This window comes from Aulonocara sp. 'chitande type north' Nkhata Bay, linkage group LG5, assembly GCF_057382095.1.
Source record: "Aulonocara sp. 'chitande type north' Nkhata Bay isolate Kocher_YH1m ecotype deep benthic linkage group LG5, A_spYH_male_GT1.1, whole genome shotgun sequence".
Lineage (NCBI taxonomy): Eukaryota > Metazoa > Chordata > Actinopteri > Cichliformes > Cichlidae > Aulonocara > Aulonocara sp. 'chitande type north' Nkhata Bay.
Genome location: NC_141348.1, coordinates 1837920 through 1910008, shown reverse-complemented (window position 1 = coordinate 1910008; position 72089 = coordinate 1837920).

The window sequence follows — 72089 nt, the reverse complement described above, 5'->3', positions numbered from 1 at the left end:
ATCCCTGCAATCGTGCACTGAAGTTTTAGAGAAAATAAACTAAGTTGAAACCATTAAATAACTAACCAGCCTGTGCCAGCGATCTGTGTCAGCTGATCCCTGCAACCGTGCACTGAAGTTTTAGATCAAATAAACTAACCTGAAACCATTTAAATAACTAACCAGCCTGTGACAGCGATCTGTGTCAGCTGATCCCTGCAACCGTGCACTGAAGTTTTAGATAAAATAAATTAAGTTGAAACCATTAAATAACTAACCAGCCTGTGCAAGGGATCTGTGTCAGCTGATCCCTGCAACCGCGCACTGAAGTTTTAGATAAACTTGGCTGAAACCATTAAATAACTAACCAGCCTGTGCCAGCGATCTGTGTCAGCTGATCCCTGCAACCGTGCACTGAAGTTTTAGATAAAATAAACCAAACCGAAACCAATAAATAACTAACCAGCATGTGCCAGCGATCTGTTTCAGCTGATCCCTGCGAACGTGGACTGAAGTCTTAGATCAAAATAAACTAAGTTGAAAGCATTAAATAACTAACCAGCGTGTGTCAGGGATCTGTGTTAGTTGATCCCTGCGACCGTGCACTGAAGTTTTAGATAAAATACACTAAGTTGAATCCATTAAATAACCAACCAGCCTGTGCAAGGGATCTGTGTCAGCTGATCCCTGCAACCGTGCACTGAAGTTTTAGAGAAAATAAACTAAGTTGAAACCACTAAATAACTAACCAGCGATCTGAGTCAGCTGATCACTGCGACCGTGCACTGAAGTTTTAGATCAAATAAACTAACCTGAAACCATTTAAATAACTAACCAGCCTGTGACAGCGATCTGTGTCAGCTGATCCCTGCAACCGTGCACTGAAGTTTTAGATAAAATAAATTAAGTTGAAACCATTAAATAACTAACCAGCCTGTGCAAGGGATCTGTGTCAGCTGATCCCTGCAACCGCGCACTGAAGTTTTAGATAAACTTGGCTGAAACCATTAAATAACTAACCAGCCTGTGCCAGCGATCTGTGTCAGCTGATCCCTGCAACCGTGCACTGAAGTTTTAGATAAAATAAACCAAACCGAAACCAATAAATAACTAACCAGCATGTGCCAGCGATCTGTTTCAGCTGATCCCTGCGAACGTGGACTGAAGTCTTAGATCAAAATAAACTAAGTTGAAAGCATTAAATAACTAACCAGCGTGTGTCAGGGATCTGTGTTAGTTGATCCCTGCGACCGTGCACTGAAGTTTTAGATAAAATACACTAAGTTGAATCCATTAAATAACCAACCAGCCTGTGCAAGGGATCTGTGTCAGCTGATCCCTGCAACCGCGCACTGAAGTTTTAGATAAAATAAATTAAGTTGAAACCATTAAATAACTAACCAGCCTGTGCAAGGGATCTGTGTCAGCTGATCCCTGCAACCGTGCACTGAAGTTTTAGAGAAAATAAACTAAGCTGAAACCACTAAATAACTAACCAGCCTGTGCCAGCGATCTGTGTTAGCTGATCCCTGCAACCGTGCACTGAAGTTTTAGAGAAAATAAACTAAGTTGAAACCATTAAATAACTAACCAGCCTGTGCCAGCGATCTGTGTCAGCTGATCACTGCGACCGTGCACTGAAGTTTTAGATAAAATAAATTAAGTTGAAACCATTAAATAACTAACCAGCCTGTGCCAGGAATCTTTGTCAACTGATCCCTACAACCGTGCACTGAAGTTTTAGATAAAATAAACCAAACAGAAACCATTAAATAACTAACCAGCCTGTGCCAGCGATCTGTGTCAGCTGATCCCTGCAACCGTGCACTGAAGTTTTAGATCAAATAAACTAAGCTGAAACCATTAAATAACTAACCAGCGATCTGTGTCAGCTGATCCCTGCAACCGTGCACTGAAGTTTTAGAGAAAATAAACTAAGTTGAAACAATTAAATAACTAACCAGCCTGTGCCAGGGATCTGTGTCAGCTGATCCCTGCAACCGTGCACTGAAGTTTTAGATCAAATAAACTAAGCTGAAACCATTAAATAACCAACCAGGCTGTGCCAGAGATCTGTGTCAGCTGATCCCTGCGAACGTGCACTGAAGTTTTAGATCAAATAAACTAAGCTGAAACCATTAAATAACCAACCAGGCTGTGCCAGAGATCTGTGTCAGCTGATCCCTGCGACCGTGCACTGAAGTTTTAGATAAACTAAGTTGAAACCATTAAATAACTAACCAGCGATCTGTGTCACCTGATCACTGCGACCGTGCACTGAAGTTTTAGAGAAAATAAACTAAGTTGAAACCATTAAATAACTAACCAGCCTGTGCCAGCGATCTGTGTCAGCTGATCTTTGCGACCATGCACTGAAGTCTTAGATCAAATAAACTAACCTGAAACCATTTAAATAACTAACCAGCCTGTGCCAGGGATCTGTTTCATCTGATCCCTGCAACCGTGCACTGAAGTTTTAGATAAACTAAGCTGAAACCATTAAATAACTAACCAGCCTGTGCCAACGATCTGTGTCAGCTGATCTTTGCGAATGTGCACTTACGTCTTAGATCAAATAAAATAAGCTGAAACCATTAAATAACTAACCAGCCTGTGCGAGCGATCTGTGTCAGCTGATCCCTGCAACCGTGCACTGAAGTTTTAGAGAAAATAAACTAAGTTGAAACCATTAAATAACTAACCAGCGTGTGTCAGGGATCTGTGTCAGCTGATCTTTGTGACCATGCACTGAAGTCTTAGATCAAATAAACTAACCTGAAACCATTTAAATAACTAACCAGCCTGTGACAGCGATCTGTGTCAGCTGATCCCTGCAACCGTGCACTGAAGTTTTAGATAAAATAAACTAAGCTGAAACCATTAAATAACTAACCAGCGATCTGTGTCAGCTGATCCCTGCAATCGTGCACTGAAGTTTTAGATCAAATAAACTAAGTTAAAACCATTAAATAACTAACCAGCCTGTGCCAGGGATCTGTGTCAGCTGATCCCTGCAACCGTGCACTGAAGTTTTAGATAAACTAAGCTGAAACCATTAAATAACTAGCCAGCCTGTGCCAGCGATCTGTTTCATCTGATCCCTGCAACCGTGCACTGAAGTTTTAGATAAAATAAACCAAACCGAAACCATTAAATAAATAACAAGCCTGTGCCAGCGATCTGTGTCAGCTGATTCCTGCAACCGTGCACTGAAGTTTTAGATAAACTAAGCTGAAACCATTAAATAACTAACCAGCCTGTACCAGCGATCTGTTTCAGCTGATCCCTGCAACCGTGCACTGAAGTTTTAGATAAAATAAACCAAACCGAAACAATTAAATAACTAACCAGCCTTTGCCAGCGATCTGTGTCAGCTGATTCCTGCAACCGTGCACTGAAGTTTTAGATAAACTAAGCTGAAACCATTAAATAACTAACCAGCCTGTGCCAGCGATCTGTGTCAGCTGATCCCTGCAAACGTGCACTGAAGTTTTAGATAAAATAAACCAAATCGAAACCATTAAATAACTAACCAGCCTGTGCCAGCGATCTGTGTCACCTGATTCCTGCAAACGTGCACTGAAGTTTTAGATAAAATAAACCAAATCGAAACCATTAAATAACTAACCAGCCTGTGCCAGCGATCTGTGTCACCTGATTCCTGCAACCGTGCACTGAAGTTTTAGATAAACTAAGCTGAAACCATTAAATAACTAACCAGCCTGTGCCAGCGATCTGTTTCAGCTGATTCCTGCAACCGTGCACTGAAGTTTTTTATGATAAACTAAGTTGAAACCATTTAAATAACTAACCAGCCTGTGACAGCGATCTGTGTCAGCTGATCACTGCGACCGTGCACTGAAGTTTTAGATAAAATAAACTAAGTTGAAACCATTAAATAACTAACCAGCCTGTGCCAGCGATCTGTGTCAGCTGATCCCTGCAACCGTGCACTGAAGTCTTAGATCAAATAAACTAAGCTGAAACCATTAAATAACTAACCAGCCTGTGCCAGCGATCTGGGTCAGCTGATCCCTGCAACCGTGCACTGAAGTTTTAGATAAACTAAGCTGAAACCATTAAATAACTAACCAGCCTGTGCCAGCGATCTGGGTCAGCTGATCCCTGCGAACGTGCACTGAAGTCTTAGATAAAATAAACTAAGCTGAAACCATTAAATAAGTAACCAGCCTGTGCCAGCGATCTGTTTCAGCTGATTCCTGCAACCGTGCACTGAAGTTTTTTATGATAAACTAAGTTGAAACCATTTAAATAACTAACCAGCCTGTGCAAGGGATCTGTGCCAGCGATCTGTTTCAGCTGATCTTTGCGAACGTGCACTGAAGTCTTAGATCAAATAAACTAACCTGAAACCATTAAATAACTAACCAGCCTGTGCGAGCGATCTGTGTCAGCTGATCCCTGCAACCGTGCACTGAAGTTTTAGATCAAATAAACTAACCTGAAACCATTAAATAACTAACCAGCCTGTGCGAGCGATCTGTGTCAGCTGATCCCTGCAACCGTGCACTGAAGTTTTAGATCAAATAAACTAACCTGAAACCATTAAATAACTAACCAGCCTGTGCGAGCGATCTGTGTCAGCTGATCCCTGCAACCGTGCACTGAAGTTTTAGAGAAAATAAACTAAGTTGAAACCATTAAATAACTAACCAGCCTGTGCCAGGGATCTGTGTCAGCTGATCCCTGCAACTGTGCACTGAAGTTTTAGATAAAATAAACTAAGCTGAAACCATTAAATAACTAACCAGCCTGTGCGAGCGATCTGTGTCAGCTGATCTTTGCGACCATGCACTGAAGTTTTAGATAAAATAAACTAAGCTGAAACCATTAAATAACTAACCAGCCTGTGCCAGCGATCTGTGTCAGCTGATCCCTGCGAACGTGGACTGAAGTTGTAGATCAAATAAACTAAGCTGAAACCACTAAATAACTAACCAGCGATCTGTGTCAGCTGATCACTGCGACCGTGCACTGAGGTTTTAGATCAAATAAACTAAGCTGAAACCACTAAATAACTAACCAGCGATCTGTGTCAGCTGATCACTGCGACCGTGCACTGAAGTTTTAGATCAAATAAACTAAGCTGAAACCACTAAATAACTAACCAGCCTGTGTCAGCGATCTGTGTCAGCTGATCCCTGCAACCGTGCACTGAAGTCTTAGATCAAATAAACTAAGCTGAAACCATTAAATAACTAACCAGCCTGTGCCAGCGATCTGTGTCAGCTGATCCCTGCAACCGTGCACTTACGTCTTAGATCAAATAAACTAAGCTGAAACCATTAAATAACTAACCAGCCTGTGCCAGCGATCTGTGTCAGCTGATCCCTGCAACCGTGCACTTACGTCTTAGATCAAATAAACTAAGCTGAAACCATTAAATAACTAACCAGCCTGTGCCAGCGATCTGTGTCAGCTGATCCCTGCAACCGTGCACTTACGTCTTAGATCAAATAAACTAAGCTGAAACCATTAAATAACTAACCAGCCTGTGCCAGCGATCTGTGTCAGCTGATCCCTGCAACCGTGCACTTACGTCTTAGATCAAATAAACTAAGCTGAAACCATTAAATAACTAACCAGCCTGTGCCAGCGATCTGTGTCAGCTGATCCCTGCAACCGTGCACTGAAGTTTTAGATCAAATAAACAAAGCTGAAACCATTAAATAACTAACCAGCGATCTGTGTCAGCTGATCACTGCGACCGTGCACTGAAGTTTTAGATAAAATAAACTAAGTTGAAACCATTAAATAACTAACCAGCCTGTGCCAGCGTTCTGGGTAAGCTGATCCCTGCGAACGTGGACTGAAGTTTTAGATCAAATAAACAAAGCTGAAACCATTAAATAACTAACCAGCGATCTGTGTCAGCTGATCCCTGCAACCGTGCACTGAAGTTTAAGATAAAATAAACTAAGTTGAAACCATTAAATAACTAACCAGCCTGTGCAAGGGATCTGTGCCAGCGATCTGTTTCAGCTGATCTTTGCGAACGTGCACTGAAGTCTTAGATCAAATAAACTAACCTGAAACCATTAAATAACCAACCAGCCTGTGCGAGCGATCTGTGTCAGCTGATCCCTGCAACCGTGCACTGAAGTTTTAGATCAAATAAACTAAGCTGAAACCACTAAACAATTAACCAGCCTGTGCCAGCGATCTGTGTCAGCTGATCCCTGCAACCGTGCACTGAAGTTTTTTATGATAAACTAAGTTGAAACCATTTAAATAACTAACCAGCCTGTGACAGCGATCTGTGTCAGCTGATCCCTGCAACCGTGCAATGAAGTTTTTTATGATAAACTAAGTTGAAACCATTTAAACAACTAACCAGCCTGTGACAGCGATCTGTGTCAGCTGATCCCTGCAACCGTGCACTGAAGATTTAGATCAAATAAACTAAGCTGAAACCATTAAATAACTAACCAGCCTGTGCCAGCGATCTGTGTCAGCTGATCCCTGCAACCGTGCACTTACGTCTTAGATCAAATAAACTAAGCTGAAACCATTAAATAACTAACCAGCCTGTGCCAGCGATCTGTGTCAGCTGATCCCTGCAACCGTGCACTTACGTCTTAGATCAAATAAACTAAGCTGAAACCATTAAATAACTAACCAGCCTGTGACAGCGATCTGTGTCAGCTGATCCCTGCAACCGTGCACTGAAGTTTTAGATCAAATAAACTAAGCTGAAACCATTAAATAACTAACCAGCCTGTGCCAGCGATCTGTGTCAGCTGATCCCTGCAACCGTGCACTGAAGTCTTAGATCAAATAAACTACGCTGAAACCATTAAATAACTAACCAGCGTGTGCCAGCGATCTGTGTCAGCTGATCCCTGCAACCGTGCACTGAAGTCTTAGATCAAATAAACTAAGCTGAAACCATTAAATAACTAACCAGCGTGTGCCAGCGATCTGTGTCAGCTGATCACTGCGACCGTGCACTGAAGTTTTAGATAAAATAAATTAAGTTGAAACCATTAAATAACTAACCAGCCTGTGCCAGCGATCTGTGTCAGCTGATCCCTGCAACCGTGCACTGAAGTTTTAGATCAAATAAACAAAGCTGAAACCATTAAATAACTAACCAGCGATCTGTGTCAGCTGATCACTGCGACCGTGCACTGAAGTTTTAGATCAAATAAACTAAGTTAAAACCATTAAATAACTAACCAGCCTGTGCCAGGGATCTGTGTCAGCTGATCCCTGCAACCGTGCACTGAAGTTTTAGATAAACTAAGCTGAAACCATTAAATAACTAGCCAGCCTGTGCCAGCGATCTGTGTCAGCTGATCCCTGCAACCGTGTACTGAAGTTTTAGATAAACTAAGTTGAAACCATTAAATAACTAACCAGCCTGTGCCAACGATCTGTGTCAGCTGATCCCTGCAACCGTGCACTGAAGTTTTAGATAAAATAAACCAAACCGAAACCATTAAATAACTAACCAGCCTGTGCCAGCGATCTGTGTCAGCTGATTCCTGCAACCGTGCACTGAAGTTTTACATAAACTAAGTTGAAACCATTAAATAACTAACCAGCCTGTGCCAACGATCTGTGTCAGCTGATCCCTGCAACCGTGCACTGAAGTTTTAGATAAACTAAGCTGAAACAATTAAATAACTAACCAGCCTGTGCCAGCGATCTGTGTCAGCTGATCCCTGCAACCGTGCACTGAAGTTTTAGATAAACTAAGCTGAAACAATTAAATAACTAACCAGCCTGTGCCAGCGATCTGTGTCAGCTGATCCCTGCAACCGTGCACTGAAGTTTTAGATAAACTAAGCTGAAACAATTAAATAACTAACCAGCCTGTACCAGCGATCTGTGTCAGCTGATCCCTGCAACCGTGCACTGAAGTCTTAGATCAAATAAACTAAGCTGAAACCATTAAATAACTAACCAGCCTGTGCCAGCGATCTGTGTCAGCTGATCCCTGCAACCGTGCACTGAAGTTTTAGATCAAATAAACTAAGCTGAAACCATTAAATAACTAACCAGCGATCTGTGTCAGCTGATCACTGCGACCGTGCACTGAAGTTTTAGATAAACTAAGTTGAAACCATTAAATAACTAACCAGCCTGTGCCAGCGATCTGTGTCAGCTGATCCCTGCGAACGTGGACTGAAGTTTTAGAGAAAATAAACAAAGCTGAAACCATTAAATAACTAACCAGCGATCTGTGTCAGCTGATCCCTGCGACCGTGCACTGAAGTTTTAGATAAAATAAACTAAGCTGAAACCATTAAATAACTAACCAGCGATCTGTGTCAGCGGATCCCTGCGACCGTGCACTGAAGTTTAAGATAAAATAAACTAAGTTGAAACCATTAAATAACTAACCAGCCTGTGCCAGCGATCTGTTTCAGCTGATCTTTGCGAACGTGCACTGAAGTCTTAGATCAAATAAACTAACCTGAAACCATTAAATAACTAACCAGCCTGTACCAGCGATCTGTTTCAGCTGATCCCTGCAACCGTGCACTGAAGTTTTAGATAAACTAAGTTGAAACCATTAAATAACTAACCAGCCTGTGCCAGCGATCTGTGTCAGCTGATCCCTGCAACCGTGCACTGAAGTTTTAGATCAAATAAACTAAGCTGAAACCATTAAATAACTAACCAGCCTGTGCCAGCGATCTGTGTCAGCTGATCACTGCGACCGTGCACTGAAGTTTTAGATAAAATAAACTAAGCTGAAACCATTAAATAACTAACCAGCCTGTACCAGCGATCTGTGTCAGCTGATCCCTGCAATCGTGCACTGAAGTTTTAGATCAACTAAGTTGAAACCATTAAATAACTAACCAGCCTGTGCCAGCGATCTGTGTCAGCTGATCACTGCGACCGTGCACTGAAGTTTTAGATCAAATAAACTAAGCTGAAACCATTAAATAACTAACCAGCCTGTGCCAGCGATCTGTGTCAGCTGATCCCTGCAACCGTGCACTGAAGTTTTAGATCAAATAAACTAAGCTGAAACCATTAAATAACTAACCAGCCTGTGCCAGCGATCTGTGTCAGCTGATCACTGCGACCGTGCACTGAAGTTTTAGATAAAATAAACTAAGCTGAAACCATTAAATAACTAACCAGCCTGTACCAGCGATCTGTGTCAGCTGATCCCTGCAACCGTGCACTGAAGTTTTAGATAAAATAAACTAAGCTGAAACCATTAAATAACTAACCAGCCTGTACCAGCGATCTGTGTCAGCTGATCCCTGCAATCGTGCACTGAAGTTTTAGATCAACTAAGCTGAAACCATTAAATAACTAACCAGCCTGTGCCAGCGATCTGTGTCAGCTGATCTTTGCGATCATGCCCTGAAGTCTTAGATCAAATAAACTAACCTGAAACCATTAAATAACTAACCAGCCTGTGCCAGCGATCTGTGTCAGCTGATCCCTGCAACCGTGCACTGAAGTCTTAGATCAAATAAACTAAGCTGAAACCATTAAATAACTAACCAGCGATCTGTGTCAGCTGATCCCTGCGACCGTGCACTGAAGTTTAAGATAAAATAAACTAAGTTGAAACCATTAAATAACTAACCAGCCTGTGCAAGGGATCTGTGCCAGCGATCTGTTTCAGCTGATCTTTGCGAAGCTGCACTGAAGTCTTAGATCAAATAAACTAACCTGAAACCATTAAATAACTAACCAGCCTGTACCAGCGATCTGTTTCAGCTGATCCCTGCAATCGTGCACTGAAGTTTTAGATCAAATAAACTAAGCTGAAACCATTAAATAACTAACCAGCCTGTCCCAGCGATCTGTGTCAGCTGATCTTTGCGACCATGCCCTGAAGTATTAGATCAAATAAACTAACCTGAAACCATTAAATAACTAACCAGCCTGTGCGAGCGATCTGTGTCAGCTGATCCCTGCAACCGTGCACTGAAGTTTTAGATCAAATAAACTAAGCTGAAACCATTAAATAACCAACCAGGCTGTGCCAGAGATCTGTGTCAGCTGATCCCTGCGAACGTGGACTGAAGTTTTAGATCAAATAAACATAGCTGAAACCATTAAATAACTAACCAGCGATCTGTGTCAGCTGATCCCTGCGACCGTGCACTGAAGGTTTAGAGAAAATAAACTAAGTTGAAACCATTAAATAACTAACCAGCCTGTACCAGCGATCTGTTTCAGCTGATCCCTGCAATCGTGCACTGAAGTTTTAGATCAAATAAACTAAGCTGAAACCATTAAATAACTAACCAGCCTGTGCCAGCGATCTGTGTCAGCTGATCCCTGCGAACGTGGACTGAAGTTTTAGATCAAATAAACAAAGCTGAAACCATTAAATAACTAACCAGCGATCTGTGTCAGCTGATCACTGCGACCGTGCACTGAAGTTTTAGATCAACTAAGCTGAAACCATTAATTAACTAACCAGCCTGTGCCAGCGATCTGTTTCAGCTGATCTTTGCGAACGTGCACTGAAGTCTTAGATCAAATAAACTAACCTGAAACCATTAAATAACTAACCAGCCTGTACCAGCGATCTGTTTCAGCTGATCCCTGCAACCGTGCACTGAAGTTTTAGATAAACTAAGTTGAAACCATTAAATAACTAACCAGCCTGTGCCAGGGATCTGTGTCAACTGATCCCTGCAACTGTGCACTGAAGTTTTAGATAAACTAAGTTGAAACAATTAAATAACTAACCAGCCTGTGCCAGCGATCTGTGTCAGCTGATCCCTGCAACCGTGCACTGAAGTCTTAGATCAAATAAACTAAGCTGAAACCATTAAATAACTAACCAGCCTGAGCCAGCGATCTGTGTCAGCTGATCCCTGCGAACGTGGACTGAAGTTTTAGATCAAATAAACAAAGCTGAAACCATTAAATAACTAACCAGCGATCTGTGTCAGCTGATCCCTGCGACCGTGCACTGAAGTTTTAGATAAAATAAACTAAGCTGAAACCATTAAATAACTAACCAGCGATCTGTGTCAGCGGATCCCTGCGACCGTGCACTGAAGTTTAAGATAAAATAAACTAAGTTGAAACCATTAAATAACTAACCAGCCTGTGCCAGCGATCTGTTTCAGCTGATCTTTGCGAACGTGCACTGAAGTCTTAGATCAAATAAACTAACCTGAAACCATTAAATAACTAACCAGCGATCTGTTTCAGCTGATCCCTGCAACCGTGCACTGAAGTTTTAGATAAACTAAGTTGAAACCATTAAATAACTAACCAGCCTGTGCCAGCGATCTGTGTCAGCTGATCCCTGCAACCGTGCACTGAAGTTTTAGATCAAATAAACTAAGCTGAAACCATTAAATAACCAACCAGCCTGTGCCAGCGATCTGTGTCAGCTGATCACTGCGACCGTGCACTGAAGTTTTAGAGAAAATAAACTAAGTTGAAACCATTAAATAACTAACCAGCCTGTGCCAGGGATCTGTGTTAGCTGATCCCTGCAACTGTGCACTGAAGTTTTACAGAAAATAAAGTAAGCTGAAACCATTAAATAACTAACCAGCCTGTGCCAGGGATCTGTGTCAGCTGATCTTTGCGACCATGCACTGAAGTCTTAGATCAAATAAACTAACCTGAAACCATTAAATAACTAACCAGCCTGTGCCAGCGATCTGTGTCAGCTGATCCCTGCAACCGTGCACTGAAGTTTTAGATAAAATAAACTAAGTTGAAACCATTAAATAACTAACCAGCCTGTGCCAGCGATCTGTGTCAGCTGATCCCTGCAACCGTGCACTGAAGTCTTAGATCAAATAAACTAAGCTGAAACCATTAAATAACTAACCAGCCTGTGCCAGCGATCTGTGTCAGCTGATCCCTGCAACCGTGCACTGAAGTTTTAGATAAAATAAACTAAGCTGAAACCATTAAATAACTAACCAGCGATCTGTGTCAGCTGATCACTGCGACCGTGCACTGAAGTTTTAGATAAAATAAACTAAGTTGAAACCATTAAATAACTAACCAGCCTGTGCCAGCGATCTGTGTCAGCTGATCCCTGCAACCGTGCACTGAAGTCTTAGATCAAATAAACTAAGCTGAAACCATTAAATAACCAACCAGCCTGTGCCAGAGATCTCTGTCAGCTGATCCCTGCAACCGTGCACTGAAGTTTTAGATAAAATAAACTAAGCTGAAACCATTAAATAACTAACCAGCGACCTGTGTCAGCTGATCCCTGCGACCGTGCACTGAAGTTTAAGATAAAATAAACTAAGTTGAAACCATTAAATAACTAACCAGCCTGTGCCAGGGATCTGTTTCAGCTGATCTTTGCGAACGTGCACTGAAGTCTTAGATCAAATAAACTAACCTGAAACCATTAAATAACCAACCAGCCTGTGCGAGCGATCTTTGTCAGCTGATCCCTGCAACCGTGCACTGAAGTTTTAGATCAAATAAACTAAGCTGAAACCATTAAATAACCAACCAGGCTGTGCCAGAGATCTGTGTCAGCTGATCCCTGCGAACGTGTACTGAAGTTTTAGATCAAATAAACTAAGCTGAAACCACTAAATAACTAACCAGCCTGTGCCAGCGATCTGTGTCAGCTGATCCCTGCGAACGTGGACTGAAGTTTTAGATAAACTTGGCTGAAACCATTAAATAACTAACCAGCCTGTGCGAGCGATCTGTGTCAGCTGATCCCTGCAACCGTGCACTGAAGTTTTAGATAAACTAAGCTGAAACCATTAAATAACTAACCAGCCTGTGACAGCGATCTGTGTCAGCTGATCCCTGCGACCCTGCACTGAAGTTTTAGATAAAATAAACTAAGCTGAAACCATTAAATAACTAACCAGCGATCTGTGTCAGCGGATCCCTGCGACCGTGCACTGAAGTTTTAGATGAAATAAACTAAGTTGAAACCATTAAATAACTAACCAGCCTGTGCAAGGGATCTGTGCCAGCGATCTGTTTCAGCTGATCTTTGCGAACGTGCACTGAAGTTTTAGATCAAATAAACTAACCTGAAACCATTAAATAACTAACCAGCCTGTACCAGCGATCTGTTTCAGCTGATCCCTGCAATCGTGCACTGAAGTTTTAGATAAAATAAACTAACCTGAAACCATTAAATAACTAACCAGCCTGTACCAGCGATCTGTTTCAGCTGATCCCTGCAACCGTGCACTGAAGTTTTAGATAAACTAAGCTGAAACCATTAAATAACTAACCAGCCTGTGCCAGCGATCTGTTTCAGCTGATCCCTGCAATCGTGCACTGAAGTTTTAGATCAAATAAACTAAGCTGAAACCATTAAATAACTAACCAGCCTGTGCCAGCGATCTGTGTCAGCTGATCCCTGCAATCGTGCACTGAAGTTTTAGATAAACTAAGCTGAAACCATTAAATAACTAACCAGCCTGTCCCAGCGATCTGTGTCAGCTGATCTTTGCGACCATGCCCTGAAGTATTAGATCAAATAAACTAACCTGAAACCATTAAATAACTAACCAGCCTGTGCGAGCGATCTGTGTCAGCTGATCCCTGCAACCGTGCACTGAAGTTTTAGATCAAATAAACTAACCTGAAACCATTAAATAACTAACCAGCCTGTGCCAGCGATCTGTGTCAGCTGATCCCTGCAACCGTGCACTGAAGTTTTAGATCAAATAAACTAACCTGAAACCATTAAATAACTAACCAGCCTGTGCGAGCGATCTGTGTCAGCTGATCCCTGCAACCGTGCACTGAAGTTTTAGAGAAAATAAAGTAAGATGAAACCATTAAATAACTAACCAGCCTGTGCCAGCGATCTGTGACAGCGGATCCCTGCGAACGTGGACTGAAGTTTTAGATCAAATAAACTAAGTTGAAACCATTAAATAACTAACCAGCGATCTGTGTCAGCTGATCACTGCGACCGTGCACTGAAGTTTTAGATAAAATAAACTAAGTTGAAACCATTAAATAACTAACCAGCCTGTGCCAGCGATCTGTGTCAGCTGATCCCTGCAACCGTGCACTGAAGTCTTAGATCAAATAAACTAAGCTGAAACCATTAAATAACTAACCAGCCTGTGCCAGCGATCTGTGTCAGCTGATCCCTGCGAACGTGGACTGAAGTTTTAGATCAAATAAACTAACCTGAAACCATTAAATAACCAACCAGCCTGTGCGAGCGATCTGTGTCAGCTGATCCCTGCAACCGTGCACTGAAGTTTTAGATCAAATAAACTAACCTGAAACCATTAAATAACCAACCAGCCTTTGCGAGCGATCTGTGTCAGCTGATCCCTGCAACCGTGCACTGAAGTTTTAGATCAAATAAGCTAAGCTGAAACCATTAAATAACTAACCAGCCTGTGCGAGCGATCTGTGTCAGCTGATCCCTGCGAACGTGGACTGAAGTTTTAGATCAAATAAACTAAGTTGAAACCATTAAATAACTAACCAGCCTGTGCCAGGAATCTTTGTCAACTGATCCCTGCAACCGTGCACTGAAGTTTTACAGAAAATAAAGTAAGCTGAAACAATTAAATAACTAACCAGCGTGTGTCAGGGATCTGTGTTAGCTGATCCCTGCAACTGTGCACTGAAGTTTTACAGAAAATAAAGTAAGCTGAAACAATTAAATAACTAACCAGCCTGTGCCAGCGATCTGTGTCAGCTGATCCCTGCAACCGTGCACTGAAGTTTTAGATCAAATAAACTAAGCTGAAACCATTAAATAACTAACCAGCGATTTGTGTCAGCTGATTCCTGCAACCGTGCACTGAAGTTTTAGATAAACTAAGCTAAAACCATTAAATAACTAACCAGCCTGTGCCAGGGATCTGTGTCAGCTGATCCCTGCAACCGTGCACTGAAGTTTTAGATAAACTAAGCTGAAACCATTAAATAACTAACCAGCCTGTGCCAGCGATCTGTGTCAGCTGATCCCTGCAACCGTGCACTGAAGTTTTAGATAAAATAAACCAAACCGAAACCATTAAATAACTAACCAGCTTGTGCGAGCGATCTGTGTCAGCTGATTCCTGCAACCGTGCACTGAAGTTTTAGATAAACTAAGCTGAAACCATTAAATAACTAACCAGCCTGTGCCAGCGATCTTTTTCAGCTGATTCCTGCAACCGTGCACTGAAGTTTTTTATGATAAACTAAGCTGAAACCATTAAATAACTAACCAGCCTGTGCCAGCGATCTGTTTCAGCGGATCCCTGCGACCGTGCACTGAAGTTTAAGATAAAATAAACTAAGTTGAAACCATTAAATAACTAACCAGCCTGTGCAAGGGATCTGTGCCAGCGATCTGTTTCAGCTGATCTTTGCGAACGTGCACTGAAGTCTTAGATCAAATAAACTAACCTGAAACCATTAAATAACTAACCAGCCTGTGCGAGCGATCTGTGTCAGCTGATCCCTGCAACCGTGCACTGAAGTTTTAGATCAAATAAACTAAGCTGAAACCATTAAATAACTAACCAGCCTGTGCAAGGGATCTGTGTCAGCTGATCCCTGCAACCGTGCACTGAAGTTTTAGAGAAAATAAACTAAGTTGAAACCATTAAATAACTAACCAGCCTGTGCCAGGGATCTGTGTCAGCTGATCCCTGCAAGCGTGCACTGAAGTTTTAGATCAAATAAACTAAGCTGAAACCATTAAATAACTAACCAGCCTGTGCAAGGGATCTGTGTCAGCTGATCCCTGCAAGCGTGCACTGAAGTTTTAGATCAAATAAACTAAGCTGAAACCATTAAATAACTAACCAGCCTGTGCAAGGGATCTGTGTCAGCTGATCCCTGCAACCGTGCACTGAAGTTTTAGAGAAAATAAACTAAGTTGAAACCATTAAATAACTAACCAGCATGTGCCAGCGATCTGTGTCAGCTGATCCCTGCAACCGTGCACTGAAGTTTTAGATAAAATAAACTAAGTTGAAACCATTAAATAACTAACCAGCCTGTGCAAGGGATCTGTGTCAGCTGATCCCTGCAACCGCGCTCTGAAGTTTTAGATAAACTTGGCTGAAACCATTAAATAACTAACCAGCCTGTACCAGCGATCTGTTTCAGCTGATCCCTGCAATCGTGCACTGAAGTTTTAGATCAAATAAACTAAGTTAAAACCATTAAATAACTAACCAGCCTGTGCCAGGGATCTGTGTCAGCTGATCCCTGCAACCGTGCACTGAAGTTTTAGATAAACTAAGCTGAAACCATTAAATAACTAGCCAGCCTGTGCCAGGGATCTGTGTCAGCTGATCCCTGCAACCGTGCACTGAAGTTTTAGATAAACTAAGCTGAAACCATTAAATCACTAACCAGCCTGTGCCAGCGATCTTTGTCATCTGATCCCTGCAACCGTGCACTGAAGTTTTAGATAAACTTGGCTGAAACCATTAAATAACTAACCAGCCTGTACCAGCGATCTGTGTCAGCTGATCCCTGCAACCGTGCACTGAAGTTTTAGATAAAATAAACCAAACCGAAACCATTAAATAACTAACCAGCATGTGCCAGCGATCTGTGTCAGCTGATTCCTGCAACCGTGCACTGAAGTTTTAGATAAACTAAGCTGAAACCATTAAATAACTAACCAGCCTGTACCAGCGATCTGTTTCAGCTGATCCTTGCAATCGTGCACTGAAGTTTTAGATCAAATAAACTAAGTTAAAACCATTAAATAACTAACCAGCCTGTGCCAGGGATCTGTGTCAGCTGATCCCTGCAACCGTGCACTGAAGTTTTAGATAAACTAAGCTGAAACCATTAAATAACTAGCCAGCCTGTGCCAGCGATCTTTTTCATCTGATCCCTGCAACCGTGCACTGAAGTTTTAGATAAACTAAGCTGAAACCATTAAATAACTAACCAGCCTGTGCCAGCGATCTGTGTCAGCTGATCCCTGCGAACGTGGACTGAAGTCTTAGATCAAAATAAACTAAGCTGAAACCACAAAATAACTAACCAGCCTGTGCCAGCGATCTGTGTCAGCTGATCCCTGCAACCGTGCACTGAAGTTTTAGATAAACTAAGCTGAAACCATTAAATAACTAACCAGCGATCTGTGTCAGCGGATCCCTGCGACCGTGCACTGAAGTTTAAGATAAAATAAACTAAGTTGAAACCATTAAATAACTAACCAGCCTGTGCCAGCGATCTGTGTCAGCTGATCCCTGCAACCGTGCACTGAAGTTTTAGATAAAATAAACCAAACCTAAACCATTAAATAACTAACCAGCCTGTGCCAGCGATCTGTTTCAGCTGATCTTTGCGAACGTGCACTGAAGTTTTAGATCAAATAAACTAAGCTGAAACCATTAAATAACCAACCAGCCTGTGCCAGAGATCTGTGTCAGCTGATCCCTGCGAACGTGGACTGAAGTTTTAGATCAAATAAACTAAGCTGAAACCACTAAATAACTAACCAGCCTGTGCCAGCGATCTGTGTCAGCTGATCCCTGCAACCGTGCACTGAATTTTTAGAGAAAATAAACTAAGTTGAATCCATTAAATAACTAACCAGTGTGTGTCAGGGATCTGTGTCAGCTGATCCCTGCAACCGTGCACTGAAGTCTTAGATCAAATAAACTAACCTGAAACCATTTAAATAACTAACCAGCCTGTGACAGCGATCTGTGTCAGCTGATCCCTGCAAGCGTGCACTGAAGTTTTAGATCAAATAAACTAAGTTGAAACCATTAAATAACTAACCAGCCTGTGCCAGCGATCTGTGTCAGCGGATCCCTGCGACCGTGCACTGAAGTTTTAGATAAAATAAACTAAGTTGAAACCATTAAATAACTAACCAGCCTGTGCCAGCGATCTGTGTCAGCGGATCCCTGCGACCGTGCACTGAAGTTTTAGATAAAATAAACTAAGTTGAAACCATTAAATAACTAACCAGCCTGTGCAAGGGATCTGTGTCAGCTGATCCCTGCAACCGCGCACTGAAGTTTTAGATAAACTTGGCTGAAACCATTAAATAACTAACCAGCCTGTACCAGCGATCTGTTTCAGCTGATCCCTGCAATCGTGCACTGAAGTTTTAGATCAAATAAACTAAGTTAAAACCATTAAATAACTAACCAGCCTGTGCCAGGGATCTGTGCCAGCGATCTGTTTCAGCTGATCTTTGCGAACGTGCACTGAAGTCTTAGATCAAATAAACTAACCTGAAACCATTAAATAACCAACCAGCCTGTGCGAGCGATCTGTGTCAGCTGATCCCTGCAACCGTGCACTGAAGTTTTAGATCAAATAAACTAAGCTGAAACCATTAAATAACCAACCAGGCTGTGCCAGAGATCTGTGTCAGCTGATCCCTGCGAACGTGTACTGAAGTTTTAGATCAAAATAAACTAAGCTGAAACCATTAAATAACTAACCAGCGATCTGTGTCAGCGGATCCCTGCGACCGTGCACTGAAGTTTTAGATAAACTAAGTTGAAACCATTAAATAACTAACCAGCCTGTGCAAGGGATCTGTGCCAGCGATCTGTTTCAGCTGATCCCTGCAACCGTGCACTGAAGTTTTAGATAAACTAAGTTGAAACCATTAAATAACTAACCAGCCTGTGCAAGGGATCTGTGCCAGCGATCTGTTTCAGCTGATCTTTGCGAACGTGCACTGAAGTCTTAGATCAAATAAACTAACCTGAAACCATTAAATAACCAACCAGCCTGTGCGAGCGATCTGTGTCAGCTGAATCCGTGCAACCGTGCACTGAAGTTTTAGATCAAAAAAACTAAGCTGAAACCACTAAATAACTAACCAGCCTGTGCCAGCGATCTGTGTCAGCTGATCCCTGCAACCGTGCACTGAATTTTTAGAGAAAATAAAGTAAGCTGAAACAATTAAATAACTAACCAGCCTGTGCCAGGGATCTGTGTCAGCTGATCTTTGCGACCATGCACTGAAGTTTTAGATAAAATAAACTAAGCTGAAACCATTAAATAACTAACCAGCCTGTGCGAGCGATCTGTGTCAGCTGATTTGATTAAATAACTAACCAGCCTGTACCAGCGATCTGTTTCAGCTGATCCCTGCAACCGTGCACTGAAGTTTTAGAGAAAATAAACTAAGTTGAAACCATTAAATAACTAACCAGCGTGTGTCAGGGATCTGTGTCAGCTGATCTAACTAACCAGCCTGTGCAAGGTGTCTTTGCTCTGTATTCATCTAAAGGGTATAACAAGAAGGGTGAGCTTCCTGCTCCAAAATGAAATGACCAAAATAAATGTTTTTCTCTGCAATTACAAACTCTGTGTAAACAGTCTTGGTGTCAAAATAAAGCTAACGCTGGTGAGATGTCATCAGAGCTGTAAATATTACTGCAGATGTTACTATGTCAAAGTTACTGTGACTCAAACATAGAAAAATGTCTTTTTCATTTCCCTCACCTAATTTTTCAAAGTATTTTATAGCATATAACACCTTTGAAAATATGCTTTGGTTCCCATTTAACTCCAGAACATCATAAATCAAAATATGGATATTACCTGTCCACAGATTCATGGTGACGTAACTGCTCTTTTAACTGTTTGGTGTCTTTGCTTTGTTTGGTGTTTGTAGAAATGGTTTACATGAGCTTTTAGCTGAGACTCAGAGGTTTCTGTGGACACTACTCATGTCAGCACTTATATTTCTGACCTCGTGTTATAATCGATTAAACGCGATCTCCTCCCTTTTGCCCCCATTTTTGATGGTGTGGGTACAAATGATCAGGCATGACATTCTCATAATAAATCAGATAAGATACTGCAAATAGTTAATCCTGCATTTGTGTGATTGAAAAGTGTGTGCAATGACACTGTTTTAAAGATTTAGCCTAAATCATTTTGGCGTGAATGAGCCTAAACATGATGACCGGACTAGTGACACCATATCACCTGTGACACACACACACGCACGTATGACTTTGCCAGTTTCAGCTGAAACAATTTCAGTGTTTCAAACCATGTTCCAGAGTTTTTAGGTCACCGTTCATGAGGTTTCAAGAAGAAAATGAAAGACAGATCTGAATGTTTGAAAGTGTTTTGGAAAAACTCTGTAAAGATTAGATGAACAATACTCAAAGGATAAATTCAACTGTTTTATTTTGTTAGATAAGTTGAAAAAAAAGTTAAACAAGCAAGTAAATAAAGAAACAAGGTTAAATGAGGTAAGAACAAAAAGTTAACAAGTAAATAAAGAAACAAGGTTAAATGAGGTAAGAACAAAAAGTTAACAAGTAAATAAAGAAACAAGGTTAAATGAGGTAAGAACAAAAAGTTAACAAGTAAATAAAGAAACAAGGTTAAATGAGGTAAGAACAAAAAGTTAACAAGTAAATAAAGAAACAAGGTTAAATGAAGTAAGAGCAAAAAGTTAACAAGTAAATAAAGAAACAAGGCAGAGGAGAGAAACCCCAACAATCCCCTCTGAGCAAGCACTAGGCGACAGTGGGGAGGAAAAACTGCCTTTAAACGGGCAGAAACCTCCGGCAGAACCAGGCTCAGGAGGGGGCAGTCAACTGCCGGGACTGGTTGGGGGGGTGAACAGAGGTGGAGCAAGACGAGGCTACATCAGTTGAAGAAGCAGTATTGTCCCTCTTCCGGAAAAAGCTGAAGAATCTTTTCTTCTTTTTCATGGACTTTTCCACGAGCCCCTTTTTCTCCAGGATGAGGGTTCTCAACTCATGGATGGTTTCGGTGTTTTGCTCCTCAAGTTTCTTGCATGTTTGTTCCACCTGTTCTAATGTTGCTCGTGTTTCTTCAAGCTGTTCTTTGAGCTCTTTGGATGTTGCCTCCTGTGTCAGCTTTGCCTTCTGCAGGTCTGCATTTCTCACTTGATCTTCTTTGTGCAGGCCTTCTAGCTGCTCATTTCTTTTCTGGGTGTCGCGGAGTGTACACTGCAGGTCTTCATGCATTTTGTCTTGCTTTTGCTTTTGCGCCTGCATTTCTGTGTTTTCCCGCTTCAAGTTGTTGAATTCCAACAATATCCCCTTAATGAGCTCTGAGTTGTTTTTGGCCATTTGATCGATCCTTTTCTGCATCTGTGAGCATCGTTTTTCCAGAGTTTCCTTTTCTCCCTGCAGCTCACTTGTTTTGACCTTCAGTTCATTACAGAATCCTTGCAACTTTTGATTTTTATTCTCAAAGTCCTTGATAGTGCACTTTTCTTCTGACAGTCTTTCTTGCTGTTGCGCCTTCTCTTGAAGAAGGTCTTTATTTTTTTCTTCAGCTTCATCAAGCTTTCTTTGGAGCAGGTGATTCTGTTGGTCCATGTATTGGAGATCCCACTCTAGCTTATCAATCGTGGCTTTCCTGCCTTGAAGCTGCTCGGACATTTCTTTCACTTCAGCGCTCTTTTGCTTGTTTTCTTTGATGAGGAATACAATCTGCTCTCTGGCTTGAGCAAACTTGATCCCCCAGCCCTCATTAATAATGTTGATGTCGGGCTGGCGCTGTAGTGTTTCTTCCAGGTGTTTGTTTTGTGCTTCCATTTGTAAGCACTTCTTCTCCAGGTGAACTTTTTCTTTTTCAAGTTGTTGAATTTTGTTCTGGAGATGGTTGTTTTCACTCCTACTCTCCTGTAATGCCCTTTGGGTGGATAAGAGGCCATTTGGAGAAGTTGGCCGGCCACGCAAGGAAGGAGAGGCGGCGTAATCGTTTTGTCTCGGTTGCCGTAATCTTGGATACATGCTGGCGTTTGTATCCGATGACTCTGAGAGGTTTCCGAATGTTTCTGTAGTGAACGTTTGAAAGCTGCGAACACGAAGGCTGCGAAGTAACGAACTAAAAATTGCTGTTTGTCACCCCTATTTAAGGAAAAACTTCCTTGTGACATCATCACTCCTAAGCCAATCAGGTTGTCACATGACATTCTGGAATGTGGAATGGGGATATATATATATTTTTAAACAGTTTTCAAATGTAACTTAATATTTAAGTGTTTCTTACTTGACCTGCTTAGTCGATTAAAAAGTTAATTGCCACGAACACCCCTAATGTTATATAACAGACCACAGAAAAAAGACAGCTTTTTTCTGCGTGACAGAGCCTCCTCCTGTGTCTTATGTTTTACGGAGTCGTGGCTCAGTGAGGACATCCCGGACTGCGCGCTCAAGCTGGAGGGCTTCCATCTGCTGCGCGCGGACCGGCAGGCCGCTCTCTCCGGTAAAACCAAAGGTGGAGGCGTCTGCTTCTACATCAATAGTGGCTGGTGCACAGATGTAACAGTGATTGCTCAGCACTGCTCTCCCTCTCTGGAATATCTTTTCATTCACTGCAAACCGTTTTATTCTCCGCGGGAGTTTGCTTCATTCATCCTGGCCGCTGTTTACATCCCGCCAGACGCGGATGCGCGAGCAGCTCAGTGCGCACTCGCGGAGCAGATTCTCCACACGGAGCGGACATTCCCGGACTCTCTCATCATTGCTCTTGGGGACTTTAACAAAGCCAATCTGAGCCATGAGCTTCCGAAATACAAACAGTATATTAAATGCCCGACCAGAGAGGAGAGGACATTGGATCACTGCTACAGCACGATCAGCGGGGCCTATCGCGCGGTGCCGCGCGCTTCACTCGGACTTTCTGATCACGTCATGATCCACCTAATCCCCGCGTACAGACAGAGGCTGAAGCTCACCAAACCTGTCGTGAGGACCAAAAAACTGTGGAGCAACGAGGCTGTGGAGGAGCTTCGCACGTGTTTGGAGACCACAGACTGGGACACTTTGAAGGCTGCTTCTAACAGCTTGGACGAGTTTACGGACACTGTCACCTCCTATATCCACTTCTGTGAGGACAGCATTGTGCCATCACGCACCAGGGTGAGTTATAACAACGACAAACCCTGGTTTACCCCTAAACTCAAAAAGCTGTGGCTGGAAAAGAGTAAGGCGTTCAGAAGCGGAGACAGGGACTGCTACAGAGAGGCCAAGTACAAGTTCACTAAGGAAGTGGACATTGCCAAACATCAGCACTCTGAGAAGATGCAGCAGCAGATATCAGAGAATGACTCGGCCTCTGTGTGGAAAGGTTTTAGGAATATTACAAACTACAAGCCTAAAACCCCCCACTCCACTGATGACTTGCTCTTGGCCAACACCCTTAACGACTTCTACTGCCGTTTTGACGAGCCATCAGGCAGCCTTCACACCTCCAACGACCCCAACAATAGAGGCACTTTGGACACTCATTCCCCCACCTCTCCCCCCTCCATAGAGCCATCACCACCTTCAAACTGTTCACCTACAACACCCGCCCCCCCACCCCACACAAAAGAGGATTTCACACCACCTCCTCCGACCACAACTCTTCATATTCATGAAGCAGATGTGAGGAAGCAGTTTAAGAATCTGAATGCTCGGAAAGCTCCCGGCCCAGACGGTGTGTCTCCTGCCACCCTCAGACACTGTGCAAACGAGCTGGCCCCAGTGTTTTCTGGCATTTTCAACTCTTCACTGCAGGCATGTCATGTGCCTGCCTGCTTCAAGTCCTCTACCATAATCCCTGTCCCCAAGAAACCAAGGATCACTGGACTAAATGACTACAGACCCGTGGCTCTGACATCTGTGGTCATGAAGTCATTTGAGCGCCTAGTTCTCTCCCATCTCAAGACCCTCACGGCCCCCCTCCTGGACCCCCTGCAGTTTGCATATAGAGCCAACAGGTCTGTAGACGACGCCATCAACATGGCCCTACACTTCATCCTGCAGCATCTGGACTCCCCAGGAACCTACGCCAGGATCCTGTTTGTGGACTTCAGCTCTGCCTTCAACACCATCCTTCCAGACCATCTCCGAGACAAGCTTTCCCAGATGAATGTGCCTGATCCCATCTGCCGGTGGATCACTGACTTCCTGACGGACAGGAAGCAGCACGTGAGGCTGGGGAAGAATGTCTCGGACTCCCGGACCATCAGCACCGGCTCCCCTCAGGGCTGTGTTCTTTCTCCTCTGCTCTTCTCCCTGTACACCAACTGCTGCACCTCCACCCACCAGTCTGTCAAGCTAATCAAGTTTGCAGATGACACCACCGTTATTGGACTCATCTCGGACGGGGACGAGTCTGCCTACAGGAGAGAGGTTGAACGTCTGGTGTCCTGGTGCAGCCACAACAACCTGGTGCTGAATGCCCAGAAGACAGTGGAGATTATTGTGGACTTCAGGAAGCACACAGCCCCACTCCCCCCCATCATCCTGACTGACACCCCCATCACCTCTGTGGACTCATTCCGCTTCCTGGGTACCACCATCACCCAGGACCTGAAGTGGGAGCCCACCATCACCTCCGTCATCAAGAAAGCCCAGCAGAGGATGTACTTCCTGAGGCAGCTGAAGAAATTCAACCTGCCAACACGGACGATGATGCAATTCTACACCGCAATCATCGAGTCCATCCTCACCTCCTCCATCACCGTGTGGTACGCTGGAGCCACTGTCAGGGACAAACAGAGACTGCAGCGTGTTGTGCGCTCTGCTGAGAAGGTGATTGGCTGCAGACTCCCATCTCTGCAGGACCTGTACACCTCCAGGACACTGCGGCGTGCAGCCCGGATCTCAGCTGACCCTTCCCACCCTGGACACAGTCTGTTTGACCTGCTCCCCTCAGGCAGGAGGCTCCGGTCCATTCGCACCAGAACCTCTCGCCACAAGAACAGTTTCTTCCCCTCTGCTGTTGGACACATGAACAATAACCACATGACTGTCCCCGCCACTCACACATGACCCTACGCTGTGTCACTGCATCATTTCATGTCTGGCACTGATCACCACCTGCACTCATGTATATATCCTTCTACGTAGCACTCTTAATTCTTATTCTCATGTATATATCTAATGTATATCTCATGCACATATCTTTCTTTCTACATAGCACTTTAATTCTTATTGTTTGCACTGAAGCACCGCAGCAAATTCCTAATGTTGTAAACCTCAACATCTGGCAATAAACCCATTCTGATTCTGATTCTGATTCTGAGAGGCGGCGTAATCGTTTTGTCTCGGTTGCCGTAATCTTGGATACATGCTGGCGTTTGTATCCGATGACTCTGAGAGGTTTCCGAATGTTTCTGTAGTGAACGTTTGAAAGCTGCGAACACGAAGGCTGCGAAGTAACGAACTTAAAATTGCTGTTTGTCACCCCTATTTAAGGAAAAACTTCCTTGTGACATCATCACTCCTAAGCCAATCAGGTTGTCACATGACATTCTGGAATGTGGAATGGGGATATATATATATTTTTAAACAGTTTTCAAATTTAACTTAATATTTAAGTGTTTCTTACTTGACCTGCTTAGTCGATTAAAAAGTTAATTGCCACGAACACCCCTAATGTTATATAACAGACCACAGAAAAAAGACAGCTTTTTTCTGCGTGACAGAGCTATAATAAATGTTTTGTTTTTTTTAATGATCCTACTTTTTATAAAAGGGAACATTATTTAAAGAATATGTATTTAATTAAAAAACTCTGTATTCATCTAAAGGGTATAACAAGAAGGGTGAGCTTCCTGCTCCAAAATGAAATGACCAAAATAAATGTATTTCTCTGCAATTACAAACTCTGTGTAAACAGTCTTGGTGTCAAAATAAAGCTAACGCTGGTGAGATGTCATCAGAGCTGTAAATATTACTGCAGATGTTACTATGTCAAAGTTACTGTGACTCAAACATAGAAAAATGTCTTTTTCATTTCCCTCACCTAATTTTTCAAAGTATTTTATAGCATATAACACCTTTGAAAATATGCTTTGGTTCCCATTTAACTCCAGAACATCATAAATCAAAATATGGATATTACCTGTCCACAGATTCATGGTGACGTAACTGCTCTTTTAACTGTTTGGTGTCTTTGCTTTGTTTGGTGTTTGTAGAAATGGTTTACATGAGCTTTTAGCTGAGACTCAGAGGTTTCTGTGGACACTACTCATGTCAGCACTTATATTTCTGACCTCGTGTTATAATCGATTAAACGCGATCTCCTCCCTTTTGCCCCCATTTTTGATGGTGTGGGTACAAATGATCAGGCATGACATTCTCATAATAAATCAGATAAGATACTGCAAATAGTTAATCCTGCATTTGTGTGATTGAAAAGTGTGTGCAATGACACTGTTTTAAAGATTTAGCCTAAATCATTTTGGCGTGAATGAGCCTAAACATGATGACCGGACTAGTGACACCATATCACCTGTGACACACACACACGCACGTATGACTTTGCCAGTTTCAGCTGAAACAATTTCAGTGTTTCAAACCATGTTCCAGAGTTTTTAGGTCACCGTTCATGAGGTTTCAAGAAGAAAATGAAAGACAGATCTGAATGTTTGAAAGTGTTTTGGAAAAACTCTGTAAAGATTAGATGAACAATACTCAAAGGATAAATTCAACTGTTTTATTTTGTTAGATAAGTTGAAAAAAAAGTTAAACAAGCAAGTAAATAACGAAACAAGGTTAAATGAGGTAAGAACAAAAAGTTAACAAGCAAATAAAGAAACAAGGTTAAATGAAGTAAGAGCAAAAAGTTAACAAGTAAATAAAGAAACAAGGTTAAATGAAGTAAGAGCAAAAAGTTAACAAGTAAATAACGAAACAAGGCAGAGGAGAGAAACCCCAACAATCCCCTCTGAGCAAGCACTAGGCGACAGTGGGGAGGAAAAACTGCCTTTAAACGGGCAGAAACCTCCGGCAGAACCAGGCTCAGGAGGGGGCAGTCAACTGCCGGGACTGGTTGGGGGGGTGAACAGAGGTGGAGCAAGACGAGGCTACATCAGTTGAAGAAGCAGTATTGTCCCTCTTCCGGAAAAAGCTGAAGAATCTTTTCTTCTTTTTCATGGACTTTTCCACGAGCCCCTTTTTCTCCAGGATGAGGGTTCTCAACTCATGGATGGTTTCGGTGTTTTGCTCCTCAAGTTTCTTGCATGTTTGTTCCACCTGTTCTAATGTTGCTCGTGTTTCTTCAAGCTGTTCTTTGAGCTCTTTGGATGTTGCCTCCTGTGTCAGCTTTGCCTTCTGCATTCTGCATTTCTCACTTGATCTTCTTTGTGCAGGCCTTCTAGCTGCTCATTTCTTTTCTGGGTGTCGCGGAGCGTACACTGCAGGTCTTCATGCATTTTGTCTTGCTTTTGCTTTTGCGCCTGCATTTCTGTGTTTTCCCGCTTCAAGTTGTTGAATTCCAACAATATCCCCTTAATGAGCTCTGAGTTGTTTTTGGCCATTTGATCGATCCTTTTCTGCATCTGTGAGCATCGTTTTTCCAGAGTTTCCTTTTCTCCCTGCAGCTCACTTGTTTTGACCTTCAGTTCATTACAGAATCCTTGCAACTTTTGATTTTTACTCTCAAAGTCCTTGATAGTGCACTTTTCTTCTGACAGTCTTTCTTGCTGTTGCGCCTTCTCTTGAAGAAGGTCTTTATTTTTTTCTTCAGCTTCATCAAGCTTTCTTTGGAGCAGGTGATTCTGTTGGTCCATGTATTGGAGATCCCACTCTAGCTTATCAATCGTGGCTTTCCTGCCTTGAAGCTGCTTGGACATTTCTTTCACTTCAGCGCTCTTTTGCTTGTTTTCTTTGATGAGGAATACAATCTGCTCTCTGGCTTGAGCAAACTTGATCCCCCAGCCCTCATTAATAATGTTGATGTCGGGCTGGCGCTGTAGTGTTTCTTCCAGGTGTTTGTTTTGTGCTTCCATTTGTAAGCACTTCTTCTCCAGGTGAACTTTTTCTTTTTCAAGTTGTTGAATTTTGTTCTGGAGATGGTTGTTTTCACTCCTACTCTCCTGTAATGCCCTTTGGGTGGATAAGAGGCCATTTGGAGAAGTTGGCCGGCCACGCAAGGAAGGAGAGGCGGCGTAATCGTTTTGTCTCGGTTGCCGTAATCTTGGATACATGCTGGCGTTTGTATCCGATGACTCTGAGAGGTTTCCGAATGTTTCTGTAGTGAACGTTTGAAAGCTGCGAACACGAAGGCTGCGAAGTAACGAACTAAAAATTGCTGTTTGTCACCCCTATTTAAGGAAAAACTTCCTTGTGACATCATCACTCCTAAGCCAATCAGGTTGTCACATGACATTCTGGAATGTGGAATGGGGATATATATATATTTTTAAACAGTTTTCAAATTTAACTTAATATTTAAGTGTTTCTTACTTGACCTGCTTAGTCGATTAAAAAGTTAATTGCCACGAACACCCCTAATGTTATATAACAGACCACAGAAAAAAGACAGCTTTTTTCTGTGTGACAGAGCTATAATAAATGTTTTGTTTTTTTAATGATCCTACTTTTTATAAAAGGGAACATTATTTAAAGAATATGTATTTAATTAAAAAACTCTGTATTCATCTAAAGGGTATAACAAGAAGGGTGAGCTTCCTGCTCCAAAATGAAATGACCAAAATAAATGTATTTCTCTGCAATTACAAACTCTGTGTAAACAGTCTTGGTGTCAAAATAAAGCTAACGCTGGTGAGATGTCATCAGAGCTGTAAATATTACTGCAGATGTTACTATGTCAAAGTTACTGTGACTCAAACATAGAAAAATGTATTTTTCATTTCCCTCACCTAATTTTTCAAAGTATTTTATAGCATATAACACCTTTGAAAATATGCTTTGGTTCCCATTTAACTCCAGAACATCATAAATCAAAATATGGATATTACCTGTCCACAGATTCATGGTGACGTAACTGCTCTTTTAACTGTTTGGTGTCTTTGCTTTGTTTGGTGTTTGTAGAAATGGTTTACATGAGCTTTTAGCTGAGACTCAGAGGTTTCTGTGGACACTACTCATGTCAGCACTTATATTTCTGACCTCGTGTTATAATCGATTAAACGCGATCTCCTCCCTTTTGCCCCCATTTTTGATGGTGTGGGTACAAATGATCAGGCATGACATTCTCATAATAAATCAGATAAGATACTGCAAATAGTTAATCCTGCATTTGTGTGATTGAAAAGTGTGTGCAATGACACTGTTTTAAAGATTTAGCCTAAATCATTTTGGCGTGAATGAGCCTAAACATGATGACCGGACTAGTGACACCATATCACCTGTGACACACACACACGCACGTATGACTTTGCCAGTTTCAGCTGAAACAATTTCAGTGTTTCAAACCATGTTCCAGAGTTTTTAGGTCACCGTTCATGAGGTTTCAAGAAGAAAATGAAAGACAGATCTGAATGTTTGAAAGTGTTTTGGAAAAACTCTGTAAAGATTGGATGAACAATACTCAAAGGATAAATTCAACTGTTTTATTTTGTTAGATAAGTTGAAAAAAAAGTTAAACAAGCAAGTAAATAACGAAACAAGGTTAAATGAGGTAAGAACGAAAAAGTTAACAAGCAAATAAAGAAACAAGGTTAAATGAAGTAAGAGCAAAAAGTTAACAAGTAAATAAAGAAACAAGGCAGAGGAGAGAAACCCCAACAATCCCCTCTGAGCAAGCACTAGGCGACAGTGGGGAGGAAAAACTGCCTTTAAACGGGCAGAAACCTCCGGCAGAACCAGGCTCAGGAGGGGGCAGTCAACTGCCGGGACTGGTTTGGGGGGTGAACAGAGTTGGAGCAAGACGAGGCTACATCAGTTGAAGAAGCAGTATTGTCCCTCTTCCGGAAAAAGCTGAAGAATCTTTTCTTCTTTTTCATGGACTTTTCCACGAGCCCCTTTTTCTCCAGGATGAGGGTTCTCAACTCATGGATGGTTTCGGTGTTTTGCTCCTCAAGTTTCTTGCATGTTTGTTCCACCTGTTCTAATGTTGCTCGTGTTTCTTCAAGCTGTTCTTTGAGCTCTTTGGATGTTGCCTCCTGTGTCAGCTTTGCCTTCTGCAGGTCTGCATTTCTCACTTGATCTTCTTTGTGCAGGCCTTCTAGCTGCTCATTTCTTTTCTGGGTGTCGCGGAGCGTACACTGCAGGTCTTCATGCATTTTGTCTTGCTTTTGCTTTTGCGCCTGCATTTCTGTTTTTTCCCGCTTCAAGTTGTTGAATTCCAACAATATCCCCTTAATGAGCTCTGAGTTGTTTTTGGCCATTTGATCGATCCTTTTTTGCATCTGTGAGCATCGTTTTTCCAGAGTTTCCTTTTCTCCCTGCAGCTCACTTGTTTTGACCTTCAGTTCATTACAGAATCCTTGCAACTTTTGATTTTTATTCTCAAAGTCCTTGATAGTGCACTTTTCTTCTGACAGTCTTTCTTGCTGTTGCGCCTTCTCTTGAAGAAGGTCTTTATTTTTTTCTTCAGCTTCATCAAGCTTTCTTTGGAGCAGGTGATTCTGTTGGTCCATGTATTGGAGATCCCACTCTAGCTTATCAATCGTGGCTTTCCTGCCTTGAAGCTGCTCGGACATTTCTTTCACTTCAGCGCTCTTTTGCTTGTTTTCTTTGATGAGGAATACAATCTGCTCTCTGGCTTGAGCAAACTTGATCCCCCAGCCCTCATTAATAATGTTGATGTCGGGCTGGCGCTGTAGTGTTTCTTCCAGGTGTTTGTTTTGTGCTTCCATTTGTAAGCACTTCTTCTCCAGGTGAACTTTTTCTTTTTCAAGTTGTTGAATTTTGTTCTGGAGATGGTTGTTTTCACTCCTACTCTCCTGTAATGCCCTTTGGGTGGATAAGAGGCCATTTGGAGAAGTTGGCCGGCCACGCAAGGAAGGAGAGGCGGCGTAATCGTTTTGTCTCGGTTGCCGTAATCTTGGATACATGCTGGCGTTTGTATCCGATGACTCTGAGAGGTTTCCGAATGTTTCTGTAGTGAACGTTTGAAAGCTGCGAACACGAAGGCTGCGAAGTAACGAACTAAAAATTGCTGTTTGTCACCCCTATTTAAGGAAAAACTTCCTTGTGACATCATCACTCCTAAGCCAATCAGGTTGTCACATGACATTCTGGAATGTGGAATGGGGATATATATTTTTTTTAAACAGTTTTCAAATTTAACTTAATATTTAAGTGTTTCTTACTTGACCTGCTTAGTCGATTAAAAAGTTAATTGCCACGAACACCCCTAATGTTATATAACAGACCACAGAAAAAAGACAGCTTTTTTCTGTGTGACAGAGCTATAATAAATGTTTTGTTTTTTTAATGATCCTACTTTTTATAAAAGGGAACATTATTTAAAGAATATGTATTTAATTAAAAAACTCTGTATTCATCTAAAGGGTATAACAAGAAGGGTGAGCTTCCTGCTCCAAAATGAAATGACCAAAATAAATGTATTTCTCTGCAATTACAAACTCTGTGTAAACAGTCTTGGTGTCAAAATAAAGCTAACGCTGGTGAGATGTCATCAGAGCTGTAAATATTACTGCAGATGTTACTATGTCAAAGTTACTGTGACTCAAACATAGAAAAATGTCTTTTTCATTTCCCTCACCTAATTTTTCAAAGTATTTTATAGCATATAACACCTTTGAAAATATGCTTTGGTTCCCATTTAACTCCAGAACATCATAAATCAAAATATGGATATTACCTGTCCACAGATTCATGGTGACGTAACTGCTCTTTTAACTGTTTGGTGTCTTTGCTTTGTTTGGTGTTTGTAGAAATGGTTTACATGAGCTTTTAGCTGAGACTCAGAGGTTTCTGTGGACACTACTCATGTCAGCACTTATATTTCTGACCTCGTGTTATAATCGATTAAACGCGATCTCCTCCCTTTTGCCCCCATTTTTGATGGTGTGGGTACAAATGATCAGGCATGACATTCTCATAATAAATCAGATAAGATACTGCAAATAGTTAATCCTGCATTTGTGTGATTGAAAAGTGTGTGCAATGACACTGTTTTAAAGATTTAGCCTAAATCATTTTGGCGTGAATGAGCCTAAACATGATGACCGGACTAGTGACACCATATCACCTGTGACACACACACACGCACGTATGACTTTGCCAGTTTCAGCTGAAACAATTTCAGTGTTTCAAACCATGTTCCAGAGTTTTTAGGTCACCGTTCATGAGGTTTCAAGAAGAAAATGAAAGACAGATCTGAATGTTTGAAAGTGTTTTGGAAAAACTCTGTAAAGATTAGATGAACAATACTCAAAGGATAAATTCAACTGTTTTATTTTGTTAGATAAGTTGAAAAAAAAGTTAAACAAGCAAGTAAATAACGAAACAAGGTTAAATGAGGTAAGAACAAAAAGTTAACAAGTAAATAAAGAAACAAGGTTAAATGAGGTAAGAACAAAAAGTTAACAAGCAAATAAAGAAACAAGGTTAAATGAAGTAAGAGCAAAAAGTTAACAAGTAAATAAAGAAACAAGGCAGAGGAGAGAAACCCCAACAATCCCCTCTGAGCAAGCACTAGGCGACAGTGGGGAGGAAAAACTGCCTTTAAACGGGCAGAAACCTCCGGCAGAACCAGGCTCAGGAGGGGGCAGTCAACTGCCGGGACTGGTTGGGGGGGTGAACAGAGGTGGAGCAAGACGAGGCTACATCAGTTGAAGAAGCAGTATTGTCCCTCTTCCGGAAAAAGCTGAAGAATCTTTTCTTCTTTTTCATGGACTTTTCCACGAGCCCCTTTTTCTCCAGGATGAGGGTTCTCAACTCATGGATGGTTTCGGTGTTTTGCTCCTCAAGTTTCTTGCATGTTTGTTCCACCTGTTCTAATGTTGCTCGTGTTTCTTCAAGCTGTTCTTTGAGCTCTTTGGATGTTGCCTCCTGTGTCAGCTTTGCCTTCTGCAGGTCTGCATTTCTCACTTGATCTTCTTTGTGCAGGCCTTCTAGCTGCTCATTTCTTTTCTGGGTGTCGCGGAGCGTACACTGCAGGTCTTCATGCATTTTGTCTTGCTTTTGCTTTTGCGCCTGCATTTCTGTGTTTTCCCGCTTCAAGTTGTTGAATTCCAACAATATCCCCTTAATGAGCTCTGAGTTGTTTTTGGCCATTTGATCGATCCTTTTTTGCATCTGTGAGCATCGTTTTTCCAGAGTTTCCTTTTCTCCCTGCAGCTCACTTGTTTTGACCTTCAGTTCATTACAGAATCCTTGCAACTTTTGATTTTTACTCTCAAAGTCCTTGATAGTGCACTTTTCTTCTGACAGTCTTTCTTGCTGTTGCGCCTTCTCTTGAAGAAGGTCTTTATTTTTTTCTTCAGCTTCATCAAGCTTTCTTTGGAGCAGGTGATTCTGTTGGTCCATGTATTGGAGATCCCACTCTAGCTTATCAATCGTGGCTTTCCTGCCTTGAAGCTGCTCGGACATTTCTTTCACTTCAGCGCTCTTTTGCTTGTTTTCTTTGATGAGGAATACAATCTGCTCTCTGGCTTGAGCAAACTTGATCCCCCAGCCCTCATTAATAATGTTGATGTCGGGCTGGCGCTGTAGTGTTTCTTCCAGGTGTTTGTTTTGTGCTTCCATTTGTAAGCACTTCTTCTCCAGGTGAACTTTTTCTTTTTCAAGTTGTTGAATTTTGTTCTGGAGATGGTTGTTTTCACTCCTACTCTCCTGTAATGCCCTTTGGGTGGATAAGAGGCCATTTGGAGAAGTTGGCCGGCCACGCAAGGAAGGAGAGGCGGCGTAATCGTTTTGTCTCGGTTGCCGTAATCTTGGATACATGCTGGCGTTTGTATCCGATGACTCTGAGAGGTTTCCGAATGTTTCTGTAGTGAACGTTTGAAAGCTGCGAACACGAAGGCTGCGAAGTAACGAACTAAAAATTGCTGTTTGTCACCCCTATTTAAGGAAAAACTTCCTTGTGACATCATCACTCCTAAGCCAATCAGGTTGTCACATGACATTCTGGAATGTGGAATGGGGATATATATTTTTTTTTAAACAGTTTTCAAATGTAACTTAATATTTAAGTGTTTCTTACTTGACCTGCTTAGTCGATTAAAAAGTTAATTGCCACGAACACCCCTAATGTTATATAACAGACCACAGAAAAAAGACAGCTTTTTTCTGCGTGACAGAGCTATAATAAATGTTTTGTTTTTTTAATGATCCTACTTTTTATAAAAGGGAACATTATTTAAAGAATATGTATTTAATTAAAAAACTCTGTATTCATCTAAAGGGTATAACAAGAAGGGTGAGCTTCCTGCTCCAAAATGAAATGACCAAAATAAATGTATTTCTCTGCAATTACAAACTCTGTGTAAACAGTCTTGGTGTCAAAATAAAGCTAACGCTGGTGAGATGTCATCAGAGCTGTAAATATTACTGCAGATGTTACTATGTCAAAGTTACTGTGACTCAAACATAGAAAAATGTCTTTTTCATTTCCCTCACCTAATTTTTCAAAGTATTTTATAGCATATAACACCTTTGAAAATATGCTTTGGTTCCCATTTAACTCCAGAACATCATAAATCAAAATATGGATATTACCTGTCCACAGATTCATGGTGACGTAACTGCTCTTTTAACTGTTTCAGCTGATCCCTGCAATCGTGCACTGAAGTTTTAGATCAAATAAACTAAGCTGAAACCACTAAATAACTAACCAGCCTGTGCCAGCGATCTGTGTCAGCTGATCCCTGCGAACGTGGACTGAAGTTTTAGATAAACTAAGCTGAAACAATTAAATAACTAACCAGCCTGTGCCAGCGATCTGTTTCAGCTGATCTTTGCGAACGTGCACTGAAGTCTTAGATCAAAATAAACTAAGCTGAAACCACGAAATAACTAACCAGCCTGTGCCAGCGATCTGTGTCAGCTGATCCCTGCAACCGTGCACTGAAGTCTTAGATCAAAATAAACTAAGCTGAAACCACGAAATAACTAACCAGCCTGTGCCAGCGATCTGTGTCAGCTGATCCCTGCAACCGTGCACTGAAGTTTTAGATCAAAAAATCTAAGCTGAAACCATTAAATAACTAACCAGCCTGTGCAAGGGATCTGTGTCAGCTGATCCCTGCAACCGTGCACTGAAGTTTTAGATCAAATAAACTAAGTTGAAACCATTAAATAACTAATCAGCCTGTGCAAGGGATCTGTGTCAGCTGATCCCTGCAACCGTGCACTGAAGTTTTAGATAAACTTGGCTGAAACCATTAAATAACTAACCAGCCTGTACCAGCGATCTGTTTCAGCTGATCCCTGCAATCGTGCACTGAAGTTTTAGATCAAATAAACTAAGTTAAAACCATTAAATAAGTAACCAGCCTGTGCCAGGGATCTGTGTCAGCTGATCCCTGCAACCGTGCACTGAAGTTTTAGATCAAATAAACTAAGCTGAAACCATTAAATAACTAACCAGCCTGTACCAGCGATCTGTTTCAGCTGATCCCTGCAATCGTGCACTGAAGTTTTAGATCAAATAAACTAAGTTAAAACCATTAAATAACTAACCAGCCTGTGCCAGCGATCTGTGTCAGCTGATCCCTGCAACCGTGCACTGAAGTTTTAGATAAACTAAGCTGAAACCATTAAATAACTAGCCAGCCTGTACCAGCGATCTGTTTCAGCTGATCCCTGCAATCGTGCACTGAAGTTTTAGATCAAATAAACTAAGTTAAAACCATTAAATAACTAACCAGCCTGTGCAAGGGATCTGTGTCAGCTGATCCCTGCAACCGTGCACTGAAGTTTTAGATAAACTTGGCTGAAACCATTAAATAACTAACCAGCCTGTACCAGCGATCTGTTTCAGCTGATTCCTGCAACCGTGCACTGAAGTTTTAGATAAACTAAGCTGAAACCATTAAATAACTAACCAGCCTGTGCCAGCGATCTGTGTCAGCTGATCCCTGCAACCGTGCACTGAAGTTTTAGATCAAATAAATAAAGCTGAAACCATTAAATAACTAACCAGCGATCTGTGTCAGCGGATCCCTGCGACCGTGCACTGAAGTTTAAGATAAAATAAACTAAGTTGAAACCATTAAATAACTAACCAGCCTGTGCAAGGGATCTGTGCCAGCGATCTGTGTCAGCTGATCCCTGCGAACGTGGACTGAAGTTTTAGATCAAATAAACTAAGTTGAAACCATTAAATAACTAACCAGCGTGTGTCAGGGATCTGTGTCAGCTGATCTTTGCGACCATGCACTGAAGTCTTAGATCAAATAAACTAAGCTGAAACCATTAAATAACTAGCCAGCCTGTGCCAGCGATCTGTTTCATCTGATCCCTGCAACCGTGCACTGAAGTTTTAGATGAACTAAGCTGAAACCATTAAATAACTAACCAGCCTGTGCCAGCGATCTGTGTCAGCTGATCCCTGCAACCGTGCACTGAAGTTTTAGATAAAATAAACCAAACCGAAACCATTAAATAACTAACCAGCCTGTGCCAGCGATCTGTTTCATCTGATCCCTGCAACCGTGCACTGAAGTTTTAGATAAACTAAGCTGAAACCATTAAATAACTAACCAGCCTGTGCCAGCGATCTGTGTCAGCTGATCCCTGCAACCGTGCATTGAAGTTTTAGATAAAATAAAGTAAGCTGAAACAATTAAATAACTAACCAGCCTGTGCCAGGGATCTGTGTCAGCTGATTCCTGCAACCGTGCACTGAAGTTTTAGATAAACTAAGTTGAAACCATTAAATAACTAACCAGCCTGTGCCAACGATCTGTGTCAGCTGATCACTGTGACCGTGCACTGAAGTTTTAGATCAAATAAACTAAGCTGAAGCCACTAAATAACTAACCAGCCTGTGCCAGCGATCTGTGTCAGCTGATCCCTGCAACCGTGCACTGAAGTTTTAGATCAAATAAACTAAGTTAAAACCATTAAATAACTAACCAGCCTGTGCCAGGGATCTGTGTTAGCTGATCCCTGCAACTGTGCACTGAAGTTTTACAGAAAATAAAGTAAGCTGAAACAATTAAATAACTAACCAGCCTGTGCCAGGGATCTGTGTCAGCTGATCTTTGCGACCATGCACTGAAGTCTTAGATCAAATAAACTAACCTGAAACCATTAAATAACCAACCAGGCTGTGCCAGAGATCTGTGTCAGCTGATCCCTGCGAACGTGGACTGAAGTTGTAGATCAAATAAACAAAGCTGAAACCATTAAATAACTAACCAGCGTGTGTCAGGAATCTGTGTCAGCTGATCCCTGCGAACGTGCAGTGAAGTTTTAGATAAACTAAGCTGAAACCATTAAATAACTAGCCAGCCTGTGCCAGCGATCTGTTTCATCTGATCCCTGCAACCGTGCACTGAAGTTTTAGATAAACTAAGCTGAAACCATTAAATAACTAACCAGCCTGTGCCAGGGATCTGTGTCAGCTGATCCCTGCAACTGTGCACTGAAGTTTTAGATAAACTAAGTTGAAACCATTAAATAACTAACCAGCCTGTGCCAGGGATCTGTGTCAGCTGATCCCTGCAAATGTGCACTGAAGTTTTAGATAAACTAAGTTGAAACCATTAAATAACTAACCAGCCTGTGCCAGCGATCTGTGTCAGCTGATCCCTGCAACCGTGCATTGAAGTTTTAGATAAAATAAAGTAAGCTGAAACAATTAAATAACTAACCAGCCTGTGCCAGGGATCTGTGTCAGCTGATTCCTGCAACCGTGCACTGAAGTTTTAGATAAACTAAGTTGAAACCATTAAATAACTAACCAGCCTGTGCCAACGATCTGTGTCAGCTGATCACTGTGACCGTGCACTGAAGTTTTAGATCAAATAAACTAAGCTGAAGCCACTAAATAACTAACCAGCCTGTGCCAGCGATCTGTGTCAGCTGATCCCTGCAACCGTGCACTGAAGTTTTAGATCAAATAAACTAAGTTAAAACCATTAAATAACTAACCAGCCTGTGCCAGGGATCTGTGTTAGCTGATCCCTGCAACTGTGCACTGAAGTTTTACAGAAAATAAAGTAAGCTGAAACAATTAAATAACTAACCAGCCTGTGCCAGGGATCTGTGTCAGCTGATCTTTGCGACCATGCACTGAAGTCTTAGATCAAATAAACTAACCTGAAACCATTAAATAACCAACCAGGCTGTGCCAGAGATCTGTGTCAGCTGATCCCTGCGAACGTGGACTGAAGTTGTAGATCAAATAAACAAAGCTGAAACCATTAAATAACTAACCAGCGTGTGTCAGGAATCTGTGTCAGCTGATCCCTGCGAACGTGCAGTGAAGTTTTAGATAAACTAAGCTGAAACCATTAAATAACTAGCCAGCCTGTGCCAGCGATCTGTTTCATCTGATCCCTGCAACCGTGCACTGAAGTTTTAGATAAACTAAGCTGAAACCATTAAATAACTAACCAGCCTGTGCCAGGGATCTGTGTCAGCTGATCCCTGCAACTGTGCACTGAAGTTTTAGATAAACTAAGTTGAAACCATTAAATAACTAACCAGCCTGTGCCAGGGATCTGTGTCAGCTGATCCCTGCAAATGTGCACTGAAGTTTTAGATAAACTAAGTTGAAACCATTAAATAACTAACCAGCCTGTGCCAGCGATCTGTTTCAGCTGATCTTTGCGAATGTGCACTGAAGTCTTAGATCAAAATAAACTAAGCTGAAACCACGAAATAACTAACCAGCCTGTGCCAGCGATCTGTGTCAGCTGATCCCTGCAACCGTGCACTTACGTCTTAGATCAAATAAACTAAGCTGAAACCATTAAATAACCAACCAGCCTGTGCCAGCGATCTGGGTCAGCTGATCTTTGCGGAAGTGCACTGAAGTCTTAGATCAAAATAAACTAAGCTGAAACCACGAAATAACTAACCAGCCTGTGCCAGCGATCTGGGTCAGCTGATCCCTGCGAACGTGGACTGAAGTTTTAGATCAAATAAACTAAGCTGAAACCATTAAATAACTAACCAGCGGTCTGTGTCAGCTGATCCCTGCGACCGTGCACTGAAGTTTTAGATAAAATAAACTAAGCTGAAACCATTAAATAACTAACCAGCGATCTGTGTCAGCGGATCCCTGCGACCTTGCACTGAAGTTTAAGATAAAATAAACTAAGTTGAAACCATTAAATAACTAACCAGCCTGTGCAAGGGATCTGTGCCAGCGATCTGTTTCAGCTGATCTTTGCGAACGTGCACTGAAGTTTTAGATCAAATAAACTAAGCTGAAACCACTAAATAACTAACCAGCCTGTGCCAGCGATCTGTGTCAGCTGATCCCTGCAACCGTGCACTGAAGTTTTAGAGAAAATAAACTAAGTTGAAACCATTAAATAACTAACCAGCCTGTGCCAGGAATCTTTGTCAACTGATCCCTGCAACCGTGCACTGAATTTTTAGAGAAAATAAACTAAGTTGAAACCATTAAATAACTAACCAGCGTGTGTCAGGGATCTGTGTTAGCTGATCCCTGCAAATGTGCACTGAAGTTTTACAGAAAATAAAGTAAGCTGAAACAATTAAATAACTAACCAGCCTGTGCCAGGGATCTGTGTCAGCTGATCTTTGCGACCATGCACTGAAGTCTTAGATCAAATAAACTAACCTGAAACCATTAAATAACTAACCAGCCTGTGCCAGAGATCTGTGTCAGCTGATCCCTGCAACCGTGCACTGAAGTTTTAGATCAAATAAACTAAGCTGAAACCATTAAATAACCAACCAGCCTGTGCCAGAGATCTGTGTCAGCTGATCCCTGCAACCGTGCACTGAATTTTTAGAGAAAATAAACTAAGTTGAAACCATTAAATAACTAACCAGCCTGTGCAAGGGATCTGTGTCAGCTGATCCCTGCAACCGTGCACTGAAGTTTTAGATAAAATAAACCAAACCGAAACCATTAAATAACTAACCAGCCTGTGCCAGCGATCTGTGTCAGCTGATTCCTGCAACCGTGCACTGAAGTTTTAGATAAACTAAACCAAACCGAAACCATTAAATAACTAACCAGCCTGTGCCAGCGATCTGTGTCAGCTGATCCCTGCAACCGTGCACTGAAGTTTTAGATAAAATAAACCAAACCGAAACCATTAAATAACTAACCAGCCTGTGCCAGCGATCTGTGTCAGCTGATCCCTGCAACCGTGCACTGAAGTTTTAGATAAACTAAACCAAACCGAAACCATTAAATAACTAGCCAGCCTGTGCCAGGGATCTGTGTCAGCTGATCCCTGCAACCGTGCACTGAAGTTTTAGATAAACTAAGCTGAAACCATTAAATAACTAACCAGCGATCTGTGTCAGCTGATCACTGCGACCGTGCACTGAAGTTTTAGATAAAATAAACTAAGCTGAAACCATTAAATAACTAGCCAGCCTGTGCCAGGGATCTGTGTCAGCTGATCCCTGCAACCGTGCACTGAAGTTTTAGATAAACTAAGCTGAAACCATTAAATAACTAACCAGCGATCTGTGTCAGCGGATCTCTGCGACCGTGCACTGAAGTTTTAGATAAAATAAACTAAGCTGAAACCATTAAATAACTAACCAGCGATCTGTGTCAGCGGATCCCTGCGACCGTGCACTGAAGTTTAAGATAAAATAAACTAAGTTGAAACCATTAAATAACTAACCAGCCTGTGCGAGCGATCTGTGTCAGCTGATCCCTGCAACCGTGCACTGAAGTTTTAGATCAAATAAACTAAGCTGAAACCACTAAATAACTAACCAGCCTGTGCCAGCGATCTGTGTCAGCTGATCCCTGCAACCGTGCACTGAAGTTTTAGAGAAAATAAACTAAGTTGAAACCATTAAATAACTAACCAGCCTGTGCCAGCGATCTGTGTCAGCTGATCCCTGCAACCGTGCACTGAATTTTTAGAGAAAATAAACCAAACCGAAACCATTAAATAACTAACCAGCCTGTGCCAGCGATCTGTTTCATCTGATCCCTGCAACCGTGCACTGAAGTTTTAGATAAAATAAACCAAACCGAAACCATTAAATAACTAACCAGCCTGTGCCAGCGATCTGTGTCAGCTGATCCCTGCAACCGTGCACTGAAGTTTTAGATAAAATAAACCAAACCGAAACCATTAAATAACTAACCAGCCTGTGCAAGGGATCTGTGTCAGCTGATCCCTGCAACCGCGCACTGAAGTTTTAGATAAACTTGGCTGAAACCATTAAATAACTAACCAGCCTGTACCAGCGATCTGTTTCAGCTGATCCCTGCAATCGTGCACTGAAGTTTTAGATCAAATAAACTAAGTTAAAACCATTAAATAACTAACCAGCCTGTGCCAGGGATCTGTGCCAGCGATCTGTTTCAGCTGATCTTTGCGAACGTGCACTGAAGTCTTAGATCAAATAAACTAACCTGAAACCATTAAATAACCAACCAGCCTGTGCGAGCGATCTGTGTCAGCTGATCCCTGCAACCGTGCACTGAAGTTTTAGATCAAATAAACTAAGCTGAAACCATTAAATAACCAACCAGGCTGTGCCAGAGATCTGTGTCAGCTGATCCCTGCGAACGTGTACTGAAGTTTTAGATCAAAATAAACTAAGCTGAAACCATTAAATAACTAACCAGCGATCTGTGTCAGCGGATCCCTGCGACCGTGCACTGAAGTTTTAGATAAACTAAGTTGAAACCATTAAATAACTAACCAGCCTGTGCAAGGGATCTGTGCCAGCGATCTGTTTCAGCTGATCCCTGCAACCGTGCACTGAAGTTTTAGATAAACTAAGTTGAAACCATTAAATAACTAACCAGCCTGTGCAAGGGATCTGTGCCAGCGATCTGTTTCAGCTGATCTTTGCGAACGTGCACTGAAGTCTTAGATCAAATAAACTAACCTGAAACCATTAAATAACCAACCAGCCTGTGCGAGCGATCTGTGTCAGCTGATCCCTGCAACCGTGCACTGAAGTTTTAGATCAAAAAAACTAAGCTGAAACCACTAAATAACTAACCAGCCTGTGCCAGCGATCTGTGTCAGCTGATCCCTGCAACCGTGCACTGAATTTTTAGAGAAAATAAAGTAAGCTGAAACAATTAAATAACTAACCAGCCTGTGCCAGGGATCTGTGTCAGCTGATCTTTGCGACCATGCACTGAAGTTTTAGATAAAATAAACTAAGCTGAAACCATTAAATAACTAACCAGCCTGTGCGAGCGATCTGTGTCAGCTGATTTGATTAAATAACTAACCAGCCTGTACCAGCGATCTGTTTCAGCTGATCCCTGCAACCGTGCACTGAAGTTTTAGAGAAAATAAACTAAGTTGAAACCATTAAATAACTAACCAGCGTGTGTCAGGGATCTGTGTCAGCTGATCTAACTAACCAGCCTGTGCAAGGTGTCTTTGCTCTGTATTCATCTAAAGGGTATAACAAGAAGGGTGAGCTTCCTGCTCCAAAATGAAATGACCAAAATAAATGTATTTCTCTGCAATTACAAACTCTGTGTAAACAGTCTTGGTGTCAAAATAAAGCTAACGCTGGTGAGATGTCATCAGAGCTGTAAATATTACTGCAGATGTTACTATGTCAAAGTTACTGTGACTCAAACATAGAAAAATGTCTTTTTCATTTCCCTCACCTAATTTTTCAAAGTATTTTATAGCATATAACACCTTTGAAAATATGCTTTGGTTCCCATTTAACTCCAGAACATCATAAATCAAAATATGGATATTACCTGTCCACAGATTCATGGTGACGTAACTGCTCTTTTAACTGTTTGGTGTCTTTGCTTTGTTTGGTGTTTGTAGAAATGGTTTACATGAGCTTTTAGCTGAGACTCAGAGGTTTCTGTGGACACTACTCATGTCAGCACTTATATTTCTGACCTCGTGTTATAATCGATTAAACGCGATCTCCTCCCTTTTGCCCCCATTTTTGATGGTGTGGGTACAAATGATCAGGCATGACATTCTCATAATAAATCAGATAAGATACTGCAAATAGTTAATCCTGCATTTGTGTGATTGAAAAGTGTGTGCAATGACACTGTTTTAAAGATTTAGCCTAAATCATTTTGGCGTGAATGAGCCTAAACATGATGACCGGACTAGTGACACCATATCACCTGTGACACACACACACGCACGTATGACTTTGCCAGTTTCAGCTGAAACAATTTCAGTGTTTCAAACCATGTTCCAGAGTTTTTAGGTCACCGTTCATGAGGTTTCAAGAAGAAAATGAAAGACAGATCTGAATGTTTGAAAGTGTTTTGGAAAAACTCTGTAAAGATTAGATGAACAATACTCAAAGGATAAATTCAACTGTTTTATTTTGTTAGATAAGTTGAAAAAAAAGTTAAACAAGCAAGTAAATAAAGAAACAAGGTTAAATGAGGTAAGAACAAAAAGTTAACAAGTAAATAAAGAAACAAGGTTAAATGAGGTAAGAACAAAAAGTTAACAAGTAAATAAAGAAACAAGGTTAAATGAGGTAAGAACAAAAAGTTAACAAGTAAATAAAGAAACAAGGTTAAATGAGGTAAGAACAAAAAGTTAACAAGTAAATAAAGAAACAAGGTTAAATGAAGTAAGAGCAAAAAGTTAACAAGTAAATAAAGAAACAAGGCAGAGGAGAGAAACCCCAACAATCCCCTCTGAGCAAGCACTAGGCGACAGTGGGGAGGAAAAACTGCCTTTAAACGGGCAGAAACCTCCGGCAGAACCAGGCTCAGGAGGGGGCAGTCAACTGCCGGGACTGGTTGGGGGGGTGAACAGAGGTGGAGCAAGACGAGGCTACATCAGTTGAAGAAGCAGTATTGTCCCTCTTCCGGAAAAAGCTGAAGAATCTTTTCTTCTTTTTCATGGACTTTTCCACGAGCCCCTTTTTCTCCAGGATGAGGGTTCTCAACTCATGGATGGTTTCGGTGTTTTGCTCCTCAAGTTTCTTGCATGTTTGTTCCACCTGTTCTAATGTTGCTCGTGTTTCTTCAAGCTGTTCTTTGAGCTCTTTGGATGTTGCCTCCTGTGTCAGCTTTGCCTTCTGCAGGTCTGCATTTCTCACTTGATCTTCTTTGTGCAGGCCTTCTAGCTGCTCATTTCTTTTCTGGGTGTCGCGGAGTGTACACTGCAGGTCTTCATGCATTTTGTCTTGCTTTTGCTTTTGCGCCTGCATTTCTGTGTTTTCCCGCTTCAAGTTGTTGAATTCCAACAATATCCCCTTAATGAGCTCTGAGTTGTTTTTGGCCATTTGATCGATCCTTTTCTGCATCTGTGAGCATCGTTTTTCCAGAGTTTCCTTTTCTCCCTGCAGCTCACTTGTTTTGACCTTCAGTTCATTACAGAATCCTTGCAACTTTTGATTTTTATTCTCAAAGTCCTTGATAGTGCACTTTTCTTCTGACAGTCTTTCTTGCTGTTGCGCCTTCTCTTGAAGAAGGTCTTTATTTTTTTCTTCAGCTTCATCAAGCTTTCTTTGGAGCAGGTGATTCTGTTGGTCCATGTATTGGAGATCCCACTCTAGCTTATCAATCGTGGCTTTCCTGCCTTGAAGCTGCTCGGACATTTCTTTCACTTCAGCGCTCTTTTGCTTGTTTTCTTTGATGAGGAATACAATCTGCTCTCTGGCTTGAGCAAACTTGATCCCCCAGCCCTCATTAATAATGTTGATGTCGGGCTGGCGCTGTAGTGTTTCTTCCAGGTGTTTGTTTTGTGCTTCCATTTGTAAGCACTTCTTCTCCAGGTGAACTTTTTCTTTTTCAAGTTGTTGAATTTTGTTCTGGAGATGGTTGTTTTCACTCCTACTCTCCTGTAATGCCCTTTGGGTGGATAAGAGGCCATTTGGAGAAGTTGGCCGGCCACGCAAGGAAGGAGAGGCGGCGTAATCGTTTTGTCTCGGTTGCCGTAATCTTGGATACATGCTGGCGTTTGTATCCGATGACTCTGAGAGGTTTCCGAATGTTTCTGTAGTGAACGTTTGAAAGCTGCGAACACGAAGGCTGCGAAGTAACGAACTAAAAATTGCTGTTTGTCACCCCTATTTAAGGAAAAACTTCCTTGTGACATCATCACTCCTAAGCCAATCAGGTTGTCACATGACATTCTGGAATGTGGAATGGGGATATATATATTTTTTTAAACAGTTTTCAAATTTAACTTAATATTTAAGTGTTTCTTACTTGACCTGCTTAGTCGATTAAAAAGTTAATTGCCACGAACACCCCTAATGTTATATAACAGACCACAGAAAAAAGACAGCTTTTTTCTGCGTGACAGAGCTATAATAAATGTTTTGTTTTTTTAATGATCCTACTTTTTATAAAAGGGAACATTATTTAAAGAATATGTATTTAATTAAAAACTCTGTATTCATCTAAAGGGTATAACAAGAAGGGTGAGCTTCCTGCTCCAAAATGAAATGACCAAAATAAATGTATTTCTCTGCAATTACAAACTCTGTGTAAACAGTCTTGGTGTCAAAATAAAGCTAACGCTGGTGAGATGTCATCAGAGCTGTAAATATTACTGCAGATGTTACTATGTCAAAGTTACTGTGACTCAAACATAGAAAAATGTCTTTTTCATTTCCCTCACCTAATTTTTCAAAGTATTTTATAGCATATAACACCTTTGAAAATATGCTTTGGTTCCCATTTAACTCCAGAACATCATAAATCAAAATATGGATATTACCTGTCCACAGATTCATGGTGACGTAACTGCTCTTTTAACTGTTTGGTGTCTTTGCTTTGTTTGGTGTTTGTAGAAATGGTTTACATGAGCTTTTAGCTGAGACTCAGAGGTTTCTGTGGACACTACTCATGTCAGCACTTATATTTCTGACCTCGTGTTATAATCGATTAAACGCGATCTCCTCCCTTTTGCCCCCATTTTTGATGGTGTGGGTACAAATGATCAGGCATGACATTCTCATAATAAATCAGATAAGATACTGCAAATAGTTAATCCTGCATTTGTGTGATTGAAAAGTGTGTGCAATGACACTGTTTTAAAGATTTAGCCTAAATCATTTTGGCGTGAATGAGCCTAAACATGATGACCGGACTAGTGACACCATATCACCTGTGACACACACACACGCACGTATGACTTTGCCAGTTTCAGCTGAAACAATTTCAGTGTTTCAAACCATGTTCCAGAGTTTTTAGGTCACCGTTCATGAGGTTTCAAGAAGAAAATGAAAGACAGATCTGAATGTTTGAAAGTGTTTTGGAAAAACTCTGTAAAGATTGGATGAACAATACTCAAAGGATAAATTCAACTGTTTTATTTTGTTAGATAAGTTGAAAAAAAAGTTAAACAAGCAAGTAAATAACGAAACAAGGTTAAATGAGGTAAGAACAAAAAGTTAACAAGCAAATAAAGAAACAAGGTTAAATGAAGTAAGAGCAAAAAGTTAACAAGTAAATAAAGAAACAAGGCAGAGGAGAGAAACCCCAACAATCCCCTCTGAGCAAGCACTAGGCGACAGTGGGGAGGAAAAACTGCCTTTAAACGGGCAGAAACCTCCGGCAGAACCAGGCTCAGGAGGGGGCAGTCAACTGCCGGGACTGGTTGGGGGGGTGAACAGAGGTGGAGCAAGACGAGGCTACATCAGTTGAAGAAGCAGTATTGTCCCTCTTCCGGAAAAAGCTGAAGAATCTTTTCTTCTTTTTCATGGACTTTTCCACGAGCCCCTTTTTCTCCAGGATGAGGGTTCTCAACTCATGGATGGTTTCGGTGTTTTGCTCCTCAAGTTTCTTGCATGTTTGTTCCACCTGTTCTAATGTTGCTCGTGTTTCTTCAAGCTGTTCTTTGAGCTCTTTGAATGTTGCCTCCTGTGTCAGCTTTGCCTTCTGCAGGTCTGCATTTCTCACTTGATCTTCTTTGTGCAGGCCTTCTAGCTGCTCATTTCTTTTCTGGGTGTCGCGGAGCGTACACTGCAGGTCTTCATGCATTTTGTCTTGCTTTTGCTTTTGCGCCTGCATTTCTGTGTTTTCCCGCTTCAAGTTGTTGAATTCCAACAATATCCCCTTAATGAGCTCTGAGTTGTTTTTGGCCATTTGATCGATCCTTTTCTGCATCTGTGAGCATCGTTTTTCCAGAGTTTCCTTTTCTCCCTGCAGCTCACTTGTTTTGACCTTCAGTTCATTACAGAATCCTTGCAACTTTTGATTTTTACTCTCAAAGTCCTTGATAGTGCACTTTTCTTCTGACAGTCTTTCTTGCTGTTGCGCCTTCTCTTGAAGAAGGTCTTTATTTTTTTCTTCAGCTTCATCAAGCTTTCTTTGGAGCAGGTGATTCTGTTGGTCCATGTATTGGAGATCCCACTCTAGCTTATCAATCGTGGCTTTCCTGCCTTGAAGCTGCTCGGACATTTCTTTCACTTCAGCGCTCTTTTGCTTGTTTTCTTTGATGAGGAATACAATCTGCTCTCTGGCTTGAGCAAACTTGATCCCCCAGCCCTCATTAATAATGTTGATGTCGGGCTGGCGCTGTAGTGTTTCTTCCAGGTGTTTGTTTTGTGCTTCCATTTGTAAGCACTTCTTCTCCAGGTGAACTTTTTCTTTTTCAAGTTGTTGAATTTTGTTCTGGAGATGGTTGTTTTCACTCCTACTCTCCTGTAATGCCCTTTGGGTGGATAAGAGGCCATTTGGAGAAGTTGGCCGGCCACGCAAGGAAGGAGAGGCGGCGTAATCGTTTTGTCTCGGTTGCCGTAATCTTGGATACATGCTGGCGTTTGTATCCGATGACTCTGAGAGGTTTCCGAATGTTTCTGTAGTGAACGTTTGAAAGCTGCGAACACGAAGGCTGCGAAGTAACGAACTAAAAATTGCTGTTTGTCACCCCTATTTAAGGAAAAACTTCCTTGTGACATCATCACTCCTAAGCCAATCAGGTTGTCACATGACATTCTGGAATGTGGAATGGGGATATATATATTTTTTTAAACAGTTTTCAAATTTAACTTAATATTTAAGTGTTTCTTACTTGACCTGCTTAGTCGATTAAAAAGTTAATTGCCACGAACACCCCTAATGTTATATAACAGACCACAGAAAAAAGACAGCTTTTTTCTGCGTGACAGAGCTATAATAAATGTTTTGTTTTTTTAATGATCCTACTTTTTATAAAAGGGAACATTATTTAAAGAATATGTATTTAATTAAAAAACTCTGTATTCATCTAAAGGGTATAACAAGAAGGGTGAGCTTCCTGCTCCAAAATGAAATGACCAAAATAAATGTATTTCTCTGCAATTACAAACTCTGTGTAAACAGTCTTGGTGTCAAAATAAAGCTAACGCTGGTGAGATGTCATCAGAGCTGTAAATATTACTGCAGATGTTACTATGTCAAAGTTACTGTGACTCAAACATAGAAAAATGTCTTTTTCATTTCCCTCACCTAATTTTTCAAAGTATTTTATAGCATATAACACCTTTGAAAATATGCTTTGGTTCCCATTTAACTCCAGAACATCATAAATCAAAATATGGATATTACCTGTCCACAGATTCATGGTGACGTAACTGCTCTTTTAACTGTTTGGTGTCTTTGCTTTGTTTGGTGTTTGTAGAAATGGTTTACATGAGCTTTTAGCTGAGACTCAGAGGTTTCTGTGGACACTACTCATGTCAGCACTTATATTTCTGACCTCGTGTTATAATCGATTAAACGCGATCTCCTCCCTTTTGCCCCCATTTTTGATGGTGTGGGTACAAATGATCAGGCATGACATTCTCATAATAAATCAGATAAGATACTGCAAATAGTTAATCCTGCATTTGTGTGATTGAAAAGTGTGTGCAATGACACTGTTTTAAAGATTTAGCCTAAATCATTTTGGCGTGAATGAGCCTAAACATGATGACCGGACTAGTGACACCATATCACCTGTGACACACACACACGCATGTATGACTTTGCCAGTTTCAGCTGAAACAATTTCAGTGTTTCAAACCATGTTCCAGAGTTTTTAGGTCACCGTTCATGAGGTTTCAAGAAGAAAATGAAAGACAGATCTGAATGTTTGAAAGTGTTTTGGAAAAACTCTGTAAAGATTGGATGAACAATACTCAAAGGATAAATTCAACTGTTTTATTTTGTTAGATAAGTTGAAAAAAAAGTTAAACAAGCAAGTAAATAACGAAACAAGGTTAAATGAGGTAAGAACAAAAAGTTAACAAGCAAATAAAGAAACAAGGTTAAATGAAGTAAGAGCAAAAAGTTAACAAGTAAATAAAGAAACAAGGCAGAGGAGAGAAACCCCAACAATCCCCTCTGAGCAAGCACTAGGCGACAGTGGGGAGGAAAAACTGCCTTTAAACGGGCAGAAACCTCCGGCAGAACCAGGCTCAGGAGGGGGCAGTCAACTGCCGGGACTGGTTGGGGGGGTGAACAGAGGTGGAGCAAGACGAGGCTACATCAGTTGAAGAAGCAGTATTGTCCCTCTTCCGGAAAAAGCTGAAGAATCTTTTCTTCTTTTTCATGGACTTTTCCACGAGCCCCTTTTTCTCCAGGATGAGGGTTCTCAACTCATGGATGGTTTCGGTGTTTTGCTCCTCAAGTTTCTTGCATGTTTGTTCCACCTGTTCTAATGTTGCTCGTGTTTCTTCAAGCTGTTCTTTGAGCTCTTTGGATGTTGCCTCCTGTGTCAGCTTTGCCTTCTGCAGGTCTGCATTTCTCACTTGATCTTCTTTGTGCAGGCCTTCTAGCTGCTCATTTCTTTTCTGGGTGTCGCGGAGCGTACACTGCAGGTCTTCATGCATTTTGTCTTGCTTTTGCTTTTGCGCCTGCATTTCTGTGTTTTCCCGCTTCAAGTTGTTGAATTCCAACAATATCCCCTTAATGAGCTCTGAGTTGTTTTTGGCCATTTGATCGATCCTTTTTTGCATCTGTGAGCATCGTTTTTCCAGAGTTTCCTTTTCTCCCTGCAGCTCACTTGTTTTGACCTTCAGTTCATTACAGAATCCTTGCAACTTTTGATTTTTACTCTCAAAGTCCTTGATAGTGCACTTTTCTTCTGACAGTCTTTCTTGCTGTTGCGCCTTCTCTTGAAGAAGGTCTTTATTTTTTTCTTCAGCTTCATCAAGCTTTCTTTGGAGCAGGTGATTCTGTTGGTCCATGTATTGGAGATCCCACTCTAGCTTATCAATCGTGGCTTTCCTGCCTTGAAGCTGCTCGGACATTTCTTTCACTTCAGCGCTCTTTTGCTTGTTTTCTTTGATGAGGAATACAATCTGCTCTCTGGCTTGAGCAAACTTGATCCCCCAGCCCTCATTAATAATGTTGATGTCGGGCTGGCGCTGTAGTGTTTCTTCCAGGTGTTTGTTTTGTGCTTCCATTTGTAAGCACTTCTTCTCCAGGTGAACTTTTTCTTTTTCAAGTTGTTGAATTTTGTTCTGGAGATGGTTGTTTTCACTCCTACTCTCCTGTAATGCCCTTTGGGTGGATAAGAGGCCATTTGGAGAAGTTGGCCGGCCACGCAAGGAAGGAGAGGCGGCGTAATCGTTTTGTCTCGGTTGCCGTAATCTTGGATACATGCTGGCGTTTGTATCCGATGACTCTGAGAGGTTTCCGAATGTTTCTGTAGTGAACGTTTGAAAGCTGCGAACACGAAGGCTGCGAAGTAACGAACTAAAAATTGCTGTTTGTCACCCCTATTTAAGGAAAAACTTCCTTGTGACATCATCACTCCTAAGCCAATCAGGTTGTCACATGACATTCTGGAATGTGGAATGGGGATATATATTTTTTTTTAAACAGTTTTCAAATGTAACTTAATATTTAAGTGTTTCTTACTTGACCTGCTTAGTCGATTAAAAAGTTAATTGCCACGAACACCCCTAATGTTATATAACAGACCACAGAAAAAAGACAGCTTTTTTCTGCGTGACAGAGCTATAATAAATGTTTTGTTTTTTTAATGATCCTACTTTTTATAAAAGGGAACATTATTTAAAGAATATGTATTTAATTAAAAAACTCTGTATTCATCTAAAGGGTATAACAAGAAGGGTGAGCTTCCTGCTCCAAAATGAAATGACCAAAATAAATGTATTTCTCTGCAATTACAAACTCTGTGTAAACAGTCTTGGTGTCAAAATAAAGCTAACGCTGGTGAGATGTCATCAGAGCTGTAAATATTACTGCAGATGTTACTATGTCAAAGTTACTGTGACTCAAACATAGAAAAATGTCTTTTTCATTTCCCTCACCTAATTTTTCAAAGTATTTTATAGCATATAACACCTTTGAAAATATGCTTTGGTTCCCATTTAACTCCAGAACATCATAAATCAAAATATGGATATTACCTGTCCACAGATTCATGGTGACGTAACTGCTCTTTTAACTGTTTCAGCTGATCCCTGCAATCGTGCACTGAAGTTTTAGATCAAATAAACTAAGCTGAAACCACTAAATAACTAACCAGCCTGTGCCAGCGATCTGTGTCAGCTGATCCCTGCGAACGTGGACTGAAGTTTTAGATAAACTAAGCTGAAACAATTAAATAACTAACCAGCCTGTGCCAGCGATCTGTTTCAGCTGATCTTTGCGAACGTGCACTGAAGTCTTAGATCAAAATAAACTAAGCTGAAACCACGAAATAACTAACCAGCCTGTGCCAGCGATCTGTGTCAGCTGATCCCTGCAACCGTGCACTGAAGTCTTAGATCAAAATAAACTAAGCTGAAACCACGAAATAACTAACCAGCCTGTGCCAGCGATCTGTGTCAGCTGATCCCTGCAACCGTGCACTGAAGTTTTAGATCAAAAAATCTAAGCTGAAACCATTAAATAACTAACCAGCCTGTGCAAGGGATCTGTGTCAGCTGATCCCTGCAACCGTGCACTGAAGTTTTAGATCAAATAAACTAAGTTGAAACCATTAAATAACTAATCAGCCTGTGCAAGGGATCTGTGTCAGCTGATCCCTGCAACCGTGCACTGAAGTTTTAGATAAACTTGGCTGAAACCATTAAATAACTAACCAGCCTGTACCAGCGATCTGTTTCAGCTGATCCCTGCAATCGTGCACTGAAGTTTTAGATCAAATAAACTAAGTTAAAACCATTAAATAAGTAACCAGCCTGTGCCAGGGATCTGTGTCAGCTGATCCCTGCAACCGTGCACTGAAGTTTTAGATCAAATAAACTAAGCTGAAACCATTAAATAACTAACCAGCCTGTACCAGCGATCTGTTTCAGCTGATCCCTGCAATCGTGCACTGAAGTTTTAGATCAAATAAACTAAGTTAAAACCATTAAATAACTAACCAGCCTGTGCCAGCGATCTGTGTCAGCTGATCCCTGCAACCGTGCACTGAAGTTTTAGATAAACTAAGCTGAAACCATTAAATAACTAGCCAGCCTGTACCAGCGATCTGTTTCAGCTGATCCCTGCAATCGTGCACTGAAGTTTTAGATCAAATAAACTAAGTTAAAACCATTAAATAACTAACCAGCCTGTGCAAGGGATCTGTGTCAGCTGATCCCTGCAACCGTGCACTGAAGTTTTAGATAAACTTGGCTGAAACCATTAAATAACTAACCAGCCTGTACCAGCGATCTGTTTCAGCTGATCCCTGCAATCGTGCACTGAAGTTTTAGATCAAATAAACTAAGTTAAAACCATTAAATAAGTAACCAGCCTGTGCCAGGGATCTGTGTCAGCTGATCCCTGCAACCGTGCACTGAAGTTTTAGATCAAATAAACTAAGCTGAAACCATTAAATAACTAACCAGCCTGTACCAGCGATCTGTTTCAGCTGATTCCTGCAACCGTGCACTGAAGTTTTAGATAAACTAAGCTGAAACCATTAAATAACTAGCCAGCCTGTACCAGCGATCTGTTTCAGCTGATCCCTGCAACCGTGCACTTACGTCTTAGATCAAATAAACTAAGCTGAAACCATTAAATAACTAACCAGCCTGTGCCAGCGATCTGTGTCAGCTGATCCCTGCAACCGTGCACTGAAGTTTTAGATCAAATAAATAAAGCTGAAACCATTAAATAACTAACCAGCGATCTGTGTCAGCGGATCCCTGCGACCGTGCACTGAAGTTTAAGATAAAATAAACTAAGTTGAAACCATTAAATAACTAACCAGCCTGTGCAAGGGATCTGTGCCAGCGATCTGTGTCAGCTGATCCCTGCGAACGTGGACTGAAGTTTTAGATCAAATAAACTAAGTTGAAACCATTAAATAACTAACCAGCGTGTGTCAGGGATCTGTGTCAGCTGATCTTTGCGACCATGCACTGAAGTCTTAGATCAAATAAACTAAGCTGAAACCATTAAATAACTAGCCAGCCTGTGCCAGCGATCTGTTTCATCTGATCCCTGCAACCGTGCACTGAAGTTTTAGATGAACTAAGCTGAAACCATTAAATAACTAACCAGCCTGTGCCAGCGATCTGTGTCAGCTGATCCCTGCAACCGTGCACTGAAGTTTTAGATAAAATAAACCAAACCGAAACCATTAAATAACTAACCAGCCTGTGCCAGCGATCTGTTTCATCTGATCCCTGCAACCGTGCACTGAAGTTTTAGATAAACTAAGCTGAAACCATTAAATAACTAACCAGCCTGTGCCAGCGATCTGTGTCAGCTGATCCCTGCAACCGTGCATTGAAGTTTTAGATAAAATAAAGTAAGCTGAAACAATTAAATAACTAACCAGCCTGTGCCAGGGATCTGTGTCAGCTGATTCCTGCAACCGTGCACTGAAGTTTTAGATAAACTAAGTTGAAACCATTAAATAACTAACCAGCCTGTGCCAACGATCTGTGTCAGCTGATCACTGTGACCGTGCACTGAAGTTTTAGATCAAATAAACTAAGCTGAAGCCACTAAATAACTAACCAGCCTGTGCCAGCGATCTGTGTCAGCTGATCCCTGCAACCGTGCACTGAAGTTTTAGATCAAATAAACTAAGTTAAAACCATTAAATAACTAACCAGCCTGTGCCAGGGATCTGTGTTAGCTGATCCCTGCAACTGTGCACTGAAGTTTTACAGAAAATAAAGTAAGCTGAAACAATTAAATAACTAACCAGCCTGTGCCAGGGATCTGTGTCAGCTGATCTTTGCGACCATGCACTGAAGTCTTAGATCAAATAAACTAACCTGAAACCATTAAATAACCAACCAGGCTGTGCCAGAGATCTGTGTCAGCTGATCCCTGCGAACGTGGACTGAAGTTGTAGATCAAATAAACAAAGCTGAAACCATTAAATAACTAACCAGCGTGTGTCAGGAATCTGTGTCAGCTGATCCCTGCGAACGTGCAGTGAAGTTTTAGATAAACTAAGCTGAAACCATTAAATAACTAGCCAGCCTGTGCCAGCGATCTGTTTCATCTGATCCCTGCAACCGTGCACTGAAGTTTTAGATAAACTAAGCTGAAACCATTAAATAACTAACCAGCCTGTGCCAGGGATCTGTGTCAGCTGATCCCTGCAACTGTGCACTGAAGTTTTAGATAAACTAAGTTGAAACCATTAAATAACTAACCAGCCTGTGCCAGGGATCTGTGTCAGCTGATCCCTGCAAATGTGCACTGAAGTTTTAGATAAACTAAGTTGAAACCATTAAATAACTAACCAGCCTGTGCCAGCGATCTGTGTCAGCTGATCCCTGCAACCGTGCATTGAAGTTTTAGATAAAATAAAGTAAGCTGAAACAATTAAATAACTAACCAGCCTGTGCCAGGGATCTGTGTCAGCTGATTCCTGCAACCGTGCACTGAAGTTTTAGATAAACTAAGTTGAAACCATTAAATAACTAACCAGCCTGTGCCAACGATCTGTGTCAGCTGATCACTGTGACCGTGCACTGAAGTTTTAGATCAAATAAACTAAGCTGAAGCCACTAAATAACTAACCAGCCTGTGCCAGCGATCTGTGTCAGCTGATCCCTGCAACCGTGCACTGAAGTTTTAGATCAAATAAACTAAGTTAAAACCATTAAATAACTAACCAGCCTGTGCCAGGGATCTGTGTTAGCTGATCCCTGCAACTGTGCACTGAAGTTTTACAGAAAATAAAGTAAGCTGAAACAATTAAATAACTAACCAGCCTGTGCCAGGGATCTGTGTCAGCTGATCTTTGCGACCATGCACTGAAGTCTTAGATCAAATAAACTAACCTGAAACCATTAAATAACCAACCAGGCTGTGCCAGAGATCTGTGTCAGCTGATCCCTGCGAACGTGGACTGAAGTTGTAGATCAAATAAACAAAGCTGAAACCATTAAATAACTAACCAGCGTGTGTCAGGAATCTGTGTCAGCTGATCCCTGCGAACGTGCAGTGAAGTTTTAGATAAACTAAGCTGAAACCATTAAATAACTAGCCAGCCTGTGCCAGCGATCTGTTTCATCTGATCCCTGCAACCGTGCACTGAAGTTTTAGATAAACTAAGCTGAAACCATTAAATAACTAACCAGCCTGTGCCAGGGATCTGTGTCAGCTGATCCCTGCAACTGTGCACTGAAGTTTTAGATAAACTAAGTTGAAACCATTAAATAACTAACCAGCCTGTGCCAGGGATCTGTGTCAGCTGATCCCTGCAAATGTGCACTGAAGTTTTAGATAAACTAAGTTGAAACCATTAAATAACTAACCAGCCTGTGCCAGCGATCTGTTTCAGCTGATCTTTGCGAATGTGCACTGAAGTCTTAGATCAAAATAAACTAAGCTGAAACCACGAAATAACTAACCAGCCTGTGCCAGCGATCTGTGTCAGCTGATCCCTGCAACCGTGCACTTACGTCTTAGATCAAATAAACTAAGCTGAAACCATTAAATAACCAACCAGCCTGTGCCAGCGATCTGGGTCAGCTGATCTTTGCGGAAGTGCACTGAAGTCTTAGATCAAAATAAACTAAGCTGAAACCACGAAATAACTAACCAGCCTGTGCCAGCGATCTGGGTCAGCTGATCCCTGCGAACGTGGACTGAAGTTTTAGATCAAATAAACTAAGCTGAAACCATTAAATAACTAACCAGCGGTCTGTGTCAGCTGATCCCTGCGACCGTGCACTGAAGTTTTAGATAAAATAAACTAAGCTGAAACCATTAAATAACTAACCAGCGATCTGTGTCAGCGGATCCCTGCGACCTTGCACTGAAGTTTAAGATAAAATAAACTAAGTTGAAACCATTAAATAACTAACCAGCCTGTGCAAGGGATCTGTGCCAGCGATCTGTTTCAGCTGATCTTTGCGAACGTGCACTGAAGTTTTAGATCAAATAAACTAAGCTGAAACCACTAAATAACTAACCAGCCTGTGCCAGCGATCTGTGTCAGCTGATCCCTGCAACCGTGCACTGAAGTTTTAGAGAAAATAAACTAAGTTGAAACCATTAAATAACTAACCAGCCTGTGCCAGGAATCTTTGTCAACTGATCCCTGCAACCGTGCACTGAATTTTTAGAGAAAATAAACTAAGTTGAAACCATTAAATAACTAACCAGCGTGTGTCAGGGATCTGTGTTAGCTGATCCCTGCAAATGTGCACTGAAGTTTTACAGAAAATAAAGTAAGCTGAAACAATTAAATAACTAACCAGCCTGTGCCAGGGATCTGTGTCAGCTGATCTTTGCGACCATGCACTGAAGTCTTAGATCAAATAAACTAACCTGAAACCATTAAATAACTAACCAGCCTGTGCCAGAGATCTGTGTCAGCTGATCCCTGCAACCGTGCACTGAAGTTTTAGATCAAATAAACTAAGCTGAAACCATTAAATAACCAACCAGCCTGTGCCAGAGATCTGTGTCAGCTGATCCCTGCAACCGTGCACTGAATTTTTAGAGAAAATAAACTAAGTTGAAACCATTAAATAACTAACCAGCCTGTGCAAGGGATCTGTGTCAGCTGATCCCTGCAACCGTGCACTGAAGTTTTAGATAAAATAAACCAAACCGAAACCATTAAATAACTAACCAGCCTGTGCCAGCGATCTGTGTCAGCTGATTCCTGCAACCGTGCACTGAAGTTTTAGATAAACTAAACCAAACCGAAACCATTAAATAACTAACCAGCCTGTGCCAGCGATCTGTGTCAGCTGATCCCTGCAACCGTGCACTGAAGTTTTAGATAAAATAAACCAAACCGAAACCATTAAATAACTAACCAGCCTGTGCCAGCGATCTGTGTCAGCTGATCCCTGCAACCGTGCACTGAAGTTTTAGATAAACTAAACCAAACCGAAACCATTAAATAACTAGCCAGCCTGTGCCAGGGATCTGTGTCAGCTGATCCCTGCAACCGTGCACTGAAGTTTTAGATAAACTAAGCTGAAACCATTAAATAACTAACCAGCGATCTGTGTCAGCTGATCACTGCGACCGTGCACTGAAGTTTTAGATAAAATAAACTAAGCTGAAACCATTAAATAACTAGCCAGCCTGTGCCAGGGATCTGTGTCAGCTGATCCCTGCAACCGTGCACTGAAGTTTTAGATAAACTAAGCTGAAACCATTAAATAACTAACCAGCGATCTGTGTCAGCGGATCTCTGCGACCGTGCACTGAAGTTTAAGATAAAATAAACTAAGCTGAAACCATTAAATAACTAGCCAGCCTGTGCCAGGGATCTGTGTCAGCTGATCCCTGCAACCGTGCACTGAAGTTTTAGATAAACTAAGCTGAAACCATTAAATAACTAACCAGCGATCTGTGTCAGCGGATCCCTGCGACCGTGCACTGAAGTTTAAGATAAAATAAACTAAGTTGAAACCATTAAATAACTAACCAGCCTGTGCGAGCGATCTGTGTCAGCTGATCCCTGCAACCGTGCACTGAAGTTTTAGATCAAATAAACTAAGCTGAAACCACTAAATAACTAACCAGCCTGTGCCAGCGATCTGTGTCAGCTGATCCCTGCAACCGTGCACTGAAGTTTTAGAGAAAATAAACTAAGTTGAAACCATTAAATAACTAACCAGCCTGTGCCAGCGATCTGTGTCAGCTGATCCCTGCAACCGTGCACTGAATTTTTAGAGAAAATAAACCAAACCGAAACCATTAAATAACTAACCAGCCTGTGCCAGCGATCTGTTTCATCTGATCCCTGCAACCGTGCACTGAAGTTTTAGATAAAATAAACCAAACCGAAACCATTAAATAACTAACCAGCCTGTGCCAGCGATCTGTGTCAGCTGATCCCTGCAACCGTGCACTGAAGTTTTAGATAAAATAAACCAAACCGAAACCATTAAATAACTAACCAGCCTGTGCCAGCGATCTGTTTCATCTGATCCCTGCAACCATGCACTGAAGTTTTAGATAAACTAAGTTGAAACCATTAAATAACTAACCAGCCTGTGCCAGCGATCTGTGTCAGCTGATCCCTGCAACCGTGCACTTACGTCTTAGATCAAATAAACTAAGTTGAAACCATTAAATAACTAACCAGCCTGTGCCAGCGATCTGTGTCAGCTGATCCCTGCAACCGTGCACTTACGTCTTAGATCAAATAAACTAACCTGAAACCATTAAATAACTAACCAGCCTGTGCCAGAGATCTGTGTCAGCTGATCCCTGCAACCGTGCACTGAAGTTTTAGATCAAATAAACTAAGCTGAAACCATTAAATAACCAACCAGCCTGTGCCAGAGATCTGTGTCAGCTGATCCCTGCAACCGTGCACTGAAGTTTTAGATCAAATAAACTAAGCTGAAACCATTCAATAACTAACCAGCCTGTGCAAGGGATCTGTGTCAGCTGATCCCTGCAACCGCGCACTGAAGTTTTAGATAAACTTGGCTGAAACCATTAAATAACTAACCAGCCTGTGCCAGCGATCTGTTTCAGCTGATCTCTGCAATCGTGCACTGAAGTTTTAGATAAACTAAGCTGAAACCATTAAGTAACTAACCAGCGATCTGTGTCAGCGGATCCCTGCAACCGTGCACTGAAGTTTAAGATAAAATAAACTAAGTTGAAACCATTAAATAACTAACCAGCCTGTGCCAGCGATCTGTTTCAGCCGATCTTTGCGAACGTGCACTGAAGTCTTAGATCAAATAAACTAACCTGAAACCATTAAATAACCAACCAGCCTGTGCGAGCGATCTGTGTCAGCTGATCCCTGCAACCGTGCACTGAAGTTTTAGAGAAAATAAACTAAGTTGAAACCATTAAATAACTAACCAGCCTGTGCCAGCGATCTGTGTCAACTGATCCCTGCAACCGTGCACTGAAGTTTAAGATAAAATAAACTAAGTTGAAACCATTAAATAACCAACCAGCCTGTGGCAGAGATCTGTGTCAGCTGATCCCTGCAACCGTGCACTGAAGTTTTAGATCAAAAAATCTAAGCTGAAACCATTAAATAACTAACCAGCCTGTGCAAGGGATCTGTGTCAGCTGATCCCTGCAACCGTGCACTGAAGTTTTAGATAAAATAAACTAAGTTGAAACCATTAAATAACTAATCAGCCTGTGCAAGGGATCTGTGTCAGCTGATCCCTGCAACCGTGCACTGAAGTTTTAGATAAACTTGGCTGAAACCATTAAATAACTAACCAGCCTGTACCAGCGATCTGTTTCAGCTGATCCCTGCAATCGTGCACTGAAGTTTTAGATCAAATAAACTAAGTTAAAACCATTAAATAACTAACCAGCCTGTGCCAGCGATCTGTGTCAGCTGATCCCTGCAACCGTGCACTGAAGTTTTAGATAAACTAAGCTGAAACCATTAAATAACTAGCCAGCCTGTACCAGCGATCTGTTTCAGCTGATCCCTGCAATCGTGCACTGAAGTTTTAGATCAAATAAACTAAGTTAAAACCATTAAATAACTAACCAGCCTGTGCAAGGGATCTGTGTCAGCTGATCCCTGCAACCGTGCACTGAAGTTTTAGATAAAATAAACTAAGTTGAAACCATTAAATAACTAATCAGCCTGTGCAAGGGATCTGTGTCAGCTGATCCCTGCAATCGTGCACTGAAGTTTTAGATCAAATAAACTAAGTTAAAACCATTAAATAAGTAACCAGCCTGTGCCAGCGATCTGTGTCAGCTGATCCCTGCAACCGTGCACTGAAGTTTTAGATCAAATAAACTAAGCTGAAACCATTAAATAACTAACCAGCCTGTACCAGCGATCTGTTTCAGCTGATTCCTGCAACCGTGCACTGAAGTTTTAGATAAACTAAGCTGAAACCATTAAATAACTAACCAGCCTGTACCAGCGATCTGTGTCAGCTGATCCCTGCAATCATGCACTGAAGTTTTAGATCAAATAAACTAAGTTAAAACCATTAAATAACTAACCAGCCTGTGCCAGCGATCTGTGTCAGCTGATCCCTGCAACCGTGCACTGAAGTTTTAGATAAACTAAGCTGAAACCATTAAATAACTAGCCAGCCTGTACCAGCGATCTGTTTCAGCTGATCCCTGCAATCGTGCACTGAAGTTTTAGATCAAATAAACTAAGTTAAAACCATTAAATAACTAACCAGCCTGTGCCAGCGATCTGTGTCAGCTGATCCCTGCAACCGTGCACTTACGTCTTAGATCAAATAAACTAAGCTGAAACCATTAAATAACTAGCCAGCCTGTACCAGCGATCTGTTTCAGCTGATCCCTGCAATCGTGCACTGAAGTTTTAGATAAAATAAACTAAGTTAAAACCATTAAATAACTAACCAGCCTGTGCCAGCGATCTGTGTCAGCTGATCCCTGCAACCGTGCACTGAAGTTTTAGATCAAATAAACAAAGCTGAAACCATTAAATAACTAACCAGCGATCTGTGTCAGCGGATCCCTGCGACCGTGCACTGAAGTTTAAGATAAAATAAACTAAGTTGAAACCATTAAATAACTAACCAGCCTGTGCAAGGGATCTGTGCCAGCGATCTGTGTCAGCTGATCCCTGCGAACGTGGACTGAAGTTTTAGATCAAATAAACAAAGCTGAAACCATTAAATAACTAACCAGCGATCTGTGTCAGCGGATCCCTGCGAACGTGGACTGAAGTTTTAGAGAAAATAAACTAAGTTGAAACCATTAAATAACTAACCAGCGTGTGTCAGGGATCTGTGTCAGCTGATCTTTGCGACCATGCACTGAAGTCTTAGATCAAATAAACTAACCTGAAACCATTAAATAACTAACCAGCCTGTGACAGCGATCTGTGTCAGCTGATCCCTGCAACCGCGCACTGAAGTTTTAGATAAACTAAGCTGAAACCATTAAATAACTAACCAGCCTGTGCCAGGGATCTGTGTCAGCTGATCCCTGCAACCGTGCACTGAAGTTTTAGATAAACTAAGCTGAAACCATTAAATAACTAACCAGCCTGTGCCAGGGATCTGTGTCAGCTGATCCCTGCAACCGTGCACTGAAGTTTTAGATAAACTAAGCTGAAACCATTAAATAACTAACCAGCCTGTGCCAGCGATCTGTGTCAGCTGATCCCTGCAACCGTGCACTGAAGTTTTAAATAAAATAAACCAAACCGAAACCATTAAATAACTAACCAGCCTCTGCCAACGATCTGTGTCAGCTGATCCCTGCAACCGTGCACTGAAGTTTTAGATAAACTAAGCTGAAACAATTAAATAACTAACCAGCCTGTGCCAGCGATCTGTTTCAGCTGATCTTTGCGAATGTGCACTGAAGTCTTAGATCAAAATAAACTAAGCTGAAACCACGAAATAACTAACCAGCCTGTGCCAGCGATCTGTGTCAGCTGATCCCTGCAACCGTGCACTTACGTCTTAGATCAAATAAACTAAGCTGAAACCATTAAATAACCAACCAGCCTGTGCCAGCGATCTGGGTCAGCTGATCCCTGCGAACGTGGACTGAAGTTTTAGATCAAATAAACTAAGCTGAAACCATTAAATAACTAACCAGCGGTCTGTGTCAGCTGATCCCTGCGACCGTGCACTGAAGTTTTAGATAAAATAAACTAAGCTGAAACCATTAAATAACTAACCAGTGATCTGTGTCAGCGGATCCCTGCGACCTTGCACTGAAGTTTAAGATAAAATAAACTAAGTTGAAACCATTAAATAACTAACCAGCCTGTGCAAGGGATCTGTGCCAGCGATCTGTTTCAGCTGATCTTTGCGAACGTGCACTGAAGTCTTAGATCAAAATAAACTAAGCTGAAACCACGAAATAACTAACCAGCCTGTGCCAGCGATCTGTGTCAGCTGATCCCTGCAACCGTGCACTTACGTCTTAGATCAAATAAACTAAGCTGAAACCATTAAATAACTAATCAGCCTGTGCCAGCGATCTGTGTCAGCTGATCCCTGCAACCGTGCACTTACGTCTTAGATCAAATAAACTAAGCTGAAACCATTAAATAACTAATCAGCCTGTGCCAGCGATCTGGGTCAGCTGATCCCTGAGAAACGTGGACTGAAGTTTTAGATCAAATAAACTAAGCTGAAACCATTAAATAACTAACCAGCGGTCTGTGTCAGCTGATCCCTGCGACCGTGCACTGAAGTTTTAGATAAAATAAACTAAGCTGAAACCATTAAATAACTAACCAGCGGTCTGTGTCAGCTGATCCCTGCGACCTTGCACTGAAGTTTAAGATAAAATAAACTAAGTTGAAACCATTAAATAACTAACCAGCCTGTGCAAGGGATCTGTGCCAGCGATCTGTTTCAGCTGATCTTTGCGAACGTGCACTGAAGTTTTAGATCAAATAAACTAAGCTGAAACCACTAAATAACTAACCAGCCTGTGCCAGCGATCTGTGTCAGCTGATCCCTGCAACCGTGCACTGAATTTTTAGAGAAAATAAACTAAGTTGAAACCATTAAATAACTAACCAGCGTGTGTCAGGGATCTGTGTTAGCTGATCCCTGCAAATGTGCACTGAAGTTTTACAGAAAATAAACTAAGCTGAAACAATTAAATAACTAACCAGCCTGTGCCAGGGATCTGTGTCAGCTGATCTTTGCGACCATGCACTGAAGTCTTAGATCAAATAAACTAACCTGAAACCACTAAATAACTAACCAGCCTGTGCGAGCGATCTGTGTCAGCTGATCCCTGCAACCGTGCACTGAAGTTTTAGAGAAAATAAACTAAGTTGAAACCATTAAATAACTAACCAGCCTGTGCAAGGGATCTGTGTCAGCTGATCCCTGCAACCGTGCACTGAAGTTTTAGATAAAATAAACCAAACCGAAACCATTAAATAACTAACCAGCCTGTGCCAGCGATCTGTGTCAGCTGATTCCTGCAACCGTGCACTGAAGTTTTAGATAAACTAAACCAAACCGAAACCATTAAATAACTAACCAGCCTGTGCCAGCGATCTGTGTCAGCTGATCCCTGCAACCGTGCACTGAAGTTTAAGATAAAATAAACCAAACCGAAACCATTAAATAACTAACCAGCCTGTGCCAGCGATCTGTGTCAGCTGATTCCTGCAACCGTGCACTGAAGTTTTAGATAAACTAAACCAAACCGAAACCATTAAATAACTAGCCAGCCTGTGCCAGGGATCTGTGTCAGCTGATCCCTGCAACCGTGCACTGAAGTTTTAGATAAACTAAACTAAGCTGAAACCATTAAATAACTAACCAGCGATCTGTGTCAGCTGATCACTGCGACCGTGCACTGAAGTTTTAGATAAAATAAACTAAGTTGAAACCATTAAATAACTAACCAGCCTGTGCAAGGGATCTGTGCCAGCGATCTGTTTCAGCCGATCTTTGCGAACGTGCACTGAAGTCTTAGATCAAATAAACTAACCTGAAACCATTAAATAACCAACCAGCCTGTGCGAGCGATCTGTGTCAGCTGATCCCTGCAACCGTGCACTGAAGTTTTAGATCAAATAAACTAAGCTGAAACCACTAAATAACTAACCAGCCTGTGCCAGCGATCTGTGTCAGCTGATCCCTGCAACCGTGCACTGAAGTTTTAGAGAAAATAAACTAAGTTGAAACCATTAAATAACTAACCAGCCTGTGCCAGGAATCTTTGTCAACTGATCCCTGCAACCGTGCACTGAATTTTTAGAGAAAATAAACCAAACCGAAACCATTAAATAACTAACCAGCCTGTGCCAGCGATCTGTTTCATCTGATCCCTGCAACCGTGCACTGAAGTTTTAGAGAAAATAAACCAAACCGAAACCATTAAATAACTAACCAGCCTGTGCCAGCGATCTGTTTCATCTGATCCCTGCAACCATGCACTGAAGTTTTAGATAAACTAAGTTGAAACCATTAAATAACTAACCAGCCTGTGCCAGCGATCTGTGTCAGCTGATCCCTGCAACCGTGCACTTACGTCTTAGATCAAATAAACTAAGTTGAAACCATTAAATAACTAACCAGCGTGTGTCAGGGATCTGTGTTAGCTGATCCCTGCAAATGTGCACTGAAGTTTTACAGAAAATAAAGTAAGCTGAAACAATTAAATAACTAACCAGCCTGTGCCAGGGATCTGTGTCAGCTGATCTTTGCGACCATGCACTGAAGTTTTAGATCAAATAAACTAACCTGAAACCATTAAATAACTAACCAGCCTGTGCCAGAGATCTGTGTCAGCTGATCCCTGCAACCGTGCACTGAAGTTTTAGATCAAATAAACTAAGCTGAAACCATTAAATAACCAACCAGCCTGTGCCAGAGATCTGTGTCAGCTGATCCCTGCAACCGTGCACTGAAGTTTTAGATCAAATAAACTAAGCTGAAACCATTCAATAACTAACCAGCCTGTGCAAGGGATCTGTGTCAGCTGATCCCTGCAACCGCGCACTGAAGTTTTAGATAAACTTGGCTGAAACCATTAAATAACTAACCAGCCTGTGCCAGCGATCTGTTTCAGCTGATCCCTGCAATCGTGCACTGAAGTTTTAGATAAACTAAGCTGAAACCATTAAATAACTAACCAGCGATCTGTGTCAGCTGATCACTGTGACCGTGCACTGAAGTTTTAGATAAACTAAGTTGAAACCATTAAATAACTAACCAGCCTGTGCAGCGATCTGGGTCAGCTGATCCCTGCGAACGTGGACTGAAGTTTTAGATCAAATAAACTAACCTGAAACCATTAAATAACTAACCAGCCTGTGCCAGCGATCTGTGTCAGCTGATCCCTGCGACCGTGCACTGAAGTTTTAGATAAACTAAGCTGAAACCATTAAATAACTAACCAGCCTGTGCAAGGGATCTGTGCCAGCGATCTGTTTCAGCTGATCCCTGCGACCGTGCACTGAAGTCTTAGATCAAATAAACTAACCTGAAACCATTAAATAACTAACCAGCCTGTACCAGCGATCTGTTTCAGCTGATCCCTGCAGCCGTGCACTGAAGTTTTAGATCAAATAAACTAAGCTGAAACCATTAAATAACTAACCAGCCTGTGCCAGGGATCTGTGTCAGCTGATCCCTGCAACCGTGCACTGAAGTTTTAGATCAAATAAACTAAGCTGAAACCATTAAATAACTAACCAGCCTGTACCAGCGATCTGTTTCAGCTGATCCCTGCAATCGTGCCCTGAAGTATTAGATCAAATAAACTAACCTGAAACCATTAAATAACTAACCAGCCTGTGCCAGGGATTTGTGTCAGCTGATCCCTGCAACCGTGCACTGAAGTTTTAGATCAAATAAACTAAGCTGAAACCATTAAATAACTAACCAGCCTGTACCAGCGATCTGTTTCAGCTGATCCCTGCAATCGTGCCCTGAAGTATTAGATCAAATAAACTAACCTGAAACCATTAAATAACTAACCAGCCTGTGCGAGCGATCTGTGTCAGCTGATCCCTGCAACCGTGCACTGAAGTTTTAGAGAAAATAAACTAAGTTGAAACCATTAAATAACTAACCAGCGTGTGTCAGGGATCTGTGTCAGCTGATCTTTGCGACCGTGCACTGAAGTTTTACAGAAAATAAACTAAGTTGAAACCATTAAATAACTAACCAGCCTGTGCCAGGGATCTGTGTCAGCTGATCCCTGCGAACGTGGACTGAAGTTTTAGATCAAATAAACAAAGCTGAAACCATTAAATAACTAACCAGCGATCTGTGTCAGCTGATCACTGCGACCGTGCACTGAAGTTTTAGATAAAATAAACTAAGCTGAAACCATTAAATAACTAACCAGCGATCTGTGTCAGCGGATCCCTGCGACTGTGCACTGAAGTTTTAGATCAAATAAACTAACCTGAAACCATTAAATAACCAACCAGCCTGTGCGAGCGATCTGTGTCAGCTGATCCCTGCAACCGTGCACTGAAGTTTTAGATCAAATAAACTAAGCTGAAACCATTAAATAACTAACCAGCGATCTGTGTCAGCGGATCCCTGCGACTGTGCACTGAAGTCTTAGATCAAATAAACTAACCTGAAACCATTAAATAACCAACCAGCCTGTGCGAGCGATCTGTGTCAGCTGATCCCTGCAACCGTGCACTGAAGTTTTAGATCAAATAAACTAAGCTGAAACCATTAAATAACTAACCAGCGATCTGTGTCAGCGGATCCCTGCGACTGTGCACTGAAGTCTTAGATCAAATAAACTAACCTGAAACCATTAAATAACCAACCAGCCTGTGCGAGCGATCTGTGTCAGCTGATCCCTGCAACCGTGCACTGAAGTTTTAGATCAAATAAACTAAGCTGAAACCATTAAATAACTAACCAGCCTGTGCCAGGGATCTGTGTCAGCTGATCTTTGCGACCATGCACTGAAGTCTTAGATCAAATAAACTAACCTGAAACCATTAAATAACTAACCAGCCTGTGCGAGCGATCTGTGTCAGCTGATCCCTGCAACCGTGCACTGAAGTTTTAGATCAAATAAACTAAGCTGAAACCATTAAATAACTAACCAGCCTGTGCCAGCGATCTGTGTCAGCTGATCCCTGCGACCGTGCACTGAAGTTTTAGAGAAAATAAACTAAGTTGAAACCATTAAATAACTAACCAGCCTGTGCCAGGGATCTGTGTCAGCTGATCCCTGCAATCGTGCACTGAAGTTTTAGATAAACTAAGCTGAAACCATTAAATAACTAACCAGCCTGTGCCAGGGATCTGTGTCAGCTGATCCCTGCAACCGTGCACTGAAGTTTTAGATAAAATAAACCAAACCGAAACCATTAAATAACTAACCAGCCTGTGCGAGCGATCTGTGTCAGCGGATTCCTGCAACCGTGCACTGAAGTTTTAGATAAACTAAGTTGAAACCATTAAATAACTAACCAGCCTGTGCCAGCGATCTGTGTCAGCTGATCCCTGCAACCGTGCACTGAAGTTTTAGATAAAATAAACCAAACCGAAACCATTAAATAACTAACCAGCCTGTGCGAGCGATCTGTGTCAGCGGATCCCTGCAACCGTGCACTGAAGTTTTAGATAAACTAAGCTGAAACCATTAAATAACTAACCAGCCTGTGCGAGCGATCTGTGTCAGCTGATTCCTGCAACCGTGCACTGAAGTTTTTTATGATAAACTAAGTTGAAACCATTTAAATAACTAACCAGCCTGTGCCAGCGATCTGTGTCAGCTGATCCCTGCAACCGTGCACTTACGTCTTAGATCAAATAAACTAAGCTGAAACCATTAAATAACTAACCAGCCTGTGCCAGCGATCTGTGTCAGCTGATCCCTGCAACCGTGCACTGAAGTTTTAGATCAAATAAACTAAGCTGAAACCATTAAATAACTAACCAGCCTGTGCCAGCGATCTGTGTCAGCTGATCCCTGCAACCGTGCACTTACGTCTTAGATCAAATAAACTAAGCTGAAACCATTAATTAACTAACCAGCCTGTGCCAGCGATCTGGGTCAGCTGATCCCTGCGAACGTGGACTGAAGTTTTAGATAAAATAAACTAAGCTGAAACCATTAAATAACTAACCAGCGATCTGTGTCAGCTGATCACTGCGACCGTGCACTGAAGTTTTAGATAAAATAAACTAAGTTGAAACCATTAAATAACTAACCAGCCTGTGCCAGGGATCTGTGTCAGCTGATCCCTGCAACCGTGCACTGAAGTTTTAGATCAAATAAACTAAGTTGAAACCATTAAATAACTAACCAGCGTGTGTCAGGGATCTGTGTTAGCTTATCCCTGCAACCGTGCACTGAAGTTTTAGAGAAAATAAACTAAGTTGAAACCATTAAATAACTAACCAGCCTGTGCCAGCGATCTGTTTCAGCTGATCCCTGCAATCGTGCACTGAAGTTTTAGATCAAATAAACTAAGCTGAAACCATTAAATAACTAACCAGCCTGTACCAGCGATCTGTGTCAGCTGATCCCTGCAACCGTGCACTGAAGTTTTAGATAAACTAAGCTGAAACCATTAAATAACTAACCAGCCTGTGCCAGCGATCTGTGTCAGCTGATCCCTGCAACCGTGCACTGACGTTTTAGATAAAATAAACCAAACCGAAACCATTAAATAACTAACCAGCCTGTGCCAGCGATCTGTGTCAGCTGATTCCTGCAACCGTGCACTGAAGTTTTAGATAAACTAAGTTGAAACCATTAAATAACTAACCAGCCTGTGCCAGCGATCTGTGTCAGCTGATCCCTGCAACCGTGCACTGAAGTTTTAGATTAAATAAACCAAACCTAAACCATTAAATAACTAACCAGCCTGTGCCAGCGATCTGTGTCAGCTGATCCCTGCAACCGTGCACTGAAGTTTTAGATAAAATAAACCAAACCGAAACCATTAAATAACTAACCAGCATGTGCCAGCGATCTGTGTCAGCTGATTCCTGCAACCGTGCACTGAAGTTTTAGATAAACTAAGTTGAAACCATTAAATAACTAACCAGCCTGTGCCAGCGATCTGTGTCAGCTGATCCCTGCAACCGTGCACTGAAGTTTTAGATAAACTAAGTTGAAACAATTAAATAACTAACCAGCCTGTGCCAGCGATCTGTGTCAGCTGATCCCTGCAACCGTGCACTGAAGTTTTAGATCAAATAAACTAAGCTGAAACCATTAAATAACTAACCAGCCTGTGCCAGCGATCTGTTTCAGCTGATCCCTGCGAACGTGGACTGAAGTCTTAGATCAAAATAAACTAAGCTGAAACCACAAAATAACTAACCAGCCTGTGCCAGCGATCTGTGTCAGCTGATCCCTGCAACCGTGCACTGAAGTTTTAGATAAACTAAGCTGAAACCATTAAATAACTAACCAGCCTGTGCCAGGGATCTGTGTCAGCTGATCCCTGCAACCGTGCACTGAAGTTTTAGATAAACTTGGCTGAAACCATTAAATAACTAACCAGCCTATACCAGCGATCTGTGTCAGCTGATCCCTGCAACCGTGCACTGAAGTTTTAGATAAAATAAACCAAACCGAAACCATTAAATAACTAACCAGCCTGTGCCAGCGATCTGTGTCAGCTGATTCCTGCAACCGTGCACTGAAGTTTTAGATAAACTAAGCTGAAACCATTAAATAACTAACCAGCCTGTGCCAGGGATCTGTGTCAGCTGATCCCTGCAACCGTGCACTGAAGTTTTAGATCAAATAAACTAAGTTGAAACCATTAAATAACTAACCAGCCTGTGCCAGCGATCTGTGTCAGCTGATCCCTGCGAACGTGGACTGAAGTCTTAGATCAAAATAAACTAAGCTGAAACCACAAAATAACTAACCAGCCTGTGCCAGCGATCTGTGTCAGCTGATCCCTGCAACCATGCACTGAAGTTTTAGATAAACTAAGCTGAAACCATTAAATAACTAACCAGCCTGTGCCAGCGATCTGTGTCAACTGATCCCTGCGAACGTGGACTGAAGTCTTAGATCAAAATAAACTAAGCTGAAACCACAAAATAACTAACCAGCCTGTGCCAGCAATCTGTGTCAGCTGATCCCTGCAACCGTGCACTGAAGTTTTAGATAAAATAAACTAAGTTGAAACCATTAAATAACTAACAAGCCTGTGCCAGGGATCTGTGTCAGCTGATCCCTGCAACCGTGCACTGAAGTTTTAGATCAAATAAACTAAGCTGAAACCATTAAATAACTAACCAGCCTGTGCCAGCGATCTGTGTCAGCTGATCCCTGCAACCGTGCACTGAAGTTTTAGATAAACTAAGCTGAAACCATTAAATAACTAACCAGCCTGTGCCAACGATCTGTGTCAGCTGATCCCTGCAACCGTGCACTGAAGTTTTAGATCAAATAAACTAAGTTGAAACCATTAAATAACTAACCAGCCTGTGCCAGCGATCTGTGTCAGCTGATCCCTGCGAACGTGGACTGAAGTCTTAGATCAAAATAAACTAAGCTGAAACCACAAAATAACTAACCAGCCTGTGCCAGCGATCTGTGTCAGCTGATCCCTGCAACCATGCACTGAAGTTTTAGATAAACTAAGCTGAAACCATTAAATAACTAACCAGCCTGTGCCAGCAATCTGTGTCAGCTGATCCCTGCAACCGTGCACTGAAGTTTTAGATAAAATAAACTAAGTTGAAACCATTAAATAACTAACAAGCCTGTGCCAGGGATCTGTGTCAGCTGATCCCTGCAACCGTGCACTGAAGTTTTAGATCAAATAAACTAAGCTGAAACCATTAAATAACTAACCAGCCTGTGCCAGCGATCTGTGTCAGCTGATCTCTGCAACCGTGCACTGAAGTTTTAGATAAACTAAGCTGAAACCATTAAATAACTAGCCAACCTGTGCCAGCGATCTGTGTCAGCTGATTCCTGCAACCGTGCACTGAAGTTTTAGATAAACTAAGCTGAAACCATTAAATAACTAGCCAGCCTGTGCCAGGGATCTGTGTCAGCTGATCCCTGCAACCGTGCACTGAAGTTTTAGATAAACTAAGCTGAAACCATTAAATAACTAGCCAGCATGTGCCAGCGATCTGTTTCATCTGATCCCTGCAACCGTGCACTGAATTTTTAGAGAAAATAAACTAAGCTGAAACCATTAAATAACTAACCAGCCTGTGCCAGGGATCTGTGTCAGCTGATCCCTGCAACCGTGCACTGAAGTTTTAGATAAACTAAGCTGAAACCATTAAATAACTAGCCAGCATGTGCCAGCGATCTGTTTCATCTGATCCCTGCAACCGTGCACTGAAGTTTTAGATAAACTAAGCTGAAACCATTAAATAACTAACCAGCCTGTGCCAGCGATCTGTGTCAGCTGATCCCTGCAACCGTGCACTGAAGTTTTAGATAAAATAAACCAAACCGAAACCATTAAATAACTAACCAGCCTGTGCCAGCGATCTGTGTCAGCTGATCCCTGCGAACGTGGACTGAAGTTGTAGATCAAATAAACAAAGCTGAAACCATTAAATAACTAACCAGCGATCTGTGTCAGCTGATCACTGCGACCGTGCACTGAAGTTTTAGATCAAATAAACTAAGCTGAAACCACTAAATAACTAACCAGCCTGTGCCAGCGATCTGTGTCAGCTGATCCCTGCAACCGTGCACTGAAGTTTTAGATAAACTAAGCTGAAACCATTAAATAATTAACCAGCCTGTGCCAGCGATCTGTGTCAGCGGATCCCTGCGACCGTGCACTGAAGTTTAAGATAAAATAAACTAAGTTGAAACCATTAAATAACTAAGCAGCCTGTGCCAGCGATCTGTGTCAGCTGATCCCTGCAACCGTGCACTGAAGTTTTAGATCAAATAAACTAACCTGAAACCATTAAATAACTAACCAGCCTGTGCCAGGGATCTGTGTCAGCTGATATTAGCGACCATGCACTGAAGTCTTAGATCAAATAAACTAAGCTGAAACCACTAAACAACTAACCAGCCTGTGCGAGCGACCTGTGTCAGCTGATCCCTGCAACCGTGCACTGAAGTCTTAGATCAAATAAACTAACCTGAAACCATTAAATAACTAACCAGCCTGTGCGAGCGACCTGTGTCAGCTGATCCCTGCAACCGTGCACTGAAGTTTTAGATCAAATAAACTAACCTGAAACCATTAAATAACTAACCAGCCTGTGCGAGCGACCTGTGTCAGCTGATCCCTGCAACCGTGCACTGAAGTTTTAGAGAAAATAAACTAAGTTGAAACCATTAAATAACTAACCAGCCTGTGCCAGGGATCTGTGTCAGCTGATCTTTGCGACCATGCACTGAAGTCTTAGATCAAATAAACTAAGTTGAAACCATTTAAATAACTAACCAGCCTGTGACAGCGATCTGTGTCAGCTGATCCCTGCAAGCGTGCACTGAAGTCTTAGATCAAATAAACTAAGTTGAAACCATTTAAATAACTAACCAGCCTGTGCCAGCGATCTGTGTCAGCTGATCCCTGCAACCGCGCACTGTATTTTTAGATAAACTTGGCTGAAACCATTAAATAACTAACCAGCCTGTACCAGCGATCTGTTTCAGCTGATCCCTGCAAGCGTGCACTGAAGTCTTAGATCAAATAAACTAAGTTGAAACCATTTAAA